The following is a 72,089-nucleotide window of genomic DNA, read 5'->3' as shown; positions in this document are numbered from 1 at the left end:
AGCTAGCCTGCACTTCTTGAAGGCAACCTGCCCCTCTTAAAGTAAAGGAGCAGGTAAGGTTGCATCACTGCTGTAACTGTTTGCTTGAGTCAATGAAGGGGACTAAGTGGAGCATTAGGCCAGAGACAGGGCTCCCAGAAAGAGAAAAGACATGTTGTTTCTCTAGGGGGTCATCAACACATGCCATCCAAAGGGAATGGCCACAAGTAGTCATGAATGTCAATTCTCAGAGTCTGGACTTGAGGACCTTGCTCAAGTGCTGCAAAATGTCCAATAACTTCTCACGAGTTGTCAAGATCAGTGGCCAATTCTTCAAATGATATCTTCTACCCATCACACGACCAGCCTTTCTTGCTGCTCAAACTACCACACTCCCATTACTCATCCATCAGCAATGGGGACTGGAGCCTAACATTCAGATGCTCCATCTCATACTCACCAATGTCCCCATCCTCATACCCTTCCACGTACCACCAGCTCTGGACAATCACATTGCAACAAACTCACAGATACTCTTCCCTCCCTCTTGCAGAACAAGACCAAAGACCCAGCAAAATACTGCAGGGGGATAGGCTCCCCTGCATCTCCTGAGCCCAGCAGTCATCGAGGTTCTTGCACCCAATATTGGATGGACTCCGGGGAGGGGGAGTGACAGTTACTCTGTGGTGCTCAAACCTGCGGTCCTCTTTCAGGGTGACAACATTTGTCCTCCCGCCCCACCACACTGTGGCCTCTCTGCCAACCTGTCCAGACAGTTGTCATCCACGCTGAGGTGGTGCAGTATGAAGCCAGATCCTCAAAGCCTGGAGTCACTCAAGGTCACCTTGGAAGGCCAGCTACAGTCTTCCCTTGTGTAAGTCAATGTCTTTGGCTAACCATGCTGCAGCTACAGGGGTAGCATTGCATAGGGGCTCTATTCCAGGTGAAACACCCACAAGGCAGACACGAAGGGAATACACAAGGGTGAATAGTTGAATATTGTATTCATTATTGGAAGTGTGTTGGATGAGGTTGTAATGGAAAGGTTTTTTTTGTTCTGTCTTTCAGTTCAGGAAGTTAGCCTAGATGACGCTGTGAGGGTCCATAAGAGAGAAGTAGAAATATGAGAAATTGTGGACCAGTCTTGAAATGGGGATGAGATTTGAGGGGAACCAGAGTCTGTGCAGCTGGTCATGGTGCAGTCTGAGCCTGCATTCCAACACAGAGCTCTCAGAGTTTCAGTCTGAGATTCTTCTACAGGACTGAGACCTTGGGCCTGATTTTACCAAAACTTTGCGCCCGTTTTCAGGCGCGAAATCGGGGTAAAGTTGGGCGTCGGGCCTATATCGCGATCTGCACCCGAATCCAAGCAGATCGCGGCTTTACCGACACCTGATTCGGGGGGGGGGAGGGGAAGGGGTTTGACGTCTCATCCCCTGGGGGGAGGTGGGTGGGAGTGATCTGTGGCAGCCACAGATTACTCTTCCCTGCAGGTGTGAGAGAGCGGGAGAGATGGCTGTGACTGGTAGTGTACCAGTGATGGTGCCAGGAGGGATCGGCCGCAGACAGGCAGCGGAACCCCCCTGACCAGAGGATGAGAGCCGCTCTCTCCGCTGTCTGCTTTTTTTCTCCCCGCCTGGGCGCGCTGTCAGATTTTTTTCGAACTGCGCATGCGTAGTTCAGAGCTCCGATCGGTCCGCCAACACTAAGCCCCGCCCACTGCGCGGATCGGGCCGGAGCCGGCAAAACGCGTATGGGCGCGCTGGAAAGAGGATTCCAGGCGCGGATCTATTTGACGCCCAGATCCGGCACTCAGACTCAAAATGGTAAAATTCCCCCCCTTCAGTGGTTGCTCCCTGTGTTGCAGTGGAGTAGGCAAGAACGTGGTGTTGAGGTTAAAATGAGAGCAGACATAATCTTTTCAAATGGCAGAGCAGATTCAAGAGGCTGAGTGGCCCACTCATGCTCCTAATGTTGTTTGTTCAGATGTTAATATATTTGCTGCACAGAAAAAACTGTTTCAGATGCGCAGCTGCTTCACTGCATTAAAAGAGGAATTAACATCACAGAGCTGATCATTTTAGCCAGTTGTTAGGAGTAATGAACATTTGCTGCAGTTCAGAACTTAGCAGTGATATTATAGTAAATTTCCCAAAACATTGCACTGTTGCAAAAGCACATCGATGTTGTCGGGCCCATTCTCAGTTCAAAGATCCAGGGAATTATAATGTGCCTTGCAACATGTCATAATTTCATGAGACTTTGGCCTTTCCTCCGTTTCCCTTGTGATAACAGTTAAACAATTAAAATCAACAGCAATCGCAAATTTGCTGAATTAACACGCATTCTGCCACTTGGTCCATAGCAGAACTGGACTTGCTAGTGGCTGGTGTGATCACAGGAATTTTAGTTTGTGAAAGGTGTGCAGCTATGGTCAAAGAGGATGTGAAGATATCTGTTAAGGCCCCAGCTATTTCTTCCCTTGCCTCCCACAGTAACCTAGGATAGATCCCATCCAGCCCCAGCAACTTGTCTACCTTGATACAATTTGGGATATTCAACAATACTTCCTCCTTCAATATATTGATATTCTCTAGAGCGTTCACACACCTATCCCTGACCTCAACCTCTGACATACCCTTCTCCTTTAGGAATACTGATACTCATTACGGACTCATTAAAGATCTCACCCACTTCCTGTGGCTCCACGCATAACTTCTCTCCATTGTCCTTGAGTGGGCCTACTCTTTCTCTTGCCACCCTCTTGCTCTGAATATCTGCATAAAAAGCATAAAATTTGGGACATGAAGGAGGCAGAAGGAGGCTAAATCAATAAAACAATTACATTTTTTTGTCTCCCATGATGCCAGACTCATTTATTAATAGTGCTGGAAGTCTTTCTGAGATCAGAATTACAGAACCTCAGAATTGTTACTGTGCAGAAGGAGGCCTTTTGGCCCATTGTGTCTGTGCTGGATCTCTGAATGAGCAACTCTCCTAGTACCATTCACCCACCTTCTCCCCGTAACCCTGCACACTCCTGTTTTCCAGATAACAGTCCAATTCCCTTTAGAATGCTTCGATTGAACCTGCCTCCGCCACACTCTCACGTAGCGCACTGCAAACTTTCACCACTCACTGTGTAAAAAAGTTTCTCCCCAGATCACAGTTCCTTCTTTCACTAAGTTCTTTAAATCGATCTTTTCAAGCGTGGGTACAGTTTCTCCTTATCTATTTTGTCCAGACCCCTCAAGATTTTGAGTCCCTCTATCAAATCTCCTCACAACCTTCTTTTCTCTAAGGGAAACAGTACTAACCTCTCTATCTTCATAACTGAAATTCATCACCCCTGGTATCATTCACATGAATCTGATCTGCACTCTCTCTAATTAAAGCCTTCACTTCTTTCCTAAGGTGTGGCACCCTGAATTGAGGCTGAATTAGCGACTTGTTCAAATACAACATGACGTCCTTCTTCTTGTACTCTATAAATTGTAAACAAGAATCAAAGTTCACATGGGCAGCAACACTTGTCTCCTTCCCTTTGCAGGTACATGTCATTGGCCCTTCTTATTCATCACTTTGCTCACTATTCTAATCCATTTTCCTCCAGGGACACATTTGCACTCTGCTCATTGCATTCCTGCTGCTTATGAATTGGCTCCAATAAATGTTGCATTAGTGTAGCACTAATGGTCCAGTGAGGATTGGTGCTCCCCAGAGTGAGGTTTAACTGCACTAACTGTGCCATGACAAGGACTCTTTCTCAAACAGTGTTCTTAAAAAGCTCGATGAATAAGCAGAGATTGAACTGATCCCGACTGAATCAAAATGCATATAATTTGCTTCGAGTGTCACTAAAAATCAAGCATCCAGTGTCTGTAGATCATGTAGGAAGTAATGACGGCTATCGATTTTGAACGTTAGTGTGGACCGACTGTCTGTCACAGAAAAGTGACATACATTAAAATGGCGAGGTTTAGATAATTGCAGTTGCAATTACCTTGTCGGTGTTGTCAAGTGAATGGATGTCCAAAACTAAAGGGACTTGGGAGTCCTAGTCCAGGATTCTCTAAAGGTAAACTTGCAGGTTGAGTCCGTAATTAAGAAAGCAAATGTAATGTTGTCATTTATCTCAAGAGGCTTGGAATACAAAAGCAGGGATGTACTTCTGAGGCTTTATAAAGCACTGGTTAGGCCCCATTTGGAGTACTGTGAGCAATTTTGGGCCCCACACCTCAGGAAGGACATACTGGCACTGGAGCGGGTCCAGCGGAGATTCACACGGATGATCCCAGGAATGGTAGGCCTGACATACGATGAACGTCTGAGGATCGTGGGATTATATTCATTGGAGTTTAGGAGGTTGAGGGGAGATCTGATAGAAACTTACAAGATAATGAACGGCTTAGATAGGATGGACGTAGGGAAGTTGTTTCCATTAACAGGGGAGACTAGGACGCGGGGGCACAGCCTTAGAATAAAAGGGAGTCACTTTAGAACAGAGATGAGGAGAAATTTCTTCAGCCAGAGAGTGGTGGGTCTGTGGAATTCATTGCCACAGAGGGCTGTGGAGGCCGAGACGTTGAGCGTCTTCAAGACAGAAATTGATAAATTCTTGATTTCTCGAGGAATTAAGGGCTATGGGGAGAGAGCGGGTAAATGGAGTTGAAATCAACCATGATTGAATGGTGGAGTGGACTCGATGGGCCGAATGGCCTTACTTCCGCTCCTATGTCTTATGGTCTTATGGTCTAAACCAATAGATAAGGCTACAAGTGAAAGGTTCACCATGTCTTATCTCCAACTGTGACATGCACACAATAGATGTAGTTCCAGGAAAAACAAGTTCTGTTAACAGTGGATATGCAATGATTAATTACGGATAAGTAGAGAAAAAGGAAAGAAATACGTGGTCAATTTTCTAATATAGATGATATGTTATGGAATAAAAATGGGTAAAACATGAGTTACATATGCTAATCATAAATTAAAAATATAAACTAAGAAAACATAGGAAGATAGTACCGCAGGAGCAGGAGTAGACCATTCAGCCCCTTAAGCCTGTTCTGCCATTCAACTAGATCATGAAAGATTTTCAATGCCATTTTCCCGTTAAATCCCTTGATATATTTAGGGTGGAATTCTCCATGTTTGAGGGTAAGTGTGGTGGGTGCGGCTCCAGCTGCACCTGACCTGCTGATCAGAATAGCAGGATTCCGCAGCAGATCCTATATTTGGAAGCTCATTAATTATGCACAGGTGAGTTCCCCTCCACGCCTGACAGCTGATTCAGCCTCCGTTAGCTGATGTGTCCGAAGGTCCCGACACCATATTTAACTACCAGTCCAGCACACTCACATCCCTCTGTCCAGCCCCTCTTCAGGAGACCCTCCAACAGGTTAAGAAGCCAGAAGCACAAGGCGAGTAGCCTCAGGAAGAAGGCAGCAACAACATTCACCCCCAGGACATTCAAGGCCCTTGTTTGTGGAGTCTGGGCCTACAGGCGAGTGCTGTAGCCCAGGGACGGCTCAAAGAAGCACACCGACCTTACCTCTCCAGCCTGGGAGACCATTGCCCAGGAAGTCAGCATGGTTGGAACCCTTTCATGAAGCGCCATCCAGTGCAGGAAGCAGGTGAATGATCTCATTCGATCTGACAGGACAAGTCCTCTCTCACTCAAAAAAACAGAAAATGCTGGAGAACTCAGCAGGTCAGAGAGCATCTGGGGAGAGAGAATAGAGCCAACGTTTCGAGTCGGGGTGACCCTTCGTCAGAGCTGAGGTGGATTAGCTGTGGTAAATGTGCAGTGTTTTGGGGGTGGGGTGGGCCTTGGTAAGATGCTCTTTTTGAGTGACGGTGCAGACTCGATGGGCCGAATGGCCTCCTTTGGCACTGAAGGGATTCTATGAGATCTGCAATCTCCTCCTATTGTCCAGTGGATGGTGCTTTTATAATAAAGAATGACTGACTGTGTGACAAATGAACTTTACCAGCTGCTGCTGAATTTAAGTCTGGCGGTTCTTCAACCAAAATTGGAAATTTCTCCTTGAATGGTACCTCCCTGTCTGTTACTGAGACCTCATCGATCTTCTGAATGAGATTAAGTCTTAAACCTGCTGACTTGCTGAGCAGAGAAATTGGTTGATTCTGTAAAATATAAGTCATTTCATTAACTTAATTTTCTTCATGACAAAGGGTGATGTTGAATTGATTCTACACTTGGGGGGTTGAGCTCCCAGGCCCTTTCCTTTCAATCTGAAGGTTGAATTCTGACTCCTTTAAACTAATTTGGAAGCCAGTCCAGTCTGTCCAAAAAGACAGATACTCCTGCACCGGTGTCTAATTTAAAATCTGTTCTGTAGCCTTGAACTTCCAATTCCACAGATGAGAACTCTTTATTGGTTTATTTGATCTCTCCTCAGAAATCATCTGTTTAGAAAGATATATCTCCTTTTTTTTTTGGGACTTCACACTGCTTGGGAACATGTTGGATTTTTCTGTCCCCGAATGTTGTTTTTGATTTACAAATGACCAGACCTGCCACAGAGAAAGCATTCAGCTCCCGCTGCTGAGCTTTCTCCATGGCAGGGTTGCCTGGTCATGTCATATACAGTCAAGGAGCCAACTGTAGATGGAAACATTCTCCCTGCACTCCCACTGGTTTTGCTGTGCTTTTACGTGGGCTTTTCTGTAGGCGAGGCTCTTAACCTTGGGCCTACGTACTGGACTGAGGCACGATGCTGCCTTGAATTACGTGTCAATTTTGGCATCTCAACTCTGCCTGCCTGGCAATCTGCTTGGCCTCCTCTAGGGTTGGATCCTCTTTTGATTGCAACAAAGCAGTCAATGCAACGTCGATGATGCCAACTACAATGCGGTCTCCAATTAATTTGTGGTTCAAAGTTCCATAACCATTAGTATCTGCTAACTGATATAAATCATTGATTAAGGAAGGAATTGATGGACTTCCCTGGTCTTAAGCTTCTCTGATCAAATTTTGATTTTTCTATTACCAGGTTCATTTTAGGACTGAAGCATTTCTCAAAGGCTTCAAAAATCCCTCCATGTGATGAGGTTTCCTCGATGCCTTGACATACAAGAACATCATCTGCTATGGTTCCCACAGATATAGAAGTGTATAGACCTAGTGTTTCTGAGAGTTCCCCTGCAACCCTGAAGCAATTTGGTACCTTTTGAACTGTCTTTTCCTGAGATCCCATCTTTGTCCTTGCTGTGGATTTCCATGTGTTGGAAAGGCAGGGGTAGTGACTGCTCAATGGTTAGTGACATTGTGTGTCCCACAAACACATTCGAACTTTGTAATTCACCAGTTTTTTTTAGGTCTATGAATAAACTGAACAGTTGGCAATCAAACACTTTTGGTTACAATTTATTCTTTTTCTGTAGTAGAATATTTTAAATGAAACAGATGGTAAAACAGAACAAACTGTTTTAACACAACCTCCTTTAATTGGTTTAAAAGAAAGCCTTGTTCTCGCACTGAAGTAGATGTTTTTCTTTGTTATATCAACTAACCTAGCTAATTAAAGATTTGTACAGGTTTTAATTACATTCATAAATTTGTTTCAACTTTACATAGATATCTACTGTTTAGCAGAAGATTTTGTTTTGGATTTTTTTAAAAAGTAATTTTAAAAATTCTTTCATGGGATGTGCGCATCACAGGATAGGACAGCATTTATTGGCCATCTCTAATTGCCCTTGGTGGTGAGCTGCCTTCTTGAACCGCTGCAGTCTAGTGAAAGTGCTGTTAGGCAGAAGTTCCAGGGCTTTGACCCAGTAACAGGGAAGGAGTGGTGAAATAGTTCCAAGTCAGGATGGTGTGTGATTTGGAGGGGAACTTGTAGCTAGTGTTCCCATGCACCTGCTGCCCTTGTCCTTCTAGGTGTTAGAGGGTTTGGAAGGGTTTGTAAGGTGCTGTTGAAGGAACCTTGGGTGAGTTGCTGCAGTACATCTTGAGAGTTGATGGTGGAAGGAATGTCAATCAAGCAGGCTGCTTTGTCCTGAATGGTGTCAAGCTTCTTGAGTATTGTTGGACTCACACTCATCAAGACAAGAGGGGAGCATTCCACCACACTTCTGACTTGTGCCTTGTAGACACTGGACAGGCTTTGGGCATCAGGTGTGATAATGCCCGTAGTTACTTCCACTTATGGGTTGACCTTTCCAAAATAGTTAAGGCACTAAAATGAGGATACATCCTTGGAGTCAGCAGAGGGAGCCACTTCACTGTGCCACACCAGCACATTTCATTGCTAGGAGGTCTAATTTCACAAGGTCGACCTGTGAAGCTGCTCTTTGAATACACTCCTCAAAACATGATAATTTCATGTTTTCAACTTATCTATTAGGATGTAGTTCTTAAATCTCCATACAGACAGTGACCCAAGCCGGGAATCGAACCCAGGTCCCTGACGCTGTGAGGCAGCAATGTTAACCACTGGGCCACCGTGTTGGGAATGCATTCTACGATCTCACTGGTATTTGTTGACGCCAGCTGATTTGGTCCCAGTAGTCTGAATATTAGTCGACTGTGATGAGGTAATCAGTTCCTGTGGGTGAAGATGGTACCCGCAATATTTTTCCTCCAATACTCCGGCCTTGATCTTTCAGCTGATGCGTCTGTAAATTCGCCTTCCTTTCTTCATTGGCTTGTGCCTGGAAGGCAGTTTTAAAAATAGTACAAAGTAGCAATTTGTTACTCAATACCTCGGGTGGGATTTTCCAGCTGCGCTCGCCCCAAAACCGGAAAATCCCATCCAAGGTCAATGGACCTTTGCATGGTATGCTCCCCCCCCCCCCCACCCCCCCACTACAATTCCTGAGATGGGCAGGACGGGAAAACTCCCCCCAACATTAACGTGTATTTATTGACTAAATAAATCATACTCTGAGCTATTGTTTCAACAAATTGCAAAATAGAGACACTTCCGTTTCAAAAGATGGTGTCATGTTTTTGGCTCACCTCCCTCTCAAATCATTCCCTACCTCTGGTGCTATGAGTTCATAACAAGGGAAGCGAGCTCCAGAAGCCCTGGACTACGGCCAAGCTTTGACTCATGACTCAGCTGCAGCAAGCGTGGATATCATGCAAGGGTTTCCTGATAATATTTGCCGAGGTGTCAGAAGAGCTAAGATTCAAAGGCATTTAAATTGACAGCTGGCAAGAAAGACTCTCTGCGAGGGCTTCAACTTTTAACCTATTATTTCGCAACAACATTGAAATGTGCAGTAGAGTGTGGATTATGTCATGTCAATGGGGGAGGAATGAATGCTTTCATTGTAACATCTAGAACATTGTAAACTGTCAACATAATAGATTAGTAACACCACACATTGCAACACAAACAGGAGTCAGTATGATCTTACAGTAACAGTGTTTTGTGAACTGGTTTTGAAATGAAAGTTTCCTTTGAAGTCAGCACAATCCAGCTCTGATGCTGGTGTTTGCCCCCTTTGTTTAACAAAAAAAATGCTTTCTGGGATCGAAAATGCTGATGATATTAGCTTATTAAGCACATACATTGATTGTTTTATAAGACATAATCTGACAGTCGCTGCTTGGGTGTGTGCATGTGCCAGCATGTGGATCAAGACTTTACATATACTTAAGCATCCTTCACCTTGCTCTTTTATGCAGTGACACAATTGTTTCAGAGGATTGTGTGTAATTCTTAGACAGCCTATGAATACTGCAACGTGATTGGCTGTTTGTCCTGCTTGCTGACCTTATTTTTGCTGGATGCCAGGAGATTCCCTGGACTTGTCACCAGATTTCGGGAGAAGTGGAGGTTCACGCTATAGAGATCACGCGATCTTGGTGGGCAATTTTCCTCGAGATTGGTGATGGTCGGTGTTGCTTTGTCACTGAGCACAAGATCCAGCTTCACCAGCTTTGGCTGAATCGTGGGCTCGATTCATGGCTTGGGTCACTGTCTGTGTGGAGTTTCCTCCGGGTGCTCTGGTTTCCTCCCACAGTCCAGAGATGTGCGGGTTAGGTTGATTAGCTATGCTAAATTGCCCCTTAGTGTCCCGGGATGTGTAGGCTCGAGGGATTAGCGGGGTAAATGTAAGGGTTGTGGGGTTAGGGCCTGGGGTGGAATTGTTGTCAGTGCAGATTCGATGGGCCGAATGGCCTCTTTCTGCAATGTAGGGATTCTATGATTACATCATATTTTCAACACGTTTTATAAAATCTCACAACAATGATGACTTTTGGGCGGCACGGTGGCACAGTGGTTAGCACTGCTGCCTCACAGCACCAAGAATCCGGGTTCGATTCCGGCCTGGTGTACTGTCTGTGTGGAGTATGCACGTTCTCCCCGTGTCTGCATGGATTTCCTCCGGGTGCTCCGATTTCCTCCCAGATTCCAAAGATGTGCAGGTTAGGTGGCTGGGCCATGTTAAATTGCCCCTTAGTGTCCCAAGATATGTAAATTAGGAGGGCTAGCAGGGTAAAATATGTGGGGTTACAAGCTAAGAATCGATGCAGACTCTATGGACCGAAAGTTGATGCAGACCCAATGGGCTGAATGGCCTCCTTCTGCACTGTAGGGATTCTATGATAGACTTGCTTCTAGCAAAAGAACCATGAAAAACCAAAATGATCAACATTGGAGGGCTTTTAATTAAAGTTTGAAAAATTCTCATGATTAATGTAAAAGGGTCTTCTCTCTATTGGAACGCAGGCAGCTTTCCCTCTTCTCACCTCAGAGAAATTAAGACCAATTGAAACTAATACTATCCAGCTGATACCAGCTAAGTCAAGAAGCCATGAATTAAACATGACATCTTCTGATCAGTTCATCCGCTCATTAAGTTAGCCATTGAATGGAGCGAAATCTGCTTATTTGTCTTTTTAATTCTGAGCAAATCACAATCACACCTTGCAAATGAGATCCCTCTCTTTTTGCAGCAGTTAACTAGGTAAATTATTCCAAATTATTGACTGTCATCACCTAGATCAGCTGATTACCTGCAATGCATTAAAATGATGAATAGCAAGGGTGTTTGCTTTTTTTCTAGTAATCAGCAGAAACAATAGATTGCCTTCACTGGGAGAGTACCTCCACTGTGGTGACTCCAATCTGTCAGCTAATCAGTTGACTTTGTGTAATGAAGCAATTTTGGAAAGTTTTGCTAATTCAGCTGCTGAGATGGAAAGTTGACAGGTGTGTTGGTATTTATAAATGTTGACGCCAAAGAGATTCGGAACACGTTATTTTTGATGCAGTGTTAAACTGAAATGATGTTAAAAGGAACTCATAAAATAGAATCATAGTGCGCTACAGCACAAGGGGTGGGGCGGAGGGGCAACTGGAAATAAAGGTTAAAAGGAACATGGAAATCAATCACATAAACTTGATAGACTCAGAGGAAAGTACTTTCATCTATTCATTCGCCTTCTTGGGTCGCACATATTCCAGCCAGGCCAATTATTATATCATGACAATAGACCAATGCTTGAGGGTGGCCCATATGTGGGCTTACAAGTAGCATTTTCCACTTGTCCCAAAATCCGATGAGGATCACAGCGTGTAGTCCATTTCATTGTAAATGTGCAACACAAAATTTTTATGCCACCTTTAAGCCTAAATGTATTTTATCTATTCTTTATACCTTTTCTATGTGCTTAACCATGTTGCTGATTGCAATTGTAAATGAAGAAAAGTAACCTTGTTGTGAGAAGTGGACAAGTGAGCCTTGTCACAATGTTTCTGAACTTTGTGTGTCTTGTTTCCCAGCCATTGTAGAATTTACATTCAGTTAATTAAATGAAGCCAGCACCAGAAATGGTGACCATGTAACCAAGAGATTGTTGTAAAACCTTATCTGGTTCACTGGTGTCCTTTAGGGAAGGAAGTTTGCCATTCTTAGTCTGGTTTTTATGTGACTCCAGATTCACAGCAATGTAACTGACTCTCGATTATCCTCTGAAATAGCCCAATTGGCCACCCAGCTGTATTACAACAAAGTATAATGAGAATACAAGCAAACATATCACCTGGGCATCAAATAACAGAGACAAACCCAGCCCAGATGAACCTGCAAAGTTCTCCTAACATCTGGGAAGTTGTGCCAAAATTGGGAGAGTTGTCTCACAGACATGTCCAAGAGTCTGATATAATCACAAAACTAATCCTTTCAGCCAATGTCTCACACTCTTCCATCACCTTTGCTGGTATGTCCTGTCCACATAGTGGTATATGGTTGGGAAGGAGTATTTCTGGGAAACCTCAACATTAACTCTGGATCCCATGAAGTCTCATGGCTTCAGGTCAAGTATAGGCAAGGAAACCTCCTGTTTGATAATCACAAACTCCACCCGTCCCTGATCAGCTGATGATTACTCCACCATGTTGAACACCACTTGAGAAAGTAGTTGGGACAATGAGGAAACAAAATGTATTCTCAATGGGGGACTTCAGGAATGGCTTGTAAGAACCACTATTAACTGAACTGGTTGAGGCCTGAAGGACATTGCTGCAAAGAGTGTAGGTATTCACGAGGGAAATACCTACATGATTCTCACCCACCTACCTGCCGCTGATGCATCAGTTCATCACAGTATTGGTGGTAAATAGTCACTGCACAATACTGTGGAAACAGTCTTGCCTTGACACAGAGGACACCCTCCATCATGCTGTATGGCATTACCATTGTGCTAAATAGGATGGACTTGGAACAGAGCAAACAGCTCAAAACTAGGAATCCATGAGGCACTGTGAGCCATCACCAGCTGCAGAATTGTATTCAACCACAATCTGTAACATTGTGACCTGGCATGTCCCCCACTCTACCATTACCAAAAACCAGGACTAAACACTGGTTTGGTGAGGAGTGTAGAAGAGCATGCCAGGAGCAGTGACAGGCCTCTTGAAAAATGATGTGCCAACCTGTTGATGCTACAACGGAGGATGACATACATCTTAAGCAGTGGAAGCAGAATACTACGGACAGAGCAAAGTGATCCTGCAACCACCAGATCAGATCAAACCCCCACAGTCTTGCCACATCCAGTTGTGAATGGTGGTGGACAATTAAACAACTGACCAGAGCAGGAGGCTCCACAAGCATCCTGACCCTCAATGATGGGGGATCCTAGCCTGAGAGTATAAGAAAGATTTAAGTGTTTGCAGCCATCTTTAGGCAGAAGTGTCGAGTGAATGATTCATCATAGCCCTCTTCTGAGGTCTCCATCATCACAGATGCCAGTTTTGGCTGACGACACTAGATATTGGAAAGGCTACGGACTGCAATGACATCCTGCCTTCAGTGCTAAGGTTGCGCAGCAGTATTAGCTGTGCTCTAGTAAACTGCTGCATTACAACTATAACACTGGCATCTTGCTGACGAAGTGGAGTCACACCTAGTACAAAATACAATGGTATGTTTGTTGGAGATCAATTGTCTTGCCTCCAGGACATCATTGCAGGAGTCCCTTATGGCAGTGTCTTAGGCCCAACTATCTTTAGCTTCTTCATCAATAATCTCATCTTATTCACAAGGTCAGGAGTGGGGACGTTTGCTAATGATTGCACAGTGTTTAGTTCCATTTGGTTTCCATTCCTCAGATAATAAGCAGTCCATGCTTGCATGTGTTAAGACTTGGACACTGTTCAGGCTGAAGCTGCAAGATAAGTGACAAGAAAAAGTTGTGCAACATAAGTGCCTGGCAATTACTATTTCAAATTTAACAAATCTAAACACCTCGCTTTGACATTCTTTCTGCAGTCACTGTCCTGGGACACTGTCATTCGGGTGTATGTGTCTCGGTGCTTTTCCAGTTACACTGATATTTGAAATCTTTTCCCACAGACAAAACAGACAAACATTTCTCCTTTCACGTCGAAAGGCTGATGATATTGAGGTCGTGATTAATTGAGTGACTCAGAATATTTGCAGTCAAATTAGTACTTTTATTGCAACTTCTCTCATAACCATTGATCAGAAACTTTGGACAAGCCACGTAGTTAATGTGACTACAAGAACAGGTCAGAGGCTTATGACAAGTGACACATCTCCTGACTTCCCAAAGCCTATCCACCATCTACAATGCAAGTCAGGAGTGTGATGGAATACTCTCCACTTGTCTGGCTGATTGCAGCTCCGACAACACTCAAGAGGTTTAGCACAATCCAGGACGAAGCAGCTTACTGGATTGTCCACCATCCTAAACATTCACTTCTTCCACCACTGACACACAGTAGCTGCATTGTGCACCATGTACAAGATGCATTGCAGTATCTCACCTTTCAAACCCGCAACTTCTACCACTCAGAAGGACAAGGGAAGCATGGGAATACCACCACCTGCAAGTTCTCCTCCAAGCCACATGCCATCCTGATTTGGAAATATCGCTGATCTTTTATCATTGCTGGATCAAACTCCTGGAGGTCTTTCCCTAACAGCACTTTTGGGAGTATCTATATCACAAAGACCAGAGCAGTTCAAGGTGGCGGCACACTCCCTCCTTCCCAAGGGAAATCATTCATGGATATTAGATTCTGAAGTTTCCAAAAACACTCGGATCATGTGAATGATTTTTTAAAAAAATGAAATAAATGCAAGTTGTTGTTACCTTGGGAACATAGAATCCAGCTTATTGGACAATATGGACTCATCTTTTGTAAATTTGTTGGTATGCTCCCTATTCCTTATTTTTGGATGCAAACAGCTGTTGAGACAAGGATAATATTTCTGGCCAGTATCTTCTCTCCAATTTCTGAAAATCAGGATTAACTTTTAATGGATCACTCTTCTACAAAGGTAGCTGAAAATGTCAACTGAAGGATTATAACAACAGTAAGTGGAATGACAAGGTGCCTCATGGGAGACTGTTAAATAAGTTAAGTGTCCATGGTGTTAAAGTTAAGATCCTGGCATGGATAGAGGATTGGCTGACTGGCAGAAGGCAGAGAGTGGGGATAAATGGGTCTTTTTCAGAATGGCAGCCGGTGACGAGTGGTGTGCCTCAGGGGTCAGTGCTGGGACCACAACTTTTCACAATATACATTAACGATTTGGAGGAAGGAACTGAAGGCACTGTTGCTAAGTTTGCAGATGATACAAAGATATGTAGAGGGACAGGTAGTATTGAGGAAGCAGGGGGGCTGCAGACTTGGACAGGTTGGGACAATGGGCAAAGAGTTGGCAGATGGAATACAATGTGGAAAAGCGTGAGGTTATGCACTTTGGAAGGAGGAATGGAGGCATAGACTATTTTCTAAATAGGAAAATGCTTAGGAAATCAGAAACACAAAGGGACTTGGGAGTCATTGTTCAAGATTCTCTTAAGGTTAACGTGCAGGTTCAGTCGGCAGTTAGGAAGGCAAATGCAATGTTAGCATTCATGTCGAGAGGGCTAGAATACAAGAGGAGGGGTGTACTTCTGAAGCTGTATAAGGCTCTGGTCAGACCCCATTTGGAATATTATGAGCAGTTTTGGGCTCTGTATCTAAGGAAGGATGCGCTGGCCTTGGAAAGGGTCCAGAGGAGGTTCACAAGAATGATCCCTGGAATGAAGAGCTTGTCGTATGAGGAACGGTTGAGAACTCTGGGTCTGTACTCATTGGAGTTTAAAAGGATGAGGGGGGACCTTATTGAAACTTACAGGATACTGCAAGGCCTGGATAGAGTGGATGTGGAGAGGATGTTTCCACTAGTAGGAAAAGCTAGAACCAGAGGGCACAACCTCAGGCTAAAGGGACGATCCTTTAAAACAGAGATGAGGAGGAAGTTCTTCAGTCAGAGAGTGGTGAATCTGTGGAACTCTTTGCCGCAGGAGGCTGTGGAGGCCAGGTCATTGAGTATCTTTAAGACAGAGATAGATAGGTTCTTGATTAATAAGGGGATCAGGGGTTATAGGGATGAGAAAAAAATCAGCCAAGATTGAATGGCAGAGCAGACTCGATGGACTGAGTGGCCTAATTCTGCTCCTATATCTTATGGTCTTATGGTCTAATAGCTTCCTATTTGAATTCAAGTAAATTTATTAGTATACCTGAAGTTCACGGAATTCAGTCAATGGTTATTGAAGAACTTTGAATTACTTTGATTTTTGGTGAATGTGCCAATTGAAAATTAAGCTCTTTTCTTTTGTATATTTTCAAAGACTTTTCATTCATTACTTTGTTCAAAGGTCTATATCAGCAATGCCAAGTGCAGTAAAATCAATGGGACATGGAAGCAGAATCAATATCATATAGGCAATGCACATTTCTCCAGAAGCAATAGCAGAGATACCTTTCAACGAAAGCAAATATTGAGCAGGATATCTTGCCTGAAGAAACCAAGTAGGGTCCATGCCAATTTTGTAGCTGACTTAATTGGAACTAAATCTCTTGAGTTTCCACTTAGCACGATGTGCTGACTGAAAAATTGGAAAATCTGGCAGAGCAGCCATTACGTGAAGCAGAGCCACTTCTTACAGTGATGGCCCTCAGGTTCTCTGATGCAGTGGTCTGAATTGTGGGGACTATTATCTAGGCCTGTGCATTGTCCAAATTGTGGGGACTATTAGCTAGCCCTGTGCGTTGTCTGAACTGTAGGGATTATTAGTTAGCCTTGCGTGTTGTCTGAACTGTAGAGATTATTAGTTAGCCCCGTGCATTGTCTGAATTGCGGGGACTATTAGCTAGCCCTGCGTGTTGTCTGTACTGTGGTGATTATTAGCTAGCCCTCTGCGTTGTCTGAATGTGGGTATTATTAGCTAGCCCTTTGCATTGTCTGAATTGTGGGGGCTATTAGCTAGTCCTGTGTGCTGTCTGAACTGTGGGGATTATTAGCTAGCCCTGTGCAGTGTCTGACCTGAAGAGTGTTAGAATTTTGCATTCTCTGAACTGTGGGGATAATTAGTCTGAACAGTTGTGAGTGCATTCCAGAGCTGTCGGCCGTTCTAATGCTGTACATTTTCTGAACTCGAGGTTATGCCTGCAGCGTCACGAAATGCCGGTATAGTCAGAGTTTGAAAGCAGAACTCACTCTCTTTTGCCTGAATTATACTCCATATTTTAGGTGCAATGCTGGGTGACTGCAAACCCAGACTCTGTCCAGAGGTGCAAAGTGCCGTAATAATTAAACCATTCTTTAGAAACCTGTTTGTAAATCTTTTAATTTCCTTTCACACACCCTGGAATGGTGACAACATGAGTCATTGACAAATTGGAAAGCTCCCAGAAACAGTAGTCAAAAACTGATTTGATCTCCACCAACCCCCTCCCCACTGTATTACTCAGCAGCTAAAGTTCAATCTTCGATTTCACCAAATAAATCATAATCAGCTTTGTTCGTATAAGTGTAAGGGCAAATTAAAACAAGGGACTTACTTCTGCAATTCAAATTGATGCAAGCTGATTGAACGATTAGCAGCATCAACAAGGGTTCTAGGTACCCTTATCAGTACTAGGTACCCTTATCACATTCTAATACAAAAATCATTTCAAGCTTTTTGAGAGCGGGATCAGTTTAAAAACATAATTGGGGCTAAAAATAGCAGTGTATGTTTCAGGTTTCACAACTTCTTGTGCCCAACTGTTTGTCCAACCTCAGCCTACAAGCTGGAGCATCAAAAACGCCATCAATGAAAGTGGAATTGGAAAATCCTTAACTTACAGGGAAATAAGAATTATTCAAAAAATTCAAGATTTCCAGCTACTTCGTAAATTCATTGACATGGAAGAGTCTTTGTGTAGAAGCCCTGTTGCTCTGTAACTGCTGACCAAAGGAAAGCAACTGTTAACTACATTGCCTCCATGTAAGGAAACAGCGCTTACAATTTCAACTGTAGCAATTGGAACAGAATAGACCACCGACGTTTGCACTTAATCAAAAGGTAAGTTTTATCTAATTTAATAACTTTTCAGAAATTAAACACTTTCAGTTACTTCTAATACACAAATACTAATATATAATTGAAGAACATCACATCTGATTATTACTGTTACTGGAGTGAAGAGAAACTTGTAGAATCTTTACTTTCTAACAAATATCTTTTTGAACATGTCACAAAAGGGGCATAACACACAATTGAATTTCGTTCGCGTTGAAAAAGGTACTTACCATTTTATAATGTTACATTTCTGCATACTATAAAAAGAATGCTTCACAGAGTTAAGTTAAACAATCCTTATTTTCCTACAGTTAATAGTTTCCTACTTCCAAGCAACTGAAGAGAATTTCAGTAATTTGAAAAGGTACATTTTATACTAACAGAGAACCTCAAAATATTTGTGGTCAAATTATTATCCTTACTGCAACAGTACTGCTTTAAATAAATGATTACTCTTTCACCAAAGACTTTTAACAATCAAAACTTCACACTGGAAAATGTACATAGAGCTGTCCATGTGTAAAAACAGGCTGAGGAACATAACGTTTGACAAAAGTCTTACCTTGTGACTTGTTTATTATTGTAGAATATGAAAGTTTAATTGGAAACTATTTTCTCCTGAGCTGAAAAGGTAAAAATTACACTAAAGGTAGCTCTTCAAAAAAAAAATTAGAAGTTTTCTTTCAAGGCACTTTTAATGTGTTTTTATACAAAAGTATGTTCTCTACCACAATAGATTATCCACTGAAATGAATTTTCCAGACAGACAAAATCCGAGTACTATTATAGATGAACAGAAAACTGGAATGCTTACACTATATATATATAAAATTAACCTCTACAATATTCAAAAATGAACACTTGAATAGTTTCACCAGTGATAATATTCTAACAGAATTGCAGTACTATTTAAGGCACAATTAATATTTTTAGTTCCTAAGTTTAAAAAAATGTACACAGATCAATCTAATGGCTTTGCTAAATATTAATCTTGGTTAATCCTCGCTTCAGATCTAAACTCATCGATTGAAAATTTTGTCTCCATTGCTCTCCTCACAGATGCTGCCTGACCTGTAGATTATTTCCAGCTTTTCCTATTTTTATTCCAGCAGCTGTGGTATTTTGCTTTTGTCAGTCTGGATGATGTCTGCTTTGGGACCCTAACTGTATTTATGACCAAGAGATGCTAATCTGTAACTGAATGACAGGTTTTGAATGAATCGCTCAATCTTATAGCTGAGTGGTTTGGAGTACGGTCAATTAGGTGTCCCACTGTTTTGAACATTAGGCTGGGTATTTGTAACGAATGAATGTGTCACAACTGATAATCACTTTTTGAGTCAGATATGTATAATAGTCCTGATCTGTACTGATGTTTCTGCCAGAGGAATTAACATACGAAGAGTTCTCTCTGTATTTAATGTGATGCTTCCTGACAAAAAATAAAGCAATGTCCATCAGATTGGTAGGATGGGTGGAATTTTTCGCCTGTGCTCCCCCAAGGCAGGAAAATCCTGCCTGAGGTCAACAGACCTTTGTACAGTCCAGGTCCTGCCCGCTACAATTCCCATGGTAGGTGGGATGGGAAAATTTCACCCAACGAGTCTAGCTATTCTCATGGTGCCAATTGAGAAAGAAAAGGTTTGGTACCATGTATGTGGAACCCGTGGAAGAGATTGCAGCAATACCAGACTGATAGACCAGGGTTCATGCACCCTATGGTACAATGAAATGCAACTGCTGAATGACATGGAAGATCACTTGAACATCATCATCAAGTTGAGCCTGACCTGAAAATATGAACTTGGTGGCAAAGTTGGCTTTGGAAAGAAAAAGGAGTGGGCTGTGCAAAGGCCATGTTGATGCTTTAGCATCCACACTACAAGAGCTAGCTGCCCTTGAAAAAGCAGCTCAATCCAACATTTTGGCTACATTTCCAACAACTGTTCAGATACTCTTGATTGTAACATGCTTAGTGCAACCAAGAAGCTGACAAGTTACACTAGAAGTTCAAAAATGTTTATTACCATTCCTAAATGTCGCTTTGCGACATGTCCAAATCCCAAACTATTCTGTATTTCTTAGAATCCTTGGACCATACTTTTTGTGTTCTTCTCTTTCCTCATTTATATGGATCTCTCCATCTTTGCATCTGCCTGTTTCTTCTCTGGTTTTCTCGCTCTCCACCCCTTCTTAAATCTCTACCACGTTCATGACAACTATAACCCTTTTAGGGAACAAATTCCTAACCACCCCATTATCTTTTTTGCAACTTTTCATTGCCTTGCAATTATAATCCACTTCATTGAATTCTTCAAAATGCTTTCTGATTACCAATCATACGAATAACATCTAGTGTGATTGTGGTCTCGCTTAACTTTCTTTCCATACCCTCCTTGAATTCTTTGCCATCTTCCACAGTGGTGATCACTCCATCTTCCTCCAATGTCTCTTCCTAGCAATACACTCTTCTGTTTCCAGTCATATCAATCACAATGCAAACATTACATTGACTCCTCTTGCAATCCTTCTGCTCATACGCCTACCTCTAGTTTACGCCAAAAGGTACCATCTACAACATGCACTGCAACAAATTGCCAAGGCCTCTTCTAAACCATTACATCTACCACCTAGACGAACGAGGACAAACAGATGCACGGAAACAGCAACACCTGCAAATGCGATGGGAGCCACCCCCTCCCATCTGTCCTTGTAGCACCGCGTAGGGAGCTGATCCAATGATAAACTCTACAATGGAGTAAAGTCAGCGGCTACTGAGGGCCAGCTGCAAGAACAAACAATCTTTAATTAAAAATAGTAATGCTCTGCATATGGCTGAAGGCTGTGTGCAGCTTGGATGAAGCTGACTCCCCCCTTGGGCAGTATGCTCTATATAAAAGCCTGGTCTTCAGCCGGTGCCCCTTTCCAGCTTCACATCAGTTGCTATCAGCTACTTTTGTACAATCCGCACACAATTCTAAATTGGAACAATATTGCCATTGTGACTGGATCAAAATCCTGAAACATTGACCCTAACAGCATTGTGGTTGTACTTGTACCACATGGACTGCAATGGTTCAATAATGTGACTCACTACCGAATTCTCAAGGACACTTGGAGATGGGCAACAAATGCTGGTTTTGCCAGGGATTTCACCTCCTCGGAATGAATATATGAAAAAAAATCTAGTGGTGGTGTATTCCAACTCACTTGGGAATCTAAGTTGCTGTAGCAACATGCACTCTCTCATGCATGGTGTGGACTATAGCTATGAACAGTGATGATAGAGGCTCCAACTTTCTTTCCATCACAAAGCTGGCTAGGATTACCTCACACTCTTAGCACCTTCCATCTGCATGTCTTAGGTTTTGCAGGTTGGTAATCAACCCGTTTGGCCAAGTTAAGATTGCACCTTTCTTGGCCATCAAGTCCTGGGGTAGATCTTGAACCCGGAGCTTCTAACTCAGAGGCTGGAATGCAATCCACTGCACTAAAGCACCTCCCAAAACTATAGTATCAGTGTAAATTGATCTTCTGTTTGCAAGATGCTATGAAGGGTAGCATGTGTATATCCTGGCCTCTACATATGCTACCCTTGGAGGAAAGTTATCAAACAAATTCATAGGAGTCTGTTGATGAACAGTTAACATTCAATCATATTGCTTTATCCTGGATGGTGTTGAACTTCTTGAATATTGTTGGAACTGTCCTCTTTCAGGCAAGTAAGGGGCCATTGTATTTATATAGAAACATAGAAAATAGGAGTAGGCCATTCGGCCCTTCAAGTTTGCTCTGCCATTCATTATGATCATGACTAATCATTAAACTCAACATCCTGATCCCCCCTTAGATTTTGATTCTGCACTTTGGAGCCCGTGTGAGACAAAACCTCTTTCCTCTGTGGTCTCTGGACCGTAAATATTTATTTTCTCCATTCCTCTCTTTACTATTTGAAGGTGAGGGGTTGTTGCATACTAACCCTTTTGAGTTCATCCTATCTCAAGTTTGCTGTGGGGTTATTAATAGAAAATTGGAGCACACCAAAGCCGAGGGGTTGGGAAGTACGCCACCACTTGTAAAAGGAATCAAATCAAAACACCTTTCTCTTCACAGATGGGTAGTGAGAGGAGAAATTGGTGTGGTTTCGAATTAACCTCTGCCCTGTCCATAACAGTCATAGAGGTTTACAGCATAGAAACAGGCCCTTCGGCCCAACCTGTCCATGCTGCCTTTTTTTTAAAAACCCCTACGCTAGTTCCAATAGCCTGCATTTGGCCCATATCCCTATCTTACCCGTGTAACTGTCTAAATGCTTTTTAAAAGACAAAATTGTACCCGCCTCGACTACTACCTCTGGCAGCTTGTTCCAGACACTCACCACCCTCTGTGTAAAACAATTGCCCCTCTGGACACTTTTGTATCTCTCCCCTCTCACCTTAAACCTATGCCCTCTAGTTTTAGACTCCCCTACCTTTGGGAAAAGATATTGACTATCTAGCTGATCTGTGCCCCTCATTATTTTATGGATAAGATCACCCCTCAGCCTTCTACGCTCCAGAGGAAAAAGTCCCAGGCTATCCAGCCTCTCCTTACTACTCAAATCATCAAGTCCTGGTAGCATCCTAGTAAATCTTTTCTGCACTCTTTCTCGTTTAATAATATCCTTTCTATAATAGGGTGACCAGAACTGTACACAGTATTCCAAGTATTCCATTGGCCTTACCAATGTCTTGTACAACTTTAACAAGACGTCCCAACTCCTGTATTCAATGTTCTGACCAATGAAACCAAGCATGCTGAATACCTTCTTCACCACTCTGTCCACCTGTGACTCCACTTTCAAGGAGCTATGAACATGTACCCCTAGATCTCTTCATTTTGTAACTCTCCCCAGCGCCCTACCATTAACTGAGTAAGTCCTGCCCTGGTTCAATTTACTAAAATGCATCACCTCGCATTTATCTAAATTAAACTCCATCTGTCATTGGTCAGCCCACTGGCCCAATTGATCAAGATCCCTTTGCAATCGGAGATAACTTTCTTTACTGTCCACTATGCCACCAATCTTGGTATCATCTGCAAACTTACTAACCATCCCTCCTATATTCTCATCCAAATCATTAATATAAATGACAAATAACAGTGGTCCCGGCACTGATCCCTGAGGCACACCGCTGGTCACAGTCCTTAAAGATTAACTCTGGTTCTCCCTCCTCAGATGCTGCCTGACTAGCTAAGCATTTCCAGCATTTTGTTTTTATTTTTGAGCAGTTACTTGTTCAGTCACAATACTCTAGCTCTCTGGAAGTCTTTGCCATTCAGTTCCCTCTGTACTTCCAAAATCCCATTTGTCAACCATTACTCTGGCTCCCTAACAATTCTTCCTCCTACTCAGCATTCAGGTTGCCCCTCCTTAATTTATGCTCAGGAATGGAGGATTGTGGGTTTTTGCTCAAGTTCTTCCAAATTTTGAGCTGTCAACTTCAGCAATGTTCCAAGGATTAAACATTTTGTTTCATGAAGAAAAGGATATTCGGAATAATTATTGAAATCTTAATCCAAGTTACTAACACATGGCCAAAATACCTAAAGATTTCTTCCTCTGACCGTATACATCTAGCGTGGGGACCGTAGGAGTGACTTTTACCAACACACAAAAAAATTGCATGCAGGAGTGAGGAGGTGGTACAATTTCCCTCTGCACCCTCGAGGAGGGAATGGGGTGAGAAATAATTAGGGCATCCACTGTAGACTGAGTGAGAACATGACTATTCTCTTATGAGCCCTGCAATTTAAATGTACACTTACGACCACAGCATAAACTCCAAGGTTAGGGGAGAAAGTAATCAACTTCCAAGGAGCTTTGCATGCAAATAATCAGACAAAAATCAACAAATTCAGTTACCCACACAGATGAGAATGTACATCAAGAGCCAGAATGTAAACACATTTCAGTCATTTAAAATGAAATGTAACAAAATACAGTTTTACTGCCAAAATCTTATTTTTCACTCCCTTTGTCTAGATCTAACCCTTTGACACTAAAGTCAGCTCTGAAGCAGCACATTATAACAAGACTGTAATGTGCTGCAGCTCAGGGAGAATTAGGCAGAACCATAAATAAAATGTGGAACTAAAGTGATTTGATGTTTACAGCAATAATTGAAGCAAATATGGTGTTTATTGATTGATTTTAACAGGGAACTATAGAACATGAAATTAAAAGTGATATCACGGAACAGAACCATATCTAAATAACAAAAATAAATTCTCAGACAGTAAAATAATGTACATGTGCGATCAAAATGTATATAAAATAAATGTCATAATATAGCATGAGATAAAATCAAAGTAATTAATCACAAAAGAATAATACATTTAACCAAAGGTGCATCCTTTTTTGATTACATGCTAATAAGCTCAAATAGAAAGATTTTAGAAAATAATTAGAAATAAAATTTATTTCAACATGCAGTTGATACAAAGGAAACAGACGGCCTGTGGCTTTAAAATAATGCCTCTGTTTCATATGCAATCCATTGTCACGTACAACATAATGTTTTGATACCAAACTCGGGAACAACCATGTGTTATTGCATATGAATTAAGAAATCTCCACAGTTGTGGTCGTAGCAGATAATTAAATTCTGGCAACCAGTGGGATTTGTTTAAATTCCTTACTTAAAATCCTAAGCATAACACGGTCAGCCTTAAACTGAATAGTCACAATTTTACTCCGTTCTTAACTACTGAATGAATTGCTTCTTTGGATGATATCGTTCAGCAAAAAAAAAATCTCCAGTAAAATGCCAATGCTAATTTGGAATATTGTATATTATTGCATATTAGTATTAAAGTAGCAAAATTTATAAAATGTGAGCAAATCAAACTTTCCGACAGATGAATTACCGGCTGAATTAATTTTCACTGCAATTAAGATTAAAGTTTTAAAGTTTATTTATTTATGTCACAAGTAGGTTTACATTAACACTGCAATGAAGTTACTGTGAAAACCCCCTAGTCGCCACGCTCCGGCGCCTGTTCGGGTTTACTGAGGGAGAATTTAGCATGGCCAATGCACCTAACCGGCACGTCTTTTGGACTGTGGGAGGAAACCGGAGCACCCAGAGGAAAGCCACACAGACAGGGGGAGAACGTGCAAACTCCACACAGCCAGTGACCCGACCCAGGAATTGAACCCAGGCCCCTGGCGCTGTGAGGCAGCAGTGCTAACCACTGTGCCATGTTCCAGTTTCTCTAGTCCTGTATCACTACTGTAATTCGCAGGTTATTTTACATTTGATATTATGCAAAGGAGCAAGTTGATTGAGAGCAAGTAGCAATATTAAATTGGACCATCAAATTTAAGAGATATTCTGCAGACCAAACCTTTAAACATTGTATACTTAAAATTTTTTTTTTAAATGAAATATGCTTTCTGAAGAATTTGGCATGTTCATCATTTGGTTGTCACACTTCTTTATTCCTGTTCTGGTGGTTAATAATGACATCTTAAACCAATGTTCATTATTTTCCATTTTAATTGCTGTCAAAACATTAGTTGTGCTAGCTATTCTCAGTGCACTATAAATAGTTACAACCGTTTGCCGTCTTAATGCAGTAATTCTTTGTATAGTATTAGAAATGTTGCAGTATGTAATAACTATATATATATATATATACACACACACACACAATAAAAATTGTATGAGCCCTGATAAACCCTGAAATCTGTTGAGTTTAAGAAATACAAGCTTGGGATAAATCAGTAACTTTTCAGCAACTGTAGCCCATTAACTTTTATATAAACCTTCACTCCAAAATCTTTGGAAGGATGCCTATTAAGTGCAATACAAAGTCCTAAGTATTTGACACATGATGACAATGTCATGATTTCACAAGTTTAAACCCTTGTCCTGTGTCCAGGATAGTGGGTGGGAACCATCTCATCTTCAACCTTTTGAAACACTTCAAGCAAACATTACACACCCAAAAAAGGTTTAGCCCACCACACCAGTCTGCCAAGTAAATCAGAGGATAAGTGATACGAGGGAAGTAAATCATCCAATGCTTGGCAACATCATTTCCTGTTGGTAAATGAAGGGTATAATCACTCCAGCATTTAGATATACCATAAACAGCCATAACTGTCCTGCCTTTATCTGACCAGCTAATGTTGTTGTCAAGGTTGCAGTTATATTCTACCCAGTCTTTAGTAAAGTCACCTAACTGTGGAAGGTCCGCTTCTTCAATATTAACTTCTTTGGCCAGTTTTGCACCTTGTACAGCAACAAAGCTTTCACTGACTCTTCTTACATCTTTAACCCATGGAATGGCATTGTCACAGTCCAAAACAATGATCAGACGAGAGCAAAAGTCGGCATTCTTCTCTTTCCACCACTCCATGATTGTCTCCAGCCTCAAGGTTTCTCCTCCTGATAAAAATAAATCGGGTGAATAAGCTTAATATTCAGAAGAGCAGGTTAATCTATTCATGCTATACTTATTTGGTATTTGAGGACTTTAAACTAAATAGTTGGGGGAAAGGAATCATGTGAGAAGAGGCGTGGTAAACCAAAAGGACACAAGGAAGGAATAGAGCAGTGTAGGGATTTGGATAATGACAACCAGTGTGGCAGGAAGGGACAGAGCATACACTTTTAGAAGTGCACCAGCAGAAGGTCAGAGATGCAAAAATGGAAAAATGACACTTGAAGGCTCTATATCTGAATGTGGTAGCATTTGTACAAAATTGGAGAATTATTAGCTGTCACGATGATGTGACTTGTGCATGAGTGATATTGATAGGGTACACACTGAATGTACTCAAAATGTATGTAATACTATTGAATGATAACAGTTGGTTACTTCTTTGGAGCCTGGTAATAATAACTAAGTACTGGACTCTGACGAGTAACAAGAGGGGCTTCAATAAGGCATAAAGGCAGTAAGGTAAGTGGTTTCTTCCCAAAAGCAGGTCCTTGGCTCATTGTCTGCTGATACTCCACCTTGAGCCATTTTCTTGGTAGCTTTTTGTCAGTGGTGGTCTGCCACTGTCTTCCATTCTCAGGGGCAGGGTGGCAAGGCAGGTCCCTAAGATTGCTTCAGCCAGAACTGGAGTTAAACCAGAGCTTTTGGTGTTATCCTCATTTGTCATCTAGCCAACTGATCCCTTACCCTGCCCAGGGCTATTTAAGGATGTTACAGATCCAGTAGATAACATCGAGGAAGTGGATGTTACTTAGCTGGACTTCAGGAAGACATTTCTTACATCTCACACAACAGATTGACTCACAAGGCATCGTGTCCATGGGATACACAGAAAACACAAGTTTAAATCCAAAAGCAAAATATGATGGATGGAAGTTTTAAAGTCTAAATTTATAGCCAGTGAAGTTTGTTAGTGTAAATAAAAGCAAAAATACTGCGGATGCTGGAAATCTGAAATAACAGAAAATGCTGGAAAAAGCCAGTAACTCTGACAGCATCTGTGGAGAGAGATACAGTTAGCGTTTCAAGTCTGTATGACTCTTCTTCAGAGTACTGAAGAATGCATGAGTAGTTGGTTTTGGGGCCATGTTGGTTTATAAAATTTTATAGCAGTTCGAATGTTGTCAAAGGAATCTCAATTTGTATGTGACATGAAATCAGGTAGCGCTCAATCAAAAACATGATAATCCAAAATAACCGGACAGGCTAAGTCAATGAGCAGAAAGGTTATTGGAGCATAAACCTGAATAGATGGAGGCACGGGACTAGGAAGAGGTGGCAAAATCATGGAGTACAACATATTTTAGTGACTAGTTTGTTAAATCTATGAATTCAATGCCCATGGGAAATGAAAAATAAAATACATAGCTAAAGAGGGATAATGTTGGTTTGTATCTGGCCATATTAAGTTATAATCTCTGTTTAATAGGAAATAAGTATCATTACAACAAATATATATTTGTTGCCAAATATTAACCATATTAAAGAAGCTTTTTTCCAATTTACAGCTATCAACTTGGCAACTCAAAAAATGCACATCTAATGTTCAGCTACCGTGTTCCACAGCATTTCAGTTAAAATGAGTTTTTAAAGCAGACATTTAAAAACAAGGTCCCGTCAAGAATTCATGGCTCTTCTTCTGCGTCATCATCACTTCCATCGATGCTGCTGTCCATTGATAAATTCCCTTCATTCCATCTTTCTTCATCCTCTTTCACTTCAGACACAGAATCAGTGAGGAATGCTTTGAGGCTGATTAGTGGAGGTAGTGGGCTGCATCAGAATGAATGATTTCAACCCTGGAACTCCTCTGGAAGACTTGGCAGAAGTCAAAATTGAACATGTATGGAGAATTTGGATCCAGTCCACTTCTTTTGTTGGGTACAGGTCAAACATGAGTTTCAACATTATGCCTTTAGAATCATCTCCTCAGCTTTGTATGCCTCTTACTTTATACATGATCAAATATTATCAATCATGTAAATGCAATGGTTGACACTTGTTACTAAATCCAAAGAAGCGATGAATGTTATCGTTCAATAGCAGTGCATGCCATTTTGAGGCCATGAGTTAAAATTAGTTGTGTAAAATTGAATGTATGAAATTTAGGTAACAGTTGTTTTGAAAGAAAATGATATAATTTTGGAATGGATTACCAATGGGGATGGTGAAACAGAAAGGAACGGTTATTGGTTCAAGTAGCTTATTCTTCCAAACCACTTATTTATTTTCTTTTCATGACTGTGGAACTAATAGTTCTGTACCCCCTTTCCCATGTTCAAGGAAAAAACTTGGTTTAAACTCTTCATACATTTTAAAGAGGTCTATTAAATCAGCTTCCCCCTCCTCCTCTTATCCAGAGAATGAAGTTGTTAGGTAAACAATGTTTCTTCATTGTAAATTTTAAGGAAGGACCGAATGAATGAGCATTAGGCCATGTATCCCAGAACCACAGCAAGAAAACGGTAGGTGATTTGGAAACGTAGATTAACTGGATCAATAGACTTCTCCCACTCAAAACATTATTTCTGTTACTCAGACCGTGTGTTGCTGAGCCAGGAGCAATGGCCATAATTGTAGACAATGATGCCTCATGCTCCAATTCTACAGCAGCTGTAATTTATACTGTGACGGATACAGAGTTCAGTGAAGATCGGCATGCAAGATTAATGACTCCTACATGGACAGCCCAATTCAATTTAGCTGCAATTTTAAAAAAAAGTCCAAATGAAAAACAGAATGGTCAAATGTCATTAGAAAACCTCAGACACAGATGGATAAAACATTCTGCAACTGTTTTACTTTTCTTCCTTCTGAGTGTGTTTTAAATGTGCATTTGCTTTCAGTAATGTGGAAAAGCTGATCAGCACTTAATCTCTCAACAATTGTTGAGCCTTGTCTATGAGCAACTCACAGGAATACAGATTTCACACAGGTCAATCGCAGACCCATTGTTGGTTTTTAAACTTGAGACAGAAAGATCCACTGCTATGTGAGTGAGGCATTTTATGTACTCATGCTGTTGACTTTCAATTTCACTTTTGGAAAAGTATGGACAACTGCGGCACAAGCACAGAAGCTGTTTCTTACAGGAACTGGTTATCACTGTCCAAGCTTCAATCTGTCAGCATGACAGATGGTACAAGCATCCTAATGGAACAGCCAGGCCGAAGGGAAAGCATTTTGTCACACAATAGGGTGTTATACAATTGTAAGATACTCTCGTTATATCTACATGGGAATAGGATTTGGGTTTAAGGTTTTTGCTTTCCTTTTTACTTGGGAATGTCTTGTGGATTTATACTGTGGCTAGAAATAGTTAAATTGTTAAAGTTGTTCTTTCCTAGAATGCTTGTGTGTTTAATGTGTCTGGATACAATTTAACTGAGTGTGCTATTTAGCTTCTGCTGAAGGGCTGGATATAGGTTACAAGCTCACCTGACGAAGGGGCAGCAAATAAACCTGTTGGACTTTAACCTGGTGCTGTGAGACTTCTTACTGTATAGGTCACAAGGGCCAGAATTCTCTGGCCATTCATGGCCCGCTGCTGCTGCCAGCGAGGATGGAGAATTTGGCACTCAGCCAAATCTCCGTTCACTGCAGTGGGACCAGAGAATCCCACTGACGTGAACAGCTGGAGAATGCCACCCAAGATGTTTGATTTGTGCCTGTTGACCTACTTTTGTCACCACATTGTGAAATGAGATAGTCAATACAATCCAAAGATAGGAAGTGGTACAAGAAACAAGTTGGCATCTGGAGCTTCGTTTCTTGGTGTCCTATTCATAATAACATTTGTCATGTTATAAGGAATCTTCTAAAACTGTAAGACTTGTGACCCATAAAGATCCCAAGCCTTTCTTAATAATTTGTAGAGAGAGGATCAATAAAGGTTACGTTTCTAACCAGAGATAAATGAAAAATTGCATTTATTCCTCTGTATACCTGATTAAAGACAATGCTCGTGGTTGGACTTAGTTGACAGAAGGATTACACTGTAACTATTTTTGGTTAGCCAGATTTGAAGTGTCTTAGAACAGTCATTGAGGCAAGTTACTTCAAGCAAGGGTTAGCTCTGGATATTAACTGACAAGCTAAAGCTACAGAATGAACTAGCACATCTGCCCGCTGTGCCTCCCAACCACTCAGGAACAAAGGATATAAAATTTCAAATAAAGAAATTTATCAGTGTAGCGATGATCTTTTCATTATAATGGCAGCCTGTCAATATTCTTGTTATTTTTATTTACTCCAGATTCACGTTTATGTTTTTCTGCTACTGAATAATAGAGGAAACAAATGTAATCTTCCATTATATATCTATAAATTCTTTGAAACAGTTTGAGGAATACATTTATATTAAAATTACGATGATGAATAGTAACTGCATACATATATTAATAAGGCTATTGCTGAGGCTATGATAAATGTAACTTTTAAACAAAGTCTCAAGGAAACATTTTTTCCCCCCACATGCAATAAACAACAGACTTCTGTTCTCTCAGCCTCCGATAATAAATGGAATAAATTACAGTAATTTGTGACTACGCTTCAATTCATATTTCAAGATGATTCAAGATGTGAACAAACCCTTTAGACTTTAAGAAAAATATAGTTACAATTTAGAGTCAACCATAATGTTGTTAAATTCTCATTATTTATGCATGAGTTTGGTTATCTCATCTTTCATGTGCTCCAGGATTTTTATATTCTAAGTACATCAGGGATGCTAATACTATGAACAGGGAGTAACTTTAATTAATTTTTCCCCAAGGATATTATTTTTAAAATGTCAAGAGTGCGACTGTTATATTGCAGTAAGACGTAATTCCCTTTATACTTACTGTTTTCAGCTAACAGCTGCAGGCAAGTAACTCATGATCACCTTTAATAAAATTGAAAAGAGGGCCCAAAACGACATAATATGGAGGGGATTGCAGAAACTACTTGTGAGCCCATCTGCTTTGCAACATCTTGAAAAACTAGACATCTCTGTACTCCTAAAATCTTCCACTGCACATTAAATAGATTGACCTATTTCGTCCTGAGCATAATGAATTTTATTGTTTAAAGCTGCATCAGTCATTTGGTGCACCAGTATCACAAAACAACTCTACCATGGAGTGGTATGATTCAAGATCTGATCCAGCATTGTAGAGGTGCTGAGCCTCTGATTTCAGCCGTGCCTTCAACAGAAAGTGCTTAACCGGGTGGTATTATTTCTACAAGGGGAGCCAGAGTAAAATTCAACGCCAAGACAAACGTATCTGGTAATTATAGACCGGTTAGTCTTACTTCGGTGGTTGGTAAATTGATGGAAAAGGTCCTTAGGGATGGGATTTACGACCATTTAGAAAGATGCGGGTTAATCCGGGATAGTCAGCACGGATTCGTGAAGGGCAAGTCGTGCCTCACAAATTTGATTGAATTTTTGAGGAGGTAACTAAGTGTGTTGATGAAGGTAGGGCAGTTGATGTCATATACATGGATTTTAGTAAGGCGTTTGATAAGGTTCCCCATGGTCGGCTTATGATGAAAGTAAGGAGGTGTGGGATAGAGGGAAAGTTGGCCGATTGGATAGGTAACTGGCTGTCTGATCGAAGACAGAGGGTGGTGGTGGATGGAAAATTTTCGGATTGGAGGCAGGTTGCTAGCGGAGTGCCACAGGGATCAGTGCTTGGTCCTCTGCTCTTTGTGATTTTTATTAATGACTTAGAGGCTGAAGGGTGGATCAGTAAATTTGCTGATGACACCAAGATTGGTGGAGTAGTGGATGAGGTGGAGGGCTGTTGTAGGCTGCAAAGAGACATAGATAGGATGCAAAGCTGGGCTGAAAAATGGCAAATGGAGTTTAACCCTGATAAATGTGAGGTGATTCATTTTGGTAGGACTAATTTAAATGTGGATTACAGGGTCAAAGGTAGGGTTCTGAAGACTGTGGAGGAACAGAGAAATCTTGGGGTCCATATCCACAGATCTCTAAAGGTTGCCACTCAAAGAACAATACAGCACAGGAACAGGCCCTTCGGCCCTCCAAGCCCGCGCCGCTCCCCGGTCCAGGATTGAATCCTGAATCCAGGATCCCCGCCCAATTTTCCAGCCTATCTACATACAATATCCTATCCACCGAGCTGTTCCTCACAGCTACGATGCTTTGTTCATTACAACCTATTAACTCACCCCCACCCCCCCATTCCAGACCATGTGATCTCCAGGGAGAGGCGAAAACCCAGAGTGAAAAACCCCAGGGCCAATATGGGGAAAAAAAAATCTGGGAAATTCCTCTCCGACCCCCTGAGGCGATCGAAACGAGTCCAGGAGATCACAATGGCCCTGATCGGAAAATGCTTCCCAACCCTAGTCATTTCCACTTCCACGAACACCATATGAATTCCCTGCCCCCGAGACAGGTTCCCAACTATCCGCAGTCTCGCTCTGTACTGGCACCAGCAAGATGATCATAGAATGAAGCCTTGAAACGGGAAACCAGGAACAATTAGCCCGCGCCGCTCCCTGGTCCAAACTAGACCACTCTTTTGTATCCCTCCATTCCCACTCCTTTCATATAGCTGTCTAGATAAGTCTTAAACGTTCCCAGTGTGTCCGCCTCCACCACCTTGCCCGGCAACACATTCCAGGCCCCCACGACCCTCTGTGTGAAATATGTCCTTCTGATATCTGTGTTAAACCTCCCCCCCTTCACCTTGAACCTATGACCCCTCGTGAACGTCACCACCGACCCGGGGAAAAGCTTCCCACCGTTCACCCTATCTATGCCTTTCATAATTTTATACACCTCTATTAAGTCTCCCCTCATCCTCCGTCTTTCCAAGGAGAACAACCCCAGTTTCCCCAATCTCTCCTCATAACCAAGCCCCTCCATACCAGGCAACATCCTGGTAAACCTCCTCTGTACTCTCTCCAAAGCCTCCACGTCCTTCTGGTAGTGTGGCGACCAGAACTGGACGCAGTATTCCAAATGCGGCCGAACCAACGTTCTATACATCTGCAACATCAGACCCCAACTTTTATACTCTATGCCCCGTCCTATAAAGGCAAGCATGCCATATGCCTTCTTCACCACCTTCTCCACCTGTGACGTCACCTTCAAAGATCTGTGGACTTGCACACCCAGGTCCCTCTGCGTCTCTACACCCTTTATGGTTCTTCCATTTATCGTGTAGCTCCTCCCTACATTATTCTCACCAAAATGCATCACTTCGCATTTATCAGGATTGAACTCCATCTGCCATTTCCTTGCCCAAATTTCCAGCCTATCTATATCCTTCTGTAGCCTCTGACAATGATTTAGCATTCTCTGTTGCTATTGTGTTGTGTAACCTATAGCTAAATTTATAACTCAAGTGGATAGAGCTGTGAAGAAGGCCTATAGTGTGTTAGCTTTTATTAACGGGGTTGGAGTTTAAGAGCCGTGGGGTTATGCTGCAACTGTACAGGATCTTGGTGAGACCACATTTGGTATATTGTGTGCAGTTCTGGTCACCTCACGATAAGAAGGATGTGGAAGCGTTGGAAAGAGTGCAGAGGAGATTTACCAGGATGCTGCCTGGTTTGGAGGGTAGGTCTTATGAGGAAAGGTTGAGGGAGCTAGGGCTGTTCTCTCTGGAGTGGAGGAGGCTGAGGGGAGACTTAATAGAGGTTTATAAAATGATGAAGGGGATAGATAGAGTGAACGTTCAAAGACTATTTCCTCGGGTGGATGGAGATATTACAAGGGGGCATAACTATAGGGTTCATGGTGGGAGTTATAGGAAGGATATCAGAGGTAGTTTCTTTACGCAGAGTGTGGTTGGGGTGCGGAATGGACTGCCTGCAGTGATAGTGGAGTCAGACACTTTAGGAACATTTAAGCGGTTATTGGATAGGCACATGGAGCACACCAGGATGATAGGGAGTGGGATAGCTTGATCTTGGTTTCAGATAAAGCTCGGCACAACATCGTGGGCCAAAGGACCTGTTCTGTGCTGTGCTGTTCTATGTTCTTATATCTGGCTGTTACAGAGAGCGACATCAGGGAACCGTCGATGAACACCTGGATTCAATTTTTCCAGAGGGCACAGTGGACATTCAAGTAGTTGTCAGGAAAAGTTTAAGAAAAAAAACCCATGCAAAAACTAAAGGCTTTACAATTGCTACTTTGCTTAGTTTGGGTATTCTAACTTGCACAACAAAACCATCAAATGCTTAGTTAAGTCATCAACTGAACAGAATGGGGAAATGCAAGTTATTTTTAGAATGTTAATTCATGCTGTTACCATCATGTCAGATGCACATTCAGTGCTGCAGAATTGATTTTTCTTACTATATATTATTTGCACTCAGTTTTCATTTAGTATGCAGATTTAGCATTCTCTGTTGCTATTGTGTTGTGTAACCTATAGCTAAATTTCTCAGAGATATTTTGGGAAGTGATTTGTAGTTTAAAACTATGTAGCTTTTCCTCAGGTTAGATAAGCCTGGATTAGCTTTAAATTTATAAGCATTAATCACATTGATTTATGTGCATGACCTCTTTGCGACATCTTGTTGTGCAAGTACAATTCCAGTTAACAGACTGGCTTGGAACAGACTTAAGGATTGTGCTTTGGAAAATTACACAATTTCTTTGTCCACTTTTTCTTATTCATTTGCAGGATAAGGACAAGGCCAGCATTTACTGCCCATCCCTAACTGCCCTTGAGAAGACAGCAAGGAGCCAGGGTGGCTTGCTAGGCCATTCCAGAAGGGAGTTCAGAATCAACCACACTGCTGTGCTTCTAGCATCTCATATAAAGCTGACTACCTTAAGATAGCAGGTTTCCTACCCTAATAGACATTAGTGAAGCATTTTTTTTTAAAAACAGTAATCCAATAATCTTCATGGTCTCACTCACTGCAGGTACTTTTTATTCTAGATTTTATTAAATTGATTGAACTTACAATTCCAGTTGGCAAGGTAGGGTTTGAATTCATGTTGCCAGATAATTAGGCCAGGCCTCAGGACTAACTAGTTCAGTTAAATAACTACTATGCCACCGTACTCTGGAATGATTAATTTCCCCACTATAATTTTTGCACTTATCAAATCGACCAAGCGTTAATTTAATTTTAGGTTCCCTTATACCACTGGTATTTTGTTCTATTTCTCTACTGTGAATATCATCTGAACTCAGATTACAGCCCAATACTGAGTGAGCACTACACTGACAGTTCTCTTTTTGGGAGATATAGGAAGGATATTTCTGAGATATAGGAAGGATATTTATATATATAAATATATATTTCTCTTATTCTTGTAATAGTTCTCTTTTCGACAAGAGGCTAACTGAGGTCTGGTTCATTATGTCCGTATGGATAGTCAAGCTCTTGGAGCTATTTTAAATAGAATGGGAAAAGCAGATTAACAAGTTATTTAACTCATTGCTGCTTGTGGGATGTTGCTGTCCACAAATTAGCTGACCTGATTCTCTACACAAGAGTAACACACTTTCTGCTACTGATGGGGCCGCGAAGCACTTTGTGGTGTTCCGCGGATGACAAATTTCCTTAATAAATTAAGTTGTTTCTCTTAAAAGAAAAACCTGATTACTCAAAACTTTAAGCTCTAAATTCCCACTTCTGGCATTGCTATATTCAATTTACTGAATCATTTAATTTTGTGGTGCAAACAGAAAACTGTTGGCATTTGATAATAATTGCTAAAACGGATCTATTGTAAAAAGTGAAACTCAGCAGGTCCAGCAGCATTTGCAGAGAGAAAAACAGAGTTAATGTTAAGATGATTCTTCTTTGGAACGGAGTTCTGAAGAAGAATCATACTGAACTCAAAATGTTAACTCTGTTTTTTTCTCCACAGCTGCTGCCAGACCTGCTGACCTTTTCTAGAATTTTCTCGGTTTACTTCAGATCTCCAGCATCCACAGTATTTTGCCTTTGTTGTAAAAGGTGCAGCTTTCTGTACTAAACAACCCTAAAGATTATGATATTGCTGAAGACAGAGTCTTGCTGCAACAGACTGTCGCTGAGGCTTTTCGGCACATGTTTCTCTTTTCAGTAATAAACACAACAAGGTTAGATCAAAATACCAACGGTTCTCATTTTAATTCCAGAATACTCAGAAAAAGGTAGACACCACGCTATCCAGATTGCTGCTGGAAGGCTCATCTTTCCTGTGACAGAATATCCGCCCATCCTCACAAGGCACATTATGTCAGAGGATAGAGCCAGGGCAGTTTTTTTTTATTTGTTCAAGGGATGTGGGCATTGCTAGGCAAGGCCAGCATTTGTTACCCATTCCCAATTGCCCTTGAACTGAATGATCCTAGAGGGAAATGGGGTTTTATGACAATTGACAATGGTTTCATGGTTATCATTAGACTTTTAATTCCAAATTTTTATTAAATTCAAATTTCAACATCTGCTGTGGTGGGATTCAAACCCGGGTCCCCAGAACGTTACCTTGGGTCTCTGGATTCCTAGTCCAGTGACAGTACCACTGCACCATTCTCTCCCCTACTTCCTAAACTGTGAGATCTCCCTCCTCGTGCTGGAAGGGGACCTCCCATAATTAGTGGAGATACACAAAGACATATGAGTCCCACTGGCAAATTGCCAAGCTAAGCAGTCTGGGATCCTGAAGAATTTACTGTTTTAATAAAATACTGCAAATCGGTTTTCTTGTTCAAAGTCATCACTGGTATTCATGAGGATGATTAATAAAGCCTGCTCATGCAATGATGCACTCACTCTATCAGAAAGGCCAGGGCACCCATCTCCATGTAGGCTGGTACCAGAGCTGCAAATGTCCGACCATTGAGAATAAGCTGCCTTCTGATCAACCCTGTGACTCATGGCAGGGGCTGTGCTGGAGGACTACTGAGTCTGATTCTACTGTAAACTCAGATTATAACTCAATAAATTTCAAAGGCCTAATTCATTTTGCACTTTCTTTTTTAGCAGGATTTAATGGCAAGTTGAAATAGATGCAATTTTTTTTTTTAATGCAAGATGTATTTGCTCATCACTGATGTTTAAAACAGTTGATCAAATGTCCAGCAGTTAGATATCAGATTTCAATAGGAAAGAATGAATGGGTCTGACATTAACCAATATAGATGAGAAACAGGTGTCTGAAACACTGGTTGTAAAGGACAATTCAAGTATGACTATGTCAGGCTGTTGCTCAACGAGTCTGTATGGCAACTTGGCCAATTTTAACATAAGCCCCCATACGTCAGTAAGGACTCTGCAGGGTCAATAGGGTGCAGCTTGTGTTGCTGTTTCCAGTGCCTAGGTTGATGCTGAGTGTTTTGCCCAGTTTTATGACGTTTCTGTAGCGATTTGTTACAATTGAGTGGCTTGCTAGGCCATTTTTGAGGGCAGTTAAGAGTCGACCATGTAGGCCAGGCCAGGTAAGGGTGGCAGATTACCTTACTGATTGAATCAGATGGGTTTTTACGACAATCTGGCCTAACTATATTCCTAAATTTTGTTTGTAATCATATCTTGAATTATTTAAATATAAATGACAGTAGTGCTACACCAGCCTGACAAATATTCATTGGGATTTTCATTGAGGAAATGAAAACTTTTATAAAGAAATCCTGGGTTAGTCAGCTTGTGACGCCATGGGTTATGATGCCATGGCCTTTGATCTCTAGATTCAAATTTCACTAGATAGACTGCTGACTATTAAGGTTCCCATGAAATTAGTTTGGACACTAAGAAATTTATTCAAATTCACAGTGGTGGTCACCCCAATTTGTTTGTGGTGCTCTTCTGAGGTGGGAATGGAGGTACACAATAGGAGTATGTGGTGCTGTTACTGGGTGTCTGAAAATAGGAATTATAACCCCACAGAGGGCACAAACAATCAAAGACTTCACAGAGAGGAAGGATGTCCTTGCTATAGAGGGAATGCAATGAATGTTTACCAGGTTATTCCTAGAATGGCAGGTCTGTCAAACGAGGAGAGACTAAATCGGGTTAGGATTGTATTAACTGAAGTTTAGAAGATTGAGAGGGGATCTCATTAGAAACTTATAAAATTCTAACAGGATTAGACAGGGTAGATTCAGAAAGATGGTGGAGAGTCCAGAGCTAGGGATCATAGTTTGAGGATAAGACGAAACCTTTTAGGACCGAGGTGAGGAGAAATTTCTTCACCCAGTGAATCTATGGGATTTACTACCGCAGCAAGTCGCTGAGGCCAAAACATTGTGTGATTTCAAGAAGAAATTAGATATAGTTCTTGGGGCTAAGGGGACCAAGGGACATTTGGGGGGGTGGGGTGGTTGGAAGGAAGAATCAGGATATTGATTTTGGTGATCAACCATGGTCAAAATGAATGGCGGAGCAGGCTCGAAGGGCCGAATGGCCTACATAGCCTACACCTGCTTGTATTTTCTATGCTTCTATAATATTAAAATTACTAGCTACCTTCATGAAAAATTCATAAAGGAGCTAAACAGTAGAGGTTATTAGTGATAGAAATTTACATGCCACTTTCTTTGTTGCTGACACATGAACAATCTTCTCTCTGCTATACCACGAGAGATCAGGCTTCAGGCTTCTCCATGAGATTAGCAAGGTTTGTATTTATACAACTTTACCATAATCAGAAATTGACACACTATAAATGACAAAATGTTGGCAGGCGCAATGGTGGGAAATTTATGGTGAAACCAAAACGGTATCATCTGTGCTCGAGGCATTTTATTCTTTCTTGCAAGTGTAAAAGGCACAAACAACATCAAAGCCAAAATTACCTGCAAAATGCAGCCCTTTGCAACTGCGTGGATTTAGATTTAATTCATATGCCATGCCATCTGTGAGTCATTTAATCTTACATTTTTATCAATTATGTTCAGCGCTCTGAACAATATACAGTACCAGTGCAAGCAGATGCTATTTAACAAGACAGCCCATTAGTTCCCGGCAGGACACAGCATGGACAGATGCATCCAACCTGCAGCCCCTTAGGTAAAATACAGCTCCTAAGCCTTGGTAAGCCAGCACTCTAAAATCCTGGCTATTCAATCATATGTACTGATTTACCCTGTTTGAACTTTGCAGTTTGATGATCTGTTACTTCAGGTTCACAAAAGCAGTTTTAATGACTGCTGCTTCAGGTCATCATCTCTTTGCCCCTCATTATTAACAGATCTATCTTATTCTGGTCCAGAGACTCATCAGGCAGCCTGATATTATGGAGGTACCTGGAAGTTACGGGATAACCGGGTAGTTCTTGGGTGCTCATCATTTGCTCACAGCGCCCCAGTCAAATGTTAATAGGAACATTGGAGCAGGAGTAAGCTATTCGGCCCCTCAGCCCTGTTTGGCCATTCGACTACATCATAGCTGATCTTCCACCTCAATGCCATTTTCCAGCAAATCCCTGCATCCCTTGATGTTACTGACATATGGAAATCTATCGACCTTTCCTTTGAGTATACTCACTCAGCTTCCACAGTCCTCTGGGGTAGAGAATTCCAAAGATTCATCATTCTCTGACTGAAGAAATTCCTCCTCACCTTGGTGCTAAATAGCCTACCTCTTTTCTGAGACTGTGCCCCCCTGACTCTAGACTCCTAAACCAGGAGAAACATCGTTCCTGCATCCACCTGGTTGAATTTTCTTAAGAATTTTGTAGATTTCAATGCGATCAGCTCTCATCTTTCTAAACTCTGGAGAGTACATGTCCACTCTCCTTAATCTTTCCTGATTGAATGATCCCACCATCCCAGGGATTAGTCTGGTGAACCTTTGTTGTACTCCCTCTCTGGCCAGTAGATCATTCCTTATGTAAGACCATCAAACTACATACAATACTCCAGGTGTGGTCCCGCCAAGGCTCTATACAACTGCAAGATGTCCTTACTCATACACTCAAATCCACTTGCAATAAAGGCTTACGTGTCATATACTTAATTGCTTGTTGCACCTGCAAGTTAGCTTTCAGTGACTTATGAACAAGCACACCAATGTTCCTTTGGACATCAACATTTCCTAATCCCTCCCCAGTTAAGAAATACTCTGCATTTCTCTGCTTCCTACCAAAGTGGATAACTTCACATTTGTCCATATTATTTGCCCTCTGCCATGTTCTTGCCCACTCACTTAATCTGTCCAAATAAGACTTCTAACATAGATTTGGTCTTCTACTACTCCTAGCTAGTTTCTGGAAGGCCACTCAGAATGAAAATCTATTGTTAAACATGGTCCCTTGTGCCTTTGTGGTACACAACAATCAGGCAAAAAGCTTGGGGAACACCTTTGTTGTAGGCTAAAGTTGTCAATAGTGGCATGGAATGCATCACATTTGATCACCTATTATAAGAGATACAGGTGTTCATGCAGTAAGTATTTACAAAAATGTTGCATCTTTAATAAAACTGGGTCCATTGGAGCAGGGTCCATTATGTTCAACTGTCATAGCATCTGACATTTCAAATAGGATGCTTAGAATTCAGACCATAGTAATGCTGTACAGGACTGGAAAAGATGACTAGAATTCATATGGCGTTCCTAGTCATGGTAAATATATTACTGAATTTTTTGCACTAAGATAGACCAGGGAACAGCCAATTTCATAGCAAAAAATGTCAAGAAAACATATCTAATGGCTACTTAAGGGGATACTGACTGGCCATGGTAGAGATTTGTAGTTAATTGAGACTGTATCTTCATTTTATTTGGGAGGGGTCGGGGTGGGGAGGACAGTTTTAATAAAGGATGAGACAGGATTTGACCAAAGTGGGCTGGAAGCAGCTACTTGTCGGAAAATCCACATTAGAATGGTAGGAATCATTGAAAAAGGAAATAGAAAGGGTACAAAGCCAGCATGTTCCTGTAAAGGTAAAGGGTGGGACCAAAACATCCAGAGAACCCTGGATATCAAGGCAAACACAGGATCGGATAAGGGAAACAACGGAAGGTTATAGCAAACACAGGGTGCTAAAAACAATGGATGCCCTAGAGTCTAGAAAGTGCAGCGGTTGCTTAGAAAAGGAATTAGGAGAGCGAAGAAGGGCATAATAAAGAAAAATCCCAAGGCGTTTTATGATATGTTAAGGGCAAGAGGGCAACTAGGGAGAGCAGGCCCCTTTAGGAACCAAAGTGGTTACCTGTGTGTGGAGCCAAAAGACGTAGATGAGGTATTAATAAGTATTTTGTATCTGTGCTCACTGTGGAGGACAATGTACATATAGAAAGGAGGGAGGGGGGCTGTGATATGATTAAACAGATTAGCATCAAGAGGATGGTGGTGTTATCAGCATTAGAAGTGGATAAATCTCCAGACCCAGATGAGATGTATCCTAGGTTGCTGTGTGAGGTAAAAGAGGAGATTGCAGGGACTCTTAGGTTAACTTTCAAATCCTCTCTGGCCGCAGGTGAGGTCAGTAAGAAGTTTAACAACACCAGGTTAAAGTCCAACAGGTTTATTTGGTAGCAAAAGCCACTACTGTTCCGAAAGCTAGTGGCTTTTGCTACCAAGTAAACCTGTTGGACTTTAACCTGGTGTTGTTAGACTTCTTACTGACCTCACCTGCGGCCAGAGAGGATTTGAAAGTTAACTAAGAGTCCCTGCAGTCCCCTCTTTTACCTCACACAGCAACCTAGGATACATCTCATCTGGGTCTGGAGATTTATCCACTTCTAATGCTGATAACACCGCCATCCTCTTGATGCTAATCTGTTTAATCATATCACAGCCCTCCTCCCTCCTTTCTATAAATATCACAGCCCCCCTCCCTCCTTTCTATATGTACATTGTCCTTCTTACCCAGTCCAACGCTGGCATCTCCACATCATGACACAGGTGAGGTACCAGAGGACTGGAGAACAGCTAACATGGTACCATTATTCAAGAAGGGAAGTGGGGTAAAAAAGGTAATTATAGGCCAGTGAGTCCAACATCAGTGATAGGGAAATTATTGGAAACATTTCTGAGGGACAGAATTAATTTCCACTTGGAGAGGCAAGAATCGTCAACATGGCTTTGTCAAGGGGAGATCATGTATAACAAATTTGATTGAATTTTTGAGGAAGTTAGTGGGTATGTAGATAAGGGCAGTGCAGTTGACGTAGTCTACTTTGACTCTAGTAAGGCTTTTGAGAAGATCCTGCATGGGAGACTGATCAAGAAGAGTCCAGGAGATTCAGGCAATTTAGCAAATTGGATCCAAAATTGGCTTAGTGGCAGGATTGTGGTGTACAAAATATGAAGGACATAAAGAGGATAAATAGGAAAAAACTTTCCCCCTTAATAGAGGGGTCATTAACCAGGCTGCATAGATTTAAGGAAATGGCAGGAGATTCCAAGGGGATTTGAGGAAAATCTCTCTTTCCCAGAGGGTGGTGGGAACCTGGAACTCTCTACTTACAACATTTAAGAAGCATTTAGATGAGTACTTGAAACACTATAGCATACAAAGCCAAGGTCTAAGTGCTGGAAAATGGGTTTAGAACAGATAGGTGCTTGACTGCCAGCACAGACACAAGAGCCTGAAGGGCCTTTTGCTGCGGTCTGTGTCTCTATAACTTTCCTCAATTCTAACTGACCAAGTTTAGAACTGGAAGCATCTTCACTGCATAGCATGCCACACATAAAGCAAATATTTCTAGCAGCTTTGAAGATATATTGAGGGGTAGCTGAAAGATGCCAACATTTGGAGTTCTCAAAATAGGAATTTGATAGTTTCCTAAAAGCGTGTGACCAAGATTCTAATCCAGTAGAGATTAAACATTTTAATTTGGTACAATGCCAATTATATTGCCAGACATTAAAATCACAAGTACATTTACAACACCACACAGAACAAAGCAATTGCAGTCAATAGTTTCTTCATATGCAAGTGCATATTCAATCCTTTTAAAAAAAAACTCACACTTGAGCTTTAAAATGACTACCAGATCATAGCTTTATTTATTCATTGTGGATAGCTAGTGTATGCTTATAGAACATACAACAGTACAGCACAGAACAGGCCCTTCGGCCCACGATGTTGTGCCGAGCTTTATCTGAAACCAAGATCAAGCTATCCCACTCCCTATCATCCTGGTGTGCTCCATGTGCCTATCCAATAACCGCTTAAATGTTCCTAAAGTGTCTGACTCCACTATCACTGCAGGCAGTCCATTCCACACCCCAACCACACTCTGCGTAAAGAACCTACCTCTGATATCCTTCCTATATCTCCCACCATGAACCCTATAGTTATGCCCCCTTGTAATAGCTCCATCCACCCGAGGAAATAGTCTTTGAACGTTCACTCTATCTATCCCCTTCATCATTTTATAAACCTCTATTAAGTCTCCCCTCAGCCTCCTCCGCTCCAGAGAGAACAGCCCTAGCTCCCTCAACCTTTCCTCATAAGACCTACCCTCCAAACCAGGCAGCATCCTGGTAAATCTCCTCTGCACTCTTTCCAGCACTTCCACATCCTTCTTATAGTGAGGTGACCAGAACTGCACACAATATTCCAAATGTGGTTTCACCAAGGTCCTGTACAGTTGCAGCATAACCCCACGGCTCTTAAACTCCAACCCCGTTAATAAAAGCTAACACACTATAGGCCTTCTTCACAGCTCTATCCACTTGAGTGGCAACCTTTAGAGATCTGTGGATATGGACCCCAAGATCTCTCTGTTCCTCCACAGTCTTCAGAACCCTACCTTTGACCCTGTAATCCACATTTAAATTAGTCCTACCAAAATGAATCACCTCACATTTATCAGGGTTAAACTCCATTTGCCATTTTTCAGCCCAGCTTTGCATCCTATCTATGTCTCTTTGCAGCCTACAACAGCCCTCCACCTCATCCACTACTCCACCAATCTTGGTGTCATCAGCAAATTTACTGATCCACCCTTCAGTTCCCTCCTCTAAGTCATTAATAAAAATCACAAAGAGCAGAGGACCAAGCACTGATCCCTGTGGCACTCCGTTAGCAACCTGCCTCCAGTCCGAAAATTTTCCATCCACCACCACCCTCTGTCTTCGGTCAGACAGCCAGTTACCTATCCAATCGGCCAACTTTCCCTCTATCCCACACCTCCTTGCTTTCATCATAAGCCGACCATGGGGGACCTTATCAAACGCCTAACTAAAATCCATGTACATGACATCAACTGCCCTACCTTCATCAACACACTTAGTTACCTCCTCAAAAAATTCTATCAAATTTGTGAGGCATGACTTGCCCTTCACGAATCCGTGCTGACTATCCCGGATTAATCCGCATCTTTCTAAATGTGACTATCCCAGATTAATCCGCATCTTTCTAAATGAAAGATTAAAATAGGAAGTTGATGTAACTACAAGTTATGCATTTCATTATATTCCTTAAAAAAGTATGTCCTTTAAGTCTCTCTTCAGTTCACCAAGATTCCTCCATATCCAAGTCTTTGTAAACATAACAAGAAATAGGAGGAGAGAGACATTTGGCTCCTCAAATTCACTCTGCCGGTCAATAATATCATGGCTTGACCTGATGCGGCCTCAACACTACTTTTCTGTCCCCCATAATGCTCGACTCCCTTGCCAATCAAGAATCTATCTAATTCAGCCTTGAATATATCCAAAGACACCCTCCACTGCGCTCTCTGGAAGAGAATTTCAAATGTGAACAAGCCTCAAAAGAAATTCCTTCTCATCTCCATCTTAAATGGGAGATTCCTTATTTTGAAATTGTGCTCCCTAGTTCTAGATTCCCCCTTAAGGAGAAATATCCTCTCAGCATCTATCATCAAGATGGCTCTGAATCACGAGTGTGTCAATAAGATCACTTAAACTCCAATGAGTTTAGATCCAACCTGCTCAACCTTTCCTCATAAGACAACCTCTTCACCCCAGGAATCAGCTTTGTGAATCTCCTCTGAACTGCCTCCAATACAAGCATGTTCTTCCTTAAGTAAGGTGACCAAAACTGCCCACAGTACTCTAGGTTTTGCTTCACCAATGCCCTGTACCGTTGTGGCAAGACTTCCCTGCTTTTAAACTTCATCTCACTTGCAATGAAGACTAACAGTCCAACAAAAATTAGTCCCTATTTGTTTTATATAATGTATATACATATTGAAGATTGTGGTTTCAATAAATATGTCTTAATTTCTCAAACACTCTTTTTTTAGACAGGAATAGAAAAAAAAATAAATGTTAGAATTCCATAACAAAGACAAAGCCTGTCAGATTAATTTATCACTATGTTCAAATCTGTCTCACAGAGATTTGACGATAGCCTCCTCTGACTGTTGGCTTAACTGTTGGCTTATGAAAATAATCACTGGTGAATTAAAGTTCACCTCAGAATATCTACTCAAGTGACCCAATACTAAAAGAATAATGGTTACTGAAATAGCACCTTTTCAGCATAGCTGTCATAGAAACATAGAAACCCTACAGTGCAGAAGGAGGCCATTCGGCCCATCGAGTCTGCACCGACCACAATCCCACCCAGGCCCCACCCCCACATATTTTACCCGCTAATCCCTCTAATTTACGCATCCCAGGATTCTAAGGGACAATTTTTAACCTGGCCAATCAACCTAACCCGCACATCTTTGGACTGTGGGAGGAAACCGGAGCACCCGGAGGAAACCCACGCAGACACGAGGAGAATGTGCAAACTCCACACAGACAGTGACCCGAACCGGGAATCGAACCCGGGACCCTGGAGCTGTGAAGCAGCAGTGCTAACCACTGTGCTACCTCAATCGTTCACCTCAATCCTTTAAAAACTACATCAGATAAAACTGAAATTATAGATTAAATCATTCATCATGTAAGAAGCTTTGCAAGAAGCCTTGCAGTTTTCAGATTGGGTATTACAATCATGAACAACACAGAGATGCCACATAAATGTACATGTATAAAAGCATAATATATTTCTAGAATTCAGAGGTTAAACAAACCATTTTGTACATAAAGATTATCTTCCTATTAATATTTTCAAATGCTTTTAAAACCTGCAATAGTAAAGACACCACATTAATCTACATATAGTACCTGCTAATGCCCACTCGCCAGAGCTGTGAGAATGCCCACTGTAATACAGGATGTAGGTATCATGTCTGGGTCCATCGGAAGTACGCAAGTCAAGAAATGCCTTTACTTTTGATTGAAGAGTGTCAAAAGAAAAGCCGCTGGTGGAGTAGTCACAGCCGTAAGTCTCTATCATGTGATATGCAAAAAAACGTTGGACAGAACTTAACATGGCTGTAGCCCTTAGATTCAATTCTTGTACATGCTCAGGAGGGAGCAGTGTTGGTTGACCATCAGGACTACAAGAAAACAGATAAAAGATATTTTAAAATTAACTCTAAAATATAGCAATAAATATTTAACTGGCTGTTCCAATGTGCTTGTTACTACTTCAGAAACTTGATTAAAAAGTCAGTTTTTTTCTCAATTCATTTATGACATGCCACAGCTGACACTTTATATAATACGACAATCTGCTATATGTGGTTATATATCATGCTCCTGGCATATCCACTGAGCAACTTTGCTGGCCCAGACAAATTTGCAGGATGAAAGAAGGTCACACAATCTAAGGGATTTCTGTACGGCAACGTGCCTGTAGCCAGAAGACCAGTAGGATGCCCAAAGCACCACCTCAAGGATGTTTGCATGCATGACGTGAAGGCTCTAAACACTGACTTTCATACCTGGGCGACACCAGTCGATGGTAGAGGAAAATAGCAATATCATCTGTGGGCCGGCTTGCGTCACCATGTCAATCAGTGGTTAACGCTTAGCAACAGGCATCAACACTGCAAACAACTTACAATGACACCTGAAAACCACTTCATTGTGGCATCTGTGGCTGAACATGGATGGAATTCTCTGGCTTCCCAGCATTGTGTCTGTGGGTGGAATGCCTTTGCTCCCGTGGGATTCTCCGATCCTGCTGCTGTCAATGGCATTTCTCACTGATTTCACTCCATGCTGCCAGGAAACCTGTGGGAGGGGATGTGCTGCCAGTGGGACCAGAGAATCCCGTTGGCACGAACGTCTGGAGAATTCTGGCCCTGGTCTCTCACCTCCATTATTTTGCATGGATGGAAGGGTGTTAACGACCACTCAATTCAATTGAACCAACTTAAAGTCTTATTTGTTGTGCCTATTCTCTTGTGTAGTTACTTTATATATTTTTTTCTTTCCATTGTTACTTAAATATAAACATTTGGTTTGGAATGGCAAATTGCAGTAGGTGGCTACCATGTTGGATTCATAGAGGATACCCCCTCTTCCAATGCAGGAGCTGTTTGCTTACAGATCAGACCATATTTCTGAGTTCATGCACCAATTCTGATAATAAATTTTAATTTATAGTGACTGAACCAGAAGGTAAAAAGATTTTCCACTTTTCCAAATATTGATTGGAATCTCCCTAGAGTAAGGGGTGTAGATGGGGAGGAGTTTGTTAGGTGTGTAGAGGGGGGTTTCTTGACACAGTATGTAGATAAGCCTACAAGAGGAGAGGCTGTACTTGATTTGGTATTGGGAAATGAACCTGGTCAGGTATCAGGTCTCTCAGTGGGAGAGCATTTTGGAGATAGTGATCATAATTCTATCTCCTTTACAATAGCATTGGAGAGAGATAGGATCAGACAAGTTAGAAAAGTGTTTAATTGGAGTAAGGGGAATTATGAGGCTATCAGGCAGGAAATTGGGAAGAGGTTTTCTCAGGGAAATGTACGGAAGAAATGTGGCAAATTTTCAGGGAATATTTGTCTGGAGTTCTGCATAGCAACATTCCAATGAGATAGGGAAGTTATGGTAGGTTACAGGAACCGTGGTGTTTAAAGGCTGTAATGAATCTAGTCAAGAAGAAAAGAAAAGCTTACAAAAGGTTCAGGGCGCTAGGTAATGTTAGAGATCTTGAAGAGTATACGGCTAATAGGAAGGATCTTAAGAAGGAAATTAGGAGAGCCAGAAGGGGTCATGAGAAGGCCTTGGCAGGCAGGATTAAGGAAAACCCCAAGGCGTTCTACAAGTATGTGAAGAGCAAGAAGATAAGGCGTGAAAGAATAGGACCTATCAAGTGTGACGGTGGGAAAGTTTGTATGGAACCGGAAGAAATAGCAGAGGTACTTAATGAATACTTTACTTCAGTATTCACTATGGAAAAGGATCTTGGTGGTTGTAGTGCAGACTTGCAGCGGAATGAAAAGCTTGAGCATGTAGATATTAAGAAAGAGGATGTGTTGGAGCTTTTGAAAAGCATCAAGTTAGCTAAGTCGCCGGGACCGGATGAGATGTACCCCAGGCTACTGTCGGAGGCTAGGGAGGAGATTGCTGAGCCTCTGGCGATGATCTTTGCATCATCAATGGAGACGGGAGAGGTTCTGGAGGATTGCGGATGTTGTTCCTTTATTCAAGAAAGGGAGTAGAGATAGCCCTGGAAATTATAGACCAGTGAGTCTAACCTCAGTGGTTGGAAAGTTGATGGAGAAGATCCTGAGAGGCAGGATTTATGAACATTTGGAGAAGTATAATATGATTAATAGTCAGCATGGCTTTGTCAAAGGCAGATCATGCCTTACGAGCCTGACTGAATTTTTTGAGGATGTGACTAAACACATTGATGAAGGAAGAGCAGTAGATGTAGAATATATGGACTTCAGCAAGGCATTTGATAAGGTGCCCCATGCTAGGCTTATTGAGAAAGTGAGGGGGTATGGGATCCAAGGGGACATTGCTTTGTAGACCCAGAACTGACTTGCCCACAGAAGGCAAAGAGTGGTTATAGATGGGTCATATTCTGCATGGAGGTCGGTCACCAGTGGAGTGCCCCAGGGATCTGTTCTGGGACTCTTACTCGTTGTGATTTTTATAAATGACCTGGATGAGGAAGTGGAGGGATGGGTTGGTAAGTTTGCCGATGACACAAAGGTTGGAGGCGTTGTGGATAGTGTGGAGGGATGTCAGAAGTTACAGCGAAACATTGATAGCATGCAAGACTGGGCGGAGAAGTGGCAGATGGAGTTCAACCCAGATAAGTGTGAGGTGGTTCATTTTGGCAGTCAAATAAGATGGCGAAATATAATATTAATGGTAGGACTCTTGGCAGGGTGGAAGATCAGAAGGATCTTGGGGTCCGAGTTCATAGGACGCTCAAAGCAGCTGTGCAGGCTGAGGCTGTGGTTAAGAAGGCGTATGGTGTACTGGCCTTCATAAATTGAGGAATTGAGTTTAGGAGTCGTGAGATAATGTTGCAGCTTTATAAGACCCTGGCCAGACCACACTTGGAGTACTGTGCTCAGTTCTGGTTGCCTCATTACAGGAAGGATGTGGAAGCCATAGAAAGGGTGCAGAGGAGATTTACAAGGATGTTGCCTGGGTTGGGGAGCATGCCTTATGAGGATAGGTTGAGTGAGCTCGGCCTTTTCTCCTTGGAGAGACGAAGGATGAGGGGTGACCTGATAGAGGTGTATAAGATGTTGAGAGGTATTGATTGAGTGGATAGTCAGAGGCTTTTTCCCAGGGCTGAAATGGTTGCCACAAGAGGACACAGATTTAAGGTGCTGGGGAGTAGGTACAGAGGAGATGTCAGGGATAAGTTTTTCACTCAGAGCATGGTGGGTGCGTGGAATGGGCTGCCAGCAACGGTGGTGGAGGCGGACTTGATAGGGTCTTTCAAGATGAGTACATGGAACTTAGTAAGATAGAGGGTTATAGGTAAGCCTAGTAATCGCTAAGATAGGGACATGTTTGGCACAACTTTGTGGGCTGAAGGGCCTGTATTGTGCAGTAGTTTTTCTATGTTTCTACAGAGCAATACTTCTTAGGGTCAGGAGAAAGGGGATTTCTGGAGGAAATTGGGAGCTCAAGGGGTTGGCTGTACCTGCAACAGATGCAAGTCTGACAGAGTTAGGTTAGTAGGCAGGAGGGGGTGTCTCTGAAATAAAAACATAAGATGGTGGAAATATTTAACAGGTCAGGCAGCATCTGTGGACAGAAATAGAGTTAACATTTCAGGTTGATGGTTTTTCATCAGTGTATCAAAGATGGGAATAAATATTTGGGTTCAAATGATGTAAGCTGCTTAAGTTTTAAGTCAGTTTATAGAATACAATATGAAGTCCATGTGCAATCACATGGACACTTCTAACTAAGATATTACCTTAATTAGTACCTTATTTCCTGCAGTCACTATGTCTAACCACTTGTTACACCCAACTTTGTATTCCATTTTTGATCAATTTTAGTCAACATTTGAGTAAATGGTCGTGATGATTAAATGCTACATATTATAAACAGACTAACAGTACAGAATGGCAAACATTATGATTACGAGATTATAAAAAACAAATGCATTGGTCAGGTTAGAATATATGCTCGTTGCTACTGTAGTTCTTAATATGGAACAGTACCTGCAGTAATTTGTAGGAATTACAATCGCATATCCGACACATGTTCCTCCTAAACAGTTACCCAATTCATGGAAAAGACCATGAGCTAAGGATTCCAATGGTAAAACAATAAGGAACACACTCATAAAGGATCCATTTGTTGGCTGCAGAAAATAAAAAAGCATGTCATTTTAGACATGAGAACATTTGTAATAATAAGCTAGAAGTTAACCATCCATATCATAAATCACTAGATATTAAACACAAATAAATTACTTTTACTATAATACAGCGCTCGTTCTTTAACTTTTACAACAGGAATTTAGATGTTATTAGCAACGTTAAGATATGTACATCACCCCAGAATTAACTTTACATCACCACAATCCCCAGCCCACCATTAGGAAACAACCTCTGACTCTGGTACACCAGGTGAGAACTTATCCATCCATCATGGCGGAGTGGCACCTGGCCCATTGTATCAATGTTCATACAACTGTGGGGAGGAGGCTGCTAGAACAATGAAGCTGTGGTGGTGAAACTAATGCCAATTAATTACATAAAACCAACAACACTTTTATTAAACCCATCTAATTTGTTTAAAGGGCTTTTCTACAAATAAAAGCAGAAGGAATACATTTAACTTTTAAGTTTATTTATTAATGTCACGAGTAGGCTTACATTAACACTGCAATGAAGTTACTGTGAAAATCCCCTAGTCACCACACTCCAGCGCCTGTTCAGGTACACTGAGGGAGAATTTAGCATGGCCAATGCACCTTAACCAGCATATCGTTCGGACTGTGGGAGGAAATCGGAGCACCTGGAGAAACCCAAGAAGACACGGGAGAATGTGCAGACTCCATACAGACAGTGACTCAAGCTGGATAGTGAACCCGGGTCCCTGGAGCTGTGAGGCAGCAGTGCAAACCACTGTGTCACCCAAAACACATTTGTGTTTAACAGTGATGCTTGCTATAGATTTTACCATCGATATTGCAAATTTTAAAATCCATTCATGGCATAAATTATTTTATGATCTATAAATAAATTTAAAAAGATGAAATAGAAAAATTATGAAGTGCACTGTTATCAAAGCATCATTATACTTCTAATGCAATTTGCATGAACTGTTCGTTTTATTTAAATGTGACATTTGAAACTCCGCAACAGCAATTAATATGTTCAAAAATAGTACTTTCATATTTACATACGGCCATGCAATATTTCAAAAAAATTCAAGCTATGTTTAAAAAAGAAATAATTAAACCAAAATGCTTATCTCAAGTACTTGATGTTCTTAAATTTAGTATCTTGAGTCATCTAAGTAAATTCAGGTTGGGTTTTCCAAATTAACAGCACTTAATTAAAATATCAGGAAGCAATCTTTTTAATTTTAAAAACAATTAATGAAAGCACCTTTGCTGCCACTTAATTCAGTTGTAAAATGTTGCACAATGTTTCAGCATCCATTTGAACAGAACAACAATCTTAAATAATTGGTCAGGGCCAAAAGGGTATTTTTAAAGAACTTTGTCAACCAAGGTCAGTGAATAAAAATTACACATTAAAGCACATCAATCAAATTAAATTAATGAAAATGTATTAAAACACATCACAAAAGATGTATATGTGTATTTTTAAAAATAGAACTAAGGGCAGCAGCTTGGAGGTGACAAAACTTCACAGACAACATTCTTATTCAAATAGTTCCCAGTGGAACGTTGTGCACCCTACTGTTATTTATACCCACTTTCCTGGAATGCTTTTTATCACGATCATGAGATAGAAACTGTATCTGAATTGCCAGCCATATGGCTTGCAAGCTCTCAATGTAAGCTAATCCACCGGCCTCTCAAAGTCAGTGATCAATCATACAATGTTTGTAAATTGAAAAGGTCTTTACACATATGAGCAGAGGACAGTGAAATTCAGAAGGATGAGAGAAAAAACAGCTGGATTGGCGAATGATGGGCCAAGAAAGGGCACCAGGTAACATGCTGAGACCAGGGAAAGCTGATGTAGGTATTGAACCTCAGATCACAGGATGTGGGCATTAACTTGGCACTTGTAACTCGAATGACAACTGAGTTTTTATTCTGGTAGTTGTCACACTTATCACCATTCATCGATTATCTTAATAGTATCCCCATTTATTTTACTCTTCTGATGCCCTGTAGTCTCTCTCAATATCACTATCTGGCTTCTGCCCACTAGGGCGGCACGGTACGGTGGCAAAATGGTTAGCACTGCTGCCTCACAGCGCCAGGGACCCGGGTTCGATTCCCGATTTGGGTCACTGTCTGTGTGGAATTTGCACGTTCTCCCCGTGTCTGCATGGGTTTCCTCCGGGTGCTCTGGTTTCCTCCCACATTCTGAAAGACGTGCTGGTTAGGTGCATTGACCCGAACAGGCGCCGGAGTGTGGCGACTAGGGGAATTTCACAGTAACTTCATTGCAGTGTTAATGTAAGCCTTACTTGTGACCAATAAATAAACTTTATACTTTTCTAAAATTTGAACAAGAATGATGTGAGTCAACACACAGTTTGCTTCCTGGCCTCACTGGATATCTCACTTTAAAAAGTTTATGAAGTTCAATGAAAACTAATTCATAAACTTAAAATAAGTCGACATTGCTGAATAAGAGGGACACGCTGTTGAAGTGTTAGCAATCTGCACTCTATAAAGACTATAAGAAATAGGAACAGGAGTAGGCCATTCAAATTTGCTCCGCCATTCAATAGGATCATGGCTGATCCAACATTCCTCATGTCCACTTTCCTGCCCTTTCTCCGTAACTCTCAATTCCCTGACTGCTAGTGTGCTAGTTTTCCATGTTTCATGCACAAGAACTCCAAAGTCCCTTTGTGTTGCAGTTTTACTCCATTTAAATACTCCATATGTTCCCACATTATTCTCCATTTGCCAACTTTATGCCCACTCACTTAACCTAACATCATCTCTTTGTAAACTACTTGTGTCCCTCTCGCAACTTGCCTTTCCACCTTTTTTTTGTGTTGTCTGCAAATTTGGCTACACTACATTCGCTTCCTTCCTCCAAGGCATTGATATATATTGTAAATAGTTGCAGCCCCAGCACTGATCCCTGTGGAACCCCACTAGTTACAGGTCGCCAACCTGAAAAAGATCCCTTTATCCCCACTCACTGTTTCCTGCCCAATAGCCATCCATCTAATCATGCCAATATCTCTATCCATGCCAATATGCTACCTCTTATCTTATGACTTAACCTTTTGTGAGATCCTTGTCGAACGCTTTCTGCAAGTCCAAATACAACACATCTACTGGTTTCCCTCTATCCACCCCTTGTCTTGTGCAGCATAAATTGTTGTTCCCGTTGAAATTTGGTATTCTGTCTGTACTGATTAGCGCAAGACAAAACGTTTTGACAGTGTGTCTCTTTTTTTCAAGCAATATTCAAGTTCGGTACTACCAGGTGACTATCTGAATACAAAATGATGTAATTGGCTGCAAGAGCAACTATCAACATGTTTAAACTTCCAGTTTTTAAAAAGAAGCTTATGCACCAATGCATTTTCAGTATACTTTTAAAATAAGAAGATCAATGGGGATAATGAAAATTCAAGCATACTTATTGCTAGAATAATAACTCTCAAACAAAATAAAACACTACATAATAATCAAAGCACACTATCCTCTGCCCTTTTTTTAAGGATAACTGTATCAGACCCCATAACTTTTCTTTTAAAGTAACTACAACTGGTCTGTTACCTGCCTCTATACATACATGTACAAGTTCACATAAGGATACGTCAATGGCTCACAGCATGGAACATGCGTGAAGTGTACACAATAAACTGCTGTAAATCTAAGTGGTAAATCATTGTTTATGGACATTAATGACAATTTCAAATATCATATATCACATACCTGCCAGGAGACTGCACCCAGAACTGCTGTGGATAAAAGGCTGAAAAAAACCAATCGCTCAGAAATCAAGCAAAAATGACGCATTCCTTTTGATGCCATAACACAGTCCAGACTCTTATTATCTATCCTATGAGTATAGTAGATTTTTTGACAGTCACTGAGCTTAGTATGAAAACCCCAGAAAGTTATGAGAAAAATTACATGGCAGATCAACCAGAAGATCCCAAAGATGGAAAATCCCGGTATCAGAAAATACCAATGCTTTAAGTCATTTAGTTTTAATGCAGCAAGAATGAAGAATATTAGCTCAATAGATGCTACAGGAAATATGGAAAGTCGTCTACATAGTGTCCGGCCATAGAGATAAGGCTTCCACCGTTCAGTAACAGATAGGCCACTGAAGTAAAGATCCAGTAGTGGGTCACAAATCAGACGGCTGAAATAACAAGCCAAGGCAAAGGGGTTAGTGCTAATCTTCAAAGAAGGAAAAAACAATATGGATGTAATCACTGTAAAGGCTATCAAGTTCGGAACTGCCAGGAAAGACTTCATCCGCAGATCAACAATCAACATTGACAAAGCAAAGACAAGTAAGACAACGCTCAAGCAGTTGGGCATCAACATGGCAGTGCTGGCTATGGCAAATCCAACCAGCTCCAGAAATTCTGCAGACGTTAATAGAGCAGGTTGGTGCCGGACACATCCACACATTCGCTCCACAACTGACCACAAAGTTCTAACCAGAATGCTGGTCAGTAGTAAATATTTGGTGGCTTCTTCTTTCGCATCAGTTTTCAACTTGGAATTATCTATAAAACAGAGAAGGCCAAGCAAAAATCCAAACCAGAGGTGCGACAGGCTCAAACTTGCTGTTTCCATGGAGAAGTAATAGTACAATATGCTAGCAATACCTAGCACAAAAAGTCCCAGGATGAATATCACAAGCAATAATATATTTTCCGTTTTCTCCCATCGGACGTATAGGCCCATACAAATTGCCACCAGTAAGCTTATATTTGCCAGGTAGCCAAGGTATCGGATTGAGGAATGCATATTTGCTTCTCTGTTGAGTTCCTCCAGTTTAGTCATTACTGCATAAAGACAGTGGCTCACACAATAACGCAGTGATTTACACATGTAATAGGATTGAAAACGTTCTGTCAGAACTCCGGGTGATTCTGCACGGTGCAGATGCCGATGGTCTCCTAACGTGCCATTTGTCACTGAAGAACCAGACTCGCACAAGTGGGAAGTCCTACAAAGAACAATAACATCAGTGAAAGATAATACATACAGGATAATCGATAAGCAGAGCAGATTGCATTGCTGTAACAAAATTGCACCATAAACATGTAATGACATAAACTCTTTAATGACAAGTGAGCTCCAGGATTTATTTACCCTGTGCGCTCACTCTCAAGTGTGCGTCATTAAAATACTGGTTACTGACTGATCCCCAGGAGCAAATACTCTCACTTTGGTGTGATGACATAGTTGTTGGGCATTCTGTAGCGCATTTTATGGGGGCTCATATAATTCACAAGGCATAATCTTGAGAGATACAGCTTTATCACATGATAGGATATATAGGACAGCAGCGCCCTTCTTCCTACTTGCTCCCAATGCACATCTTAGCTTGAATCACTTTGTAGATAAGAATGCCAGTGTTACAAACTTACTAAATTGGAGTCAATGATACTGCATTATGATGCTTTTAAAAACCCAGCAAGATTAATAAATGTTTGAAATTTCTTGACAAGGATAATTAACAAATGACAGTCACACCAGACTCAAGTGAACTACTGGGGAAGAGTTCATAGCTTATATGCTAATCTAAATACCAACTATCAAAATGTAGTTGGGAAAAAGATTTTCCAGTTTAATAAAGCAATGATATTGGAATATTGTTGATTACAAACTGATATGAATATCTAATGAAAAGAACAATTACAATTAAGAACTGTCTACAAATTTGGCTTCAATTTCAATAACTATATTAACTTCAGCAACTTTTAACAGTAGCACAAAAGACAGTATTTAATATTAGTAGATTCTAATGAATGTCCATCGCCTTGAACAAATATGATTTTTTTTTGCAGATTATTCAGTATCTACATTTTGAAATGCACCCGTCATGCATGAGATGTCACACTGTATTTCATATTTTTGTAAAGGTACAGTGTCTCAAAAGTGGCAACCTCAGCACCGAGGCTATGCTAGATTTCTGGTCGGGCCAAACCAAGGGTGTATGGAATAGATGGCATGCAAGCATAGAAGCAGATAACTAGTTCAGGCCACACCATGCCAGTGCAACAGCTGGACAAATTGTCCAGGTAACATTTTTATTGTACTCAATTAGAATTAATGCATGGCGCACTCTAAAAATGTCCGGTTTTTGGACAACTGGATTTGATGCACTGTACCTGTATTACACTTAAACATTCTTTTAAAGAGAATCAATCATTTCCAATCTACAGAGAACTTTTCCGATAACAGAATTTGGCTTCAGGAACTCCACCTAAAAAGAGAAAGAAAAAAGCCAGTGATTTTCGATTTGAAACTATCCCTCTAGCTAGTTAGGGAATAAGAGAAGTTCAAAATTTAAATCATTAATAAAGGATTTAGAGATAATTGAATTCCTACAGTACAGAAGGAGGTCATTCAGCCCATCGGGTCTGCACCAACTCAGCATCTACTTGAGGCCCTATCACCGTAACCCAAAGTATTTACCCCACTAATCCCCATAACCTACACATTTTGGGATACTAAGGGACAATATAGCATGGCCAATCCACCTAACCTGCACATCTTTGGACTGGAGGAAACCGGAGCAGCCGGAGGAAACCCATGCAGACATGGGAAGAACTTGCAACTCTGCACAATCACCCAAGGCCAGAATCAAACCCTGGCACTGAGAGTCAGCAGTGTTAACCACTGTGCCACGACAAAGGGGAGATATTGGGAAAAGGGCCTCAGACTGGGTCCCAGTTTAATTTCTCATTCAAAAGATGGCATCTAATTGGTTAATATATTGATAATTCTCTGGTCTAACATGGCCAAAATGTTACGTTAGTTATAGAATCCCTATAGTGCATTCGGCCCATTGAGTCTGCACCAACTCGCTTGACAAAGCATTTTACCCAGGCTCACTCCCCCGCCCTATCCCCATAACCCCACATATTTACCCTGCCAATCCGGCTAACCTACACATCTTGCAACACTAAGGGACAACTTAGCATGGCCAATCCACCTAACCTGCACATCTTTGGACCCAGCTGTTTTCAAAATGATATGGAATCTATCTCAAGTGTATGGAATAATTTAATCTGACTCAATTAGTTGGATAAATATTTCCATTTTCTCTCAGCAAGAGCAAACACCAGCTGTAATCACAACAAATCTTGCTACCCTGGTTCCCTTCCCATAAATAACTGAAAAGTCGCTGTCTAATATTCAGATCAACTCCCTTAAGCAAAGGAAACTTCTGCACCATTCTCCGAGCATGCTGAGTCACACATGTGCCCCGTATCGAAAGCTGTAATGGAAATAGTTAAAGAAAGTATTTTAGGAAGGAAACCTTTGTAATTCGCTGTCAATCTACGGCTCGAGTTATTTGCTTATATAAAAAGAGTACCTAATTGGCTGTGAAGCAGTTTGGAAAGGTCTGAGGACTTGAAAAGCACGATGTAAAATACAAGCCCTTTCCTGAACGTGGTTTCATTCAAACAGCCTACAGAAATACATTGCAATGTAGAATCATGAACATAGTATGTTAAAAATACAAGCCTTTACAGACTGTCATAAACTCAACCAAAAATATTTACATAATATTTACTAAATGGTGTCATCAGTATGTATGATAGAAATTGAAATACCACTGAGCATCAGATGAGAATGAAAAGAGCTCATTAAAAAATAGAAAAATTTAACAGATTGATTAAACACCATGGCCCGATTTTACCATCAAGTTGTGCCCGTTTTCGGGTGCGAAAACTTGGTAAAGTTGGGCGTGAGGCAACTAGTGCGATCCGCGACCGTCTCTGCGGCCGCTCCCCCTTTATCAATGGCTGAAAATGGCGGTGATCGGGACCTCGCCCGAAACGGGCGCAACGGCAACTTAAATGCATTTGAATGCATTTAAATTGAATTAATGAGATGGACGTCCGCCTTTACCAGCACTTCCCCCCTTTACCACTGCGTTCGCCTGTCCAGATTCGGCGCAAAACAGACATGGTCCACAAAGGTCCGATTCGGGCACTTCAGCTTCTGAGGAGGTAACTTCAGAGATTCCAGCGGGGGAAAGAGGGGGTCCGCTGCCACTCTGCATGTGATTGGTGGGGGGCAGGGGGTTGCGATCGGTCTGGGTAGCGGAGGGGTGGGGGGATAAGGGGGTCAGTTATGCTGTGGGGGTGGGGCAATATCTGTGGGGGCCAGGGGGAGCATTTTTCTATTTATTTTTACTGCGCATGCGCAGTTGAAAGCGCCGATCGGAGCTGCAGTGTTTTGGGCGTGATAAGACCTGCCCACAGACTTTTGCAACGCGATTCGGATTTATTGATTTTTTGCAGGCAGAGTGCGTATGGGGGTACCGGAGAACTGGTCTAAAAGTTGGATCTGAAACACTCCCAGGTTCAAGTCCTCCCAGCACTTAGAATCAAAATGGTAAAATCGGGCCCCAAGTGTCTGCTGACCTGGATTTTGCAGTCAGACAGATTGAAGTAAATCCTGAAATACAAACAAACTTTCAAAAATTAACTTCCATTTTAAAATTAATTGAATGGAGGAATTGATGCTCCTAACTTATAAAATTACATTTTTACGGCAGAAAGGTTGTTCAACTATAATTATATCCCAACGTGCCATTGAAAACTCAGTTATAGTCATTCAAGATATAATCTTTTCACTGTTTTTTACAGTGAGAATAGTGTGGAAACAGTTGAAACTGACTACAATCTGCACTTGTAGATTTTATTTACTTCGAGACCCTGGTTACTGATGCCAGTTATAGTGTCACTATTGCTGTTGTGTTTGAAACTGACTCGCACCACAGATCGGGGATTGGGCCTGGGGATTTCTTCATTTGTAAGATTGAGTGTCATACAGTGAAATGTATTTTTCCACTAATTTACCCGAGTATTGGAAATATATTTTTTCCAAAGTTAATGCATTAATTATCTGTGTGCTGAATCCACCGGAGTTTAACAACTCCCTACAGTGCAGAAGGAGGCCCATTGATCCTGCACCGGCAACAATCCCAACCAGGCCCCATCCCTGTAACCTCACATATTTACCCCACTAATCCCCCTAACCTACACATCTTGGGACACTAAGTGGCAATTTGTCATGGCCAATCAACTCAACCTGCTCATCTTTGGACTGTGGGAGGAAACTGGAGCACCCAGAGGAAACCGGAGCACCCGGAGGAAACCCACGCAGACACGGGGAGAACATGCAAACTCCACACAGACGGTGACGCAAACCGGGAATCGAACCCGAGTCCTTGGTGCTGAATTACTAATTTGTGTGCTGATTGGATCTGCGAAGATGGGGACAGTGAGCCCTGTGAAGTGGCAGGATATCTCTGACAGTAATTTCTGGATCTCCACATTTAATTGTGCACGTGCAAATGGCCAGACTTTGCTGTCATTTTCAGAGTAATGACGGTGAACATTGACAATTTTGTTTATAAGACACTGGCGATCAATTCTGCAGTGCACCAAAATTACTGAAAATTCATTTAACATGTGTTTTATTAGCACTCGGGGACAAGGCAAAAAAAGCTGCATATTTTAGACTTAAGGCAGATTACTTAGAAATCCATTGGGAATTCTATGCTTAAAATGCAGTGCAAGTTAAAAACATAAATGAACCAGTTCAAAATCTTGTTGAAACTTCCATGTCGATGTCTATTCTCTCACATCACCCGCATCTCCTTGTACTATTGCAAATACTGAATCTCTTTATAAAAAAAACTTATAATCCCATCTAGTTTACAAATGTATTGAAAAATGTGATGCGCTCCAAGGAGAAACTTTGCACTTAATTATCAGCTTTTATTAATCTTTCCTTTCACTTCAACTTATTTTTTTGAAGCTCAGGTCTTGAGTATTTTTCAGTTCAAAAACTGATGCTGTTCACATTAATAAAAGCAATGATTCCTTTGGTCCGAAACTTTCAAGTTGTGCTTCCTGATTCTGAGGAATGCCTTTGAACATGACCACATCATTGCGAGCTACGAGTGATTTAAATGAGCAATAAATAAACCAGATTAGATCTCATCATGCTGATAGTGGCAGCTTTTCCAAAGTTGGTATCTCCAATGGGACCACACGAACCTTTTTTTTTGGAAAACTGATGCAAAATTTTATCCACCACACACGTGGACAATGTTATTCTTGTTGCCAAAGCCATTTCAAGTTGGTAAATTCTGTGTTAAACTCTGGTGGGTTCAGCATACAGATAACTAATGCATAAATTTTGGAAAAAAGATATTTCCAATACTCAGGTAAATTAGTGGAAAAATACATTTCATTGTATGGCACTCAATCTTACAAATGAAGAAATTCCCAGGCCCAATCCCTGATCTGTGGTGTGAGCCAGTTTCAACCACAACTATAATGGTGACATTGTAACTGGCATCAGTAACCAGGATCTAGAAGTAAATAAAATTTAAAAGTGCAGATTGTAATGAAGCTTACATTGGCCTTACAGGCGTTTGCTTATCTCTCAACTCTAAAAATGTCCTTTTCAAATGAAATAGCCTTGGATATGAATGATCATACGTTTTCTACAACAATACTTTTTTCCATTTTCTTTACCGCCTTTGATTCGTCTTGCTGTTGAGCACTGCTGGAGATCAACTATACACATTTTTCATAGAAACAGAGAAAAAGGGAGCAGGAGTAAACCATTCGGCCCTTTGAGCCTGCTCTGCCATTCATTATGATCATGGATGATTGTCCAAATCAATAGCTTGACCCCGCTTTCCTTCCATATCCTTTGATCACCTCTGCCCCAAGAGCTACATGTAACTCCTTCTTGAAAACATACAATATTTTGGCCTCAACTACTTTCCGTGATAGCGAATTCCACAGGCTTACCACTCTCTGGGTGAAGAAATTTCTCCTCATTTCAACCCTAAACGGATTAGCCCATATCCTTACCCCGGTTCTGAACACTCCCACTATTTTGAACATCCTTCCTGCATCTACTCCATCTAGTTCTGTTAGAATTTTACAGGTTTCTCTGAGATACCACCTCATTCTTCTAAACTCCAGTGAATATAATCCTATCCGACCCAATCACTCCTCATATCAGTCTTGCCATTCCAGGAATCAGTCTGGTAAATCTTCTCTGCACTCCCTCTATAGCAAGAGCATCCTTCCTCGGATAAGGAGACCAAAACTGCACACAATATTCCAGGTGTGGTATAATTGCAGCAAAACATCCAAGCATTGGTGTGATCCTTGTGCTCCATGTGGGAAGCTGGGAACATTTCCAGTGCCCGGGACCAGCACGTACAGGAAGTGTCTCCAGCTGCAGCTCTTAGGAGCCTTGGCTTTGGAGCTGGAGGGGCGACTGGGGACACTGTGGAGCATCCGCTAGGCAGGGAGTATCGTGGATAGTACTTATAGAGAGGTGGTCACACCGGAGGCCAAGATTCCCCAGGTTGGAAGAGAATAGGTGACCATCAGGCAGAGCAAGAGATTGAGGCAGGGAGCACAGGAATCTCCTGTGGCCATTCCCCTGAAAAACAGATACATTGCTTTGGAAATTGTTGAGGGGAATGTAGCAACAGCCAAACTCGTTACAGCATGTTTGGCTCTGCTACAGAGGGGAGGAGTAAGAAGTATGGGAATGCAATAGTTATAGGGTATTCAATTGCAAGAGGAATAGATAGGTGTTTCTATGGCCACAAAAGAGATTTCAGGAGGGAATGTTGCCTCCTGGTGCTAGGGTCAAGGATGTCTTGGAGCGGTTACAGGATATCCTGGAGTGGGAGGGTTCCTTCATCCAAACCATTAACATATATTGTGAATAGCTGGGGTCCTAGCATCGATTTCTGCAGTAGCCCATTATTCACCTCCTGCCATTTGGAAAGTGACTGTTTATTCTTACTCTGTTTCCTGTCTGCCAACCAGTTTTCTATCTATTTCAATACACCACTCCTAATCCCATGCGCTTTAATTTTACATGCTAATCTCTTATGTGGGACTTTGGCAAAAGCCTTCTGAAAGTCCAAAATAAATCCACTGGCTTCCTCTCATCAACTCTACTAGTTACATCCTTGAAGAATTCCAGTATTTGTCAAGCATGATTTCCCTTTTTGTAAATCCATGCTGACTCTCTCCGATTCTACCACGTGCTCCGCTATAAAATGGACTCTAGAATTTTTCCCTCTACTTTTGGTTTCCTATTTGACTTATAATGCATATTAAATGGATCCACATAATTACCATGAACAAAACAAGTAGTGTTTTTGAAGCCTCTATTCTAAAACAGTGCTAGTTCTAGAAACTAAACAATAATTTCTGAGATGACATTAATTATATAATTTTAGCAGCATGATTATCTACATTGGTATGAGACTGCAACAGCAGCTTTCCATAAAGTAATACCAAACTACTAAACAGATTTTCCCTGAACAGTCACAATTTACTTTGGTTCACTGCAAGAATACCAAAACCTCTATGGCATTACTCTGCAGTCTGTCACATTGCTGCAACAATTTAACCTCTGGCATTTAAATGTTATTTCTCATTTTATACACACAGTTTTAAAGAAATGTTTTCTGCTTATAAACACCTACATCTGACTTCTGCAGGATCTCCACGCCTTCCTTCCCAACCAGATATCAGGATATATCAACAAGCCACCTTTATATCATCACTGGCTGTGAAGAATATATAGTTAGTATTACAAGCTGCTCTGCAAACTTAGCAGTTTACAACATTTGCATTCATATGGTGTAGTAAAACATGTCAAGAGACTTCACAAGAGTGTAATTAGACTAAAAACAGACACCATACCAAAGGCAACATAGGACAGATGATCAAAAACTTAGTCAAAAGATGTAGGTTTTAAGCAGTGTCTGTAAAAAGCAAAGACATGTGAAATGACAAACAGGTTTAAAAAGGGAATTTCAGAGCTTTAGACCTAACTGACTGAAGGCAAAATAGTAGGGTGAAGAAGGCACACAAAAGGACAAAGTTGAAAAAAGATAATTTTCCCCAGGAATTGCAATGCTGAAGGCTACAGTTTTAGGAGCGGCAAGGTCACCAGAGGGATTTGAACACGAGGATAAACATTTTAAAATTGATGCATTAGTGTACTAGAAGCCAATGAAGGTCAGCAAGCAAGGGATGGCTGCTGAATAAGACTTGCTTCAAGTTAGTATATGGAAAGCAGGGGTTTGATTGAAGTTAAGTCATTGAGGGTTGAAAATGAAGAGTACAAGAATAATTGAATCTGGCAGGAACAAAAGCATGGATGAGGTTTTCAGCAGCAGACAGGCTGAGGCAGGATGAAGATGAGTGATATCTCCGAGGCAGAAATAAGCAGTATTTGTGTCACAGAGTTTTACGGCACTGAAGAGGCCCCATGGCCCATCATGTGTACACTGGCCATCAAGCACCTATTTATTCTATTCACATTTTCCAGCATTTGGTTCATAGCCTTGCATGTTATGATGTTTCAAGTGCACACCTAAATGCTTCAAAAATGCTGTGAGGAATCCTTTTCCTCAAATCCCCTCAAAATCTCCTGCCTATTATCTTAAACCTGCCCCAGCATTGGCCTCTCAACTAAGGGGAAAGATTTCGCCCTATGTCCCTCATAATTTTGTACAACTCAAGCAAGTCCTTCAGCTTTTTCTGCTCCAAGGAGAAAAACCTCAGCCTAACCAGCCTCTCTTCATAGCTGAAACACTCCAATCCATGATTAATCCTGGTCTCTCTAACTGGAGATTAATTCTGCTCCTCAGAATTTTTTCCAATAATTTCCCTACCAATGATGTTGGACTCATTGGTCTCTAATTACCTGTTTTTTCCCTACTTCCTTTCTTGATTAATGTTAGCTGTCCTCCAGTCCTCTGGTATCTCACCTGTGATGTGGAGATGCCGGCGTTGGACTGCGGTAAACACAGTAAGAAGTTTAACAACACTAGGTTAAAGTCCAACAGGTTTATTTGGTAGCAAAAGCCACAAGCTTTCGGAGTCTTCAGTCCCTTCTTCAGGTGAGTGGGAATTTTGTTCACAAACAGGGCATATAAAGACACAAACTCAATTTACAGAATAATGGCTGGAATGCGAATACTTAAAACTAATCAAGTGTTTAAGGTACAAACAATGTGAGTGGAGAGAGCATTAAGACAGGTTAAAGAGATGTGTATTGTCTCCAGACAGGACAGCCAGTGAGACTCTGCAGGTCCAGGCAAGCTGTGGGGATTACAGATAGTGTGATATGAACCCAATATCCCAGTTGAGGCCGTCCTCATGTGATCTCACCTGTGGCCAGAGAGCCCCTGCAATCTCCTATCTTGCCTCACACAGCAACCTAGGATACATCTCACCTGGGTCTGCGAATTTATCTGCTTTCAACGCTGCTAAAACCGCTAGCACCTTCTCCCTCTCAATGCTAATCTGTTTAATTATATCACAGTCCTCCTTCCTGCTTTCTATATCTACATCCCCCTTCTCCATAGTGAACACAGATGTAAAATACTCATACTTTATCATAGAATCCTAACAGTGCAGGAGGCCACCATTCGATCCATCAAGCCTGCACGGATAACAATTCCACCCATTCACTATCCCTGTAATCCCACGTATTTACCCTGCCAATCCCCCTGACATTAAGGGGCAATTTAGCATGGCCAATCAACCCAACTCGCACATCTTTGGACTGTGGAGGAAACCGGAGCACCTGGAAGAAATGTGCACAGACACGGGGAGAATGTGCAGACTCCATACAGACAGTCACCCAAAGCTGGAATTGAACCCGGGTGGAACCCTGGTGCTGTGAGGCAGCAGTGCTAACCACTGTGCTATAGATGAAAGGGTTTCTGAAGCTCACCTCCTTGTCAAATAGTATATCAAAGCTGTAACTGGTCTGTTTCCGCCTGAAACTGTGGTTCGGGAGGGGAATGAAGTGGGTGACTAGGAAACTTGTGGTGTGGGCCAAAGACAATGGTAAGGTTCTTGCCATTCATTGCACTTATACTTCTCCTTCGCCACAGATTTTTTATGGGATTTTCACAACACCCTCTACAAGGAATTTGGGACATGTCTGACTTGCGCAAGCAAATGCGCACCTTCTTAACCGATCAAGTTGGAGAATCATTCATGAACAGCACAGAACCTAGAAATTAGTTACTTCACAAACAAAATAAAAATGGGATTCAGAAAGTGGAATAGAAAAGAAAAAAATGTGTAAATCTTTTAAAATATCCAACAATAATTAAAATATAAACAAACGTGATGCCACATTTGTTAACATTTAATTTTAGAACCGGGGAGTTGTTCACAGTAATTAAGACTTGCTACACCACGAAATGATTAACACTGGAATGAAAAAAGCCTTTAGCAGCTTCAAGGAGAAGCAGTGCAACTCAGAAACCAATTCCTGATTTCCATGTTTAACTGTGCATGTGCAGTCATGAAAATTTCCTATTTGACTTGCACTTTAATAATTTAACGGCGATCTCAATCTTTTTGATCTCAATCTTTTTGATCATAACCGACTAGTGAATAAAGTTTTTTTTAAAAACTGCCTAGTGAATGGTGTAACCTTATTTTCTGCTCTCAGATTGGGTGATATGGTTAAAAAAAGAACTTCACGTTCAGTTTCTGTTGAAATCAATGTCACTAATAATACATCTCCCATTCTCAGCTGATAACGAAGCATGTACACCTGGTTCTCAAAGCTGAATGTCATGGTAGATGTACTTCCAGATCGTGACGTACAGTTCAGTTTCCTACACCCTCTCCTTGTTTTAGTGGTGCCAGATACAAGTAAAAGGGTAGCCTCATTGTATTTGGTGCAATTAGTTTAAAGTTCAACATGAAAATGAAAATGTGACAACTCAACTCTGCTGTTCTTCAAGGCCAATAATCTATTCGTGCACTGAATCTGTATGGGGAGGCGATGGTGTAGTGATATTGTCACTGGACTAGTAATCCAAAAATCCAGAGACCCAATATTCTGGGGACCCAGTTTGAATCCCACCACTGCAGATATTGAAATATAAATTCAATAAAAACCTTCAATGTGATCATGAAACCATTGTCGATTGTCAGAAAAACCCATCTGGTTCACTAATGTCCTTCAGGGAAAGAAGCCTGCCATTCTTACCTATGTGGCCTACATGCGACTCCAGACCCACAGCAGTGTGGTTAACTTTTAAATGCGCTCTGAATGTCATCATTTCTTACAGATAATGGTCCAGACACCACCAGCCCTGCCAGTGGGACATGACAGACCCAGCAGGGGTGGACGGCACAGTGGTATACATTCAGGAGGGAGGTACCCTGGGTGTCCTCAACATCGAGTCTCATAAAGTCTCATGGCATCAAGTCAAACATGGGCAGGAAACCTCCTACTGATTACCATGTATCCCCACCCTCTCAGCTGATAAATCAGTACACCCCCATGCTGAACACTATTTGGAGGAACGTACTCTGGATGGGGACTTCAACGCCCATCAACCAGAATGGCTTGGTAGCACCACAGACTGAGCTGGCCGAGTCCTAAAGGACAAAACTGCTATACTGACTCTGTAGCAGGTGGTGAGGGAATCAACAAGAAAGAAAAATATACTTGACCTCATTCTCACCAAAGTGCCTGCTGCATGCATCTGCCCATGACAGTATCAGTATGAGTGACGGTCCTGGTCATTGAGCATACCGTCCATTGTGTTGTGTGGCACTACCACCATGCTAAATGGGATAGATTTCAGCAGAGATCTAGCAACTCAAGACTAAATGCCCTGCAGATAGCACATTGAAAACCGGTTGAGGAATTCAATTACAGGTGCATTGGTTTTATTTACATTTTTTTAAATGAAGTCAACTTATTTGCTACGTTAAGACAACCAGTTTATTTTAAGTGAAAACAAACTGGATTTTAATGCGCACCTGCAAAAAACAGAAAGAACGAATATATTCACATCCTGGGGATGTGCCAAAGAACCTCACCACCCGTGATTTACTTCTGAGGTGTAGTGCAACTGTAGTTGCATTGACAAAAGTGGCAGTCAATTTGTTTACAGCAAGGTCCAGCAAACAGCAATGAGATAACTGTCCAGTTAATCTGTTTTAGTGATGTTGATTCAGGGAATGCTGGTCTGGACACTGGTAGAATTCCCTGCTGGACTCTGAACTGTACAATAGAATCTTCTTCATCCACTCGAGTAGGCAGACAGATCCACAGTTTAACATCACCAATGCAGTAATGCAGTCAAGTAACAGTTTGGATCATGCTCAAATATTACAGGGGGCCTTGAACCTGAAACTTTCTGATGTCTAGTTAAAGAGTTACCACCAAACTTGCTAGTTCAGGGTCCACTTAAGAAGAGAGGCTGATTGTTTTGTTTAGTGAAAACAAATAGAAACTTTCATGAATTTAAATGGCCTCCTGAATCACAACAAAGTAGAAAGGGTCGTGAGCTTCAAGTTTTTAGGTGTCCAGATCACCAACAACCTGTCCTGATCCTCCCATGCCGACACTATAGTTAAGAAAGCCCACCAATGCCTCTACTTTCTCAGAAGTTTAAGGAAATTTGGCATTTCAGCTACGACTCTCACCAACTTTTATAAATGCACCATAGAAAGCATTCTCTCTGGTTGTATCACAGCTTGGTATGGCTCCTGCTCTGCCCAAGACCACAAGGAACTACAAAAGGTTTTGAATGCAGCCTAATCCATCATGCAAACCAGCCTCCCAGCCATTGACTGCACTTCCCGCTGCCTTGGCAAAGCAGCCAGCATAATTAAGGACCCCACACACCCCGGACATACTCTCTTCCACCTTCTTCAGTCGGGAAAAAGATTTTTTAAAAATCTAAGGTCACGTACCAACCGACTCAAGAACAGCTTCTTCCTGCTGCCGTCAGACTTTTGAATGGACTACCTTGCATTAAGTTGATCTTTCTCTACACCCTAGCTATGACTGTAACACTACATTCCGCACTCTCTCATTTCCTTCTCTATGAGCGGTATGCTTTGTTTGTATAACACGCAAGAAATAATACTTTTTACTGTATGCTAATACATGTGACAATAATAAATCAAATCAAAAAGGTATATGTACAAGTCACAGCAGATGAACACCCAGACACAGAAGAACTGTACAATTAATTGCCCAATGCCTCACCACACCAACCCTCATAATTTGGAAGGGCCAGATATAAGCAAAAGGTACCTTTCATGTCAGACAGTAAAAATAGAAAATGTTGGAAATACTCAGCAGTCAGGCAGCATCTATGGATGGAGAAACAGAGTTAGTCAATGGTCAATTATTACCAGAACTTGAAAAAGTTAGAACAAGCAAGTACAGAAACAAAAGGAGATTGGGGGAGATGGGAAAGAAAAAAAGCAAAGGTCCATAATAGGGTAAATGGCAGGAAATATTAAATAACAAAAAGGAGATGATAAAGATACAAGTAAAAACATAAAAACTGTGCCCAGAGGAGGTGTAAACGGAAAGAGCAGAATTGGAATCAACAGCTGTCGTACAAAAAAACAACACAAAATCAGATCATGATCTGAAATTGTTAAACTTAGTGTTGAATCCAGAAGGTTGTAAAGTGACTAATTGAAAGATGAAATGTTGTTCCTCAAGCTTGCACTGAGCTTCACTGGAACACCATAAGAGACCGAGACCATGACCAGAAAGATCACAGTCGAAGTGAGATGGAGAGTAAAGGTAACTAGATGCTTAAGGTGACTCCATAAAATCCCTACAGTGCAGAAGGAGGCCATTCAGCCCATTGAGTCTGAATAGACCTTGGCCCACCTCCCCACCCTATCCCCGTTACCCCATGCATTTACCATGGATAATCCACCTAACCTACACATCTTTGGACCATGGGAGCAAACTGGAGCACCCGGAGGAAACCCACGCAGACATGGGGAGAATGTACAAACTCCACAGTCACTGAAGGCCAAAATGGAACTCGGGTCCCTGTCGCTGTGAAGCAGCAGTGCTAAGCACTGTGCCACCACGCCGCCTGCAGACTACAATGCGCTGCGACTAGCAATCTTATCAAATGTTTTATTTAGTTGAAACATTGAAAGCCACGTTTTAATTAGCCAATATATAGGTAATATTGCTTTCATTTACATAATTGTGGCTTGGTGCAGTACTCTCAGCCCCACCACTGAGACTGGAGCGTGCAACACTCGGTGCAGTACTGCAGGAGAGCTGCATCGTCCCAAGTGCCGGTTGACAGGTAAGATGCTGATCCGACTTTCCGTTTACATCCTTCTTACATTCACCTGACAGCATCATTCTGAAGAATGATGGGCGAGGTTTTCCTGATGTCCTGGTCAATAAATATCCCCTGAACCCACATCACAAAAAAAAAACACATTATTGTGGTCACTTTGGGAAGGTGTTGGCTGCCATGACTTCTACATTACAACAGTGACTGTACTCCAGAAGTACTTTGGGATAGGAGAATCATAGACTCCCTATCGTGCAGAAGGAAGCCATTTGGCCCATCGAACATGCACTGACAACAATCCCATCCTGGCCCAGTCCCTGCATGCCCACATATTTACCCTGCTAATCCCCCCCACTCCCACTAAAGGGCAATCTAGCATGGGCAATCCACCTAACCCACACATCTTTGGAGTGAAGGACTAGTAAGTCTTCTCTTTGTGATGTGTCACATTGATTGATATCACTCCATCAGATCCCATTTCCTGTCTTTCAGACGGTGATTGCACTGACATCAGGTGGAGGGGAGAGGAACCAGGTCTAAATCCGAGGTGTTTGAATACCTGGGGCACACACACACAGGGGGTTATTAATGGAGGGGGTTATTGCTCTGGGCCTGGGAGGCAGAGGCGGCTGGGCTCACTCACACAGGCACCAGCTCCGGGGACTGAGCCCTTCCCCGGACGGGCCCGGCCTCCAGCGTGTCGATCCCGGTCAATCCCACCCCCGCTATACACACACACTCCCCTCCGAGGCCGGCCGGCCGGCTTTACCTGTCACAGCCCCGCCGCCAGGGCCCAGCTTCTCTCCCGCTTCCTCCTGGAGCCTTTCCTGACAGTAAACCCCGAGAGACGGAGGGGCGGGGCTTGACTCCGGGTGGGGGCGGGACCTCACTCTGAGGGGCGGAGCTTTACTCGCCCCGCCCCCTGTACGGCTCCCGCCGTGGGACAGTCGGCGGGAAGGCGCCAGCTGCAGTGGGGACAGTCACTGCTCACACCTCCAGAGCAGCAGAAATCACACCCAGAACAGTGACATTTCCATCTTTCACACACCATTTAACATATATATATATATATAAGTGCCAGAGGAGGTGATAGAGGCGGGTACAATTACAACTCGAGGCTTTTACCCAGGGCTGAAATGGTTGCCACAAGAGGTCACAGGTTTAGGGTGCTGGGGAGTAGGTACAGAGGAGATGTTAGGGGTAAGTTTTTCACTCAGAGGGTGGTGGGTGCGTGGAATCGGCTGCCGGTAGTGGTGGTGGAGGCGGATTCGATAGGGTCTTTTAAGAGACTTTTGGATAAGTTCATGGAAGTTAGTAAGATAGAGGGTTAGAGGTAAGCCTAGTAGGTAGAGACATGTTCGGCGCAACTTGTGGGCCGAAGGGCCTGTTTGTGCTGTAGCTTTTCTATGTTCTATGTTCTACAACATTTGGACAGGCACAGGAATCATAGAATCCCTACAGTGCAGAAGGAGGCCACTCGGCCCATCAAATCTGCGCCGACCACAATCCCACCCAGGCCATAATCGCCCTAACCCCATGCATTTGCCCAAGCTAACTAACCCCCTGACACGAAGGGTCACTTTAACATGGCACCTGACTTGCACATCTTTGGACCGTGGGAGGAAACCAGAGCACCCGGTGGAAACCCAGACAGACGTGGGGAGAATGTGCAAACTCCACACATGTTTATTTATTAGTGTTACAAGTAGGCTTACATTAACAGTGCAATGAAGTTACTGTGAAAATCCTCTAGTCGTCACACTCCGGCACGTGTTCGGGTACCCTGAGGGAGAATTTAGCATAGCCAATGCACCTAACCAGCATACCTTTCAGGCTGGGAGGAAACCGGATCACCCGGAGGAAACCCCATGCAGACACGGGAAGAATGTGCAAACTACATACAGACAGTGACCCAAGCTGGGAATCGAACGCGGGTCCCTGGCGCTGTGAGGCAGCAGTGCTAACCACTGTGCCACTGTGCCACACGTGGATATGAAAATTAATGGGATATGGGCTAAACGCAGGCAAATGGGACTAGTTCAGTTGAAGA

The 72,089-nt window shown here is 41.8% G+C and overlaps 1 protein-coding gene across 5 annotated transcripts; it reads right to left on the bottom strand.

Annotated features, from left to right (window-relative positions):
• Window positions 1-23,996: 23,996 nt before the first annotated feature.
• Window positions 23,997-70,885, bottom strand: tmem168b (transmembrane protein 168b). 5 transcript variants are annotated; one of them, XM_078219896.1, is made up of 9 exons: window positions 70,809-70,859; window positions 69,016-69,074; window positions 63,407-63,490; window positions 58,232-58,327; window positions 57,021-57,115; window positions 54,598-55,852; window positions 50,705-50,847; window positions 46,332-46,606; window positions 23,997-26,268 (listed from the first exon to the last, which is right to left on the bottom strand). In XM_078219896.1, exons 6-9 carry the CDS (start codon window positions 55,732-55,734, stop codon window positions 25,721-25,723), a joined length of 2,103 nt encoding a protein of 700 aa, XP_078076022.1. In that variant the 5' UTR covers window positions 55,735-55,852; window positions 57,021-57,115; window positions 58,232-58,327; window positions 63,407-63,490; window positions 69,016-69,074; window positions 70,809-70,859; the 3' UTR covers window positions 23,997-25,720. The 5 variants fall into 5 exon arrangements, with proteins under 5 accessions (XP_078076022.1, XP_078076021.1, XP_078076024.1 ...); XM_078219895.1 differs by lacking the exon at window positions 58,232-58,327; XM_078219898.1 differs by lacking the exons at window positions 58,232-58,327; window positions 69,016-69,074 and having other exon boundaries at window positions 70,809-70,856.
• Between the last annotated feature and the right edge of the window lie 1,204 nt (window positions 70,886-72,089).

The sequence above is a fragment of the Mustelus asterias genome, chromosome 9 (assembly GCF_964213995.1).
Source record: "Mustelus asterias chromosome 9, sMusAst1.hap1.1, whole genome shotgun sequence".
Taxonomy (NCBI): Eukaryota; Metazoa; Chordata; class Chondrichthyes; order Carcharhiniformes; family Triakidae; genus Mustelus; species Mustelus asterias.
Note: the sequence above shows the minus strand (reverse complement) of the source record. Positions and strands in the feature narration are given on the sequence as shown.

Bases quoted from the DNA above. Each gene is read 5' to 3' on its own strand.
- tmem168b (XM_078219894.1), bottom strand. From the start codon at position 55,734: ATGTGTAAATCACTGCGTTATTGTGTGAGCCACTGTCTTTATGCAGTA. The intron at 46,607-50,704 runs GTACTGTTCCAT...GTTTTCTTGTAG, and splicing joins ATTCCTACAAATTACTGCAG to TCCTGATGGTCAACCAACAC. The intron at 26,269-46,331 runs GTACTATATGTA...TATTTTTATCAG, and splicing joins TGGCGAGTGGGCATTAGCAG to GAGGAGAAACCTTGAGGCTG.